The sequence below is a fragment of the Solanum dulcamara genome, chromosome 10, assembly GCF_947179165.1.
Source record: "Solanum dulcamara chromosome 10, daSolDulc1.2, whole genome shotgun sequence".
NCBI lineage: Eukaryota > Viridiplantae > Streptophyta > Magnoliopsida > Solanales > Solanaceae > Solanum > Solanum dulcamara.
The window spans coordinates 68069208-68130885 of record NC_077246.1 but is presented as its reverse complement, the minus strand read 5'-3'; the positions used below and the strand labels follow the sequence as shown (position 1 = coordinate 68130885).

Here is a 61678-nt window from a genome sequence, read left to right as displayed (position 1 = left end):
TGAGATATGTATAGGAATATTTATGTTAAACTGTATATCCTTGAAAACTACAAATTTTTTTCATAAATCACATTCATTGAATGTGACTTATGCGTTACCATACATCTCTTCATATTTTCTACCTTATTTTTTGATATTCGAGCCGAGATTAAAGTAGAGTTTGAAATATTGGGTCAAAAGCCTCCACGAGTATGCATCCTTATCAATTTATCCATGTCTTTTTAAAAACTTATGTTATGCAAAATATCAGCCTATGGTTTGGGACTATTTTCAGGAGATTTTGAATTGAGCGTCACGATCCATGACATATTAATAACATTTAGGACCGCACAAGCGGAATTCGATGATTTCCTCATTTTTTGTATATGTTATCTTATAAATATTTTGGTGCTATGTATTTCGGTCAATTATTTTTTAAAATATTTATGGGACTCTCTGTAAGTATCTGGGGAGTAGTACGTGTAGTCTCGGTACGATCCACGACATATTTATAGCATTTAAGGTCCGCACAAGCAGAAATAGATGATTTCTCTCATTTTTTTTGTGTGTTTAGTCCATTAATATTTTGGTGATATGGCTTGTGACAACCCCCTCTCAGCGCCTACATATTCAGGTATTGTCTATGCTAGGGTCAGCCAATTCATCCTTTACTTCACCCTACAGGATTTCGTGGGAATCGAACCCGGAACCTCAGGCTCCTTTACATCTACTCTACATCTACTCTAGTGGATTGCCTATCACCAATTGAATGTAAAAGAGCCTTAAGTTCCACTGTAGGGGCTCCCCTAGAGTGGATGTAAAGGAGCCTGAGGTTCCGTGTTCGATTCCCGCGATGCCCTACAGGGTGAAGGAAGGGATGAACTGGCTGACCCTGCATAGACAATACCTGAATATGTAGGCCCTAAGAAGAGGTCGTCATATAACTTTCGTTTATTTTTTTTCCAAACCTTTATGAGACCCTTCACAAGTACCCAGGGAAGCAGTATATATAGCCTCGCCACAATTCGCGATGTATTCATAATATTTAGGGCCTGCACAAGAGGAATTAAACGATTTTCTCATTTTTCGTGTATGTTAGCCCATAAATATTTTGGTGATATATTTTTTGGTCGATTTTTTTGAAAACTTTATGGAATCCTCTGTAAGCAGTCGGAGGAGCAGTACATGTACTCTCGACACAATCCACGGAGTATTCATTGCATTTAGGAGAAGCACAAGTAGAATTAGACAATTTTGTCATTTTTCATGTGTATTAGCCCATAGATATTTTGGTGAAATGACTTTCAGTCAATTTTTTTTGAAACCTTTATGAACCCTTCGTAAGTACCCGAGAGATCAGTATATGTAGCCTCAACATGATCTATGACATATTCATAGCATTTTCCCGCATAAGCAAAATTAGGTGATTTTCTCATTTTTCGTGTGTGTTTAAGCTATTAATATTTTGGTGATATTGCTTTAGGTCAAAATATTTTCCAAACCTTTATAGGACCCACCACAACTTTTCGAAGGAGTAGTACGTGTAGCCTCTGCAAAATTCACTGTGTATTCATAGCATTTTGGGACCGCACAAACGGAATTAGGCAATTTTCTCATTTTTCATGTGTGTTTGCTCATGAATACTTTTGTGATATGACTTTTGGTCAATTTTTTTAAAACCTTTTTAGAACCCTCCGTAAGTACCCCGAGAAATAATATGTGTAACCTATGCATTATCCACGATCTATTCATAGTATTTAGGCTCGCACAAGCGAAATTAGGTGATATTTTTAATTTTCTGTGTGTGTTAGCCAATGAATATTTTTGTGATATGACTTTCGATAAACTCTTTTCCTAACCTTTATAAGACCCTAAGTAAGTACCTCGGGAAGCCGTATGTGTAGCCTCAACACGATTTACAGCGAATTTATAGTATTTAGGGCCGCACAAGCTTTTAAGGTAAAATAGATGTAGATATACATTTATTATATACGACTATACACATATTATACAAAAAAGAGCGTGCTTGAAAGGAAGAAAGAAAATCATGTGAAGAGAATTTGTACGTAATCTAGCAAAAAAATATGAATTTTTGTAGATATAATCTTATATGGTATTATATATTGAGATACGTATCGTAATATTTATGTTGAACTGTATATCTTTGAAAACTTCAAAAAAAATATCATAAATCGCATTCACTGGATTCTATTTATGCCTTATCATACATCTCTTTATTTTTGCTTTTTTTTTTATATATTTGAACCGAGGTTAAAGTGGTGTTTAGAATATTGGGTAAAAATCCTCCACGAGTGAGCATCCTTATCAACTTATTCGTGTCCTTTTAAAAAATTAAATTATTGTAACACCCCAAATTTTATTTCGTCAAGACTCGAACTAAATGACTTCTAATTGTATACATGAGTTAGGATCAATTCTTAAGTATTTTAAGAGTATTATACATGGTTTAGGTTCATAAGGGATCTCTAACACCAAGTCAAGTCCAAAGAATTTCTATCGGCTAAGTTTTCGAATGAGTTTGTATAAGGGTCAACTTCAAACGATTATATCTCCTAGAATATAACGAATTGGGTGGCCAATGACCTTTAAAATTAAAGGTCTTTGAGTGTTCTTTCTAAAGCCACCAAGATTGCATTTTCTGGAGTTCGGAGTAAAAAGTTATGTCCAGTTAACCAGAGAGGTGCGCGCCAAGTCCGCGACTTCTGCAAGTTTTCATATATTTGGAAGGGGCTTTTTGATCTCTTCCCCACCTTTCCTCTCTACGTTTTAGGGCTAAATTTCGCCCCCATATCAGTTTCTAAGGAGTTTTATCTCCAAAACATCCAAGAATATTGAGAGCAAGAATTGGAGAAGAGAAGAAGACTTAGGATTCAATTTCTTCAAGTAAGGCCATCAAATCCTTGATTTGTTCTTCAAGTCAGGTATGTAAGGCTACTCACAACGTTGGATTAATTTCATCCACATGCCCTACATCTCCATTGATTTGAGTTGAGTTGAGTTTTGAGGTTCCATGAGTTGAGTTCTTGAGTTATCTATAATTTCTTTTGAGTTTTTTATATATAAATTAATATGTATTAATGATGTTCCTGAGTTGACTTTTGTTGAGAGTATGGATTCATGTATTCATTCACATGAACCCAAGATGAGATTTTATTTTTGTCATAATTTGTCTTAAGGTTGAGATTGATGACTTTCATATAAATATTGCTTTCAAAGTGAGATGATGCATATTTTAATGAGTTTGATGAAATTGAACATAGAGTTAACTAGGATTTTGGAGCAAGATGTTTGATGATGATGTAAATGATGTTTATTTTTTTTAAGTAAAATGATTGATAAAGAGGTAATGTTGATGTGATGTTTTGAGATGGAGTGGATTGGAGTCTAATGTGACTACATGATATAATATGCATAATTCGATTTGATTGGGGTCTTATGAGGATTTTGAGTATAAATGATTGTTTGAGAAGGAGTTTTAAAAATGATTTGTGAACGTTTTTGAATAAATTATTTATGCACTATTTTGAGTTTAAAGAATGATTATTTTCCACTTTGGTTTAGAAAGAGTTTAAGCATGATTTGAGTTTTAGAAGTCTCTTAATTATCATTTTGAACATGAGTATTTTGAGTATAAATGAGTTGAGCATTTTAACATTAAAACATCTATTTTGAGATTGAATTAAGGGGTTAAAATTATATTTTAAATGCATCTAATATTTACTGCATTCATTGAGTTGAGATTGTATCAAATTTAAAAAGAAGAGTTTGATGATTAAGATGAGTTGATTTTGAAAGAAGGTCCAATGAGACTAGATTGATTGAGTTTTGAAAAGAGTCCAATGAGACTAAATGAGTTAATTTGAAACTATGTTCGAAGAGACTAAGTGAGTATTTTGAGTATTTTACTCACCTGATAGATATGAGCATATTGAGTTTTGTGAAGAGTATTGAGCACCGAATTGTGAGGGTTATCGGTTAGAGAAACTCCCAAATTGAGTGGATTGTGCATGATATGATTGGTTTGATTAAGATTGTAGATGATTGAGTCAAATTGTAAAACATTTCTAAATTCTAATTTGCATATCTATTGATTTGAGTCCTTTGACTTTATTGTTGAGTGGATTGTATATTATTGGATTGGATCGAATTATAAATGATTTGATTGAATTGGATTGTACATGATTAGATTGGATTTGATTGTATATGATTGGATTAGATTGGATGGTATGTGATTGGATTGAATTGGATTGGATTGGATCGAATTGTATATGATTGAATTGGATCGGATCAAATTATATATGATTGGATTTGATTGAATTGTCAATGATTTGATTGAATTGGATTGTACATGATTGGATTGTATATGATTGGTCTCTGTCTAAACTATATTCTTACTTTAGACTTACGACACCTTGATTGAGTCTCTCTTATCTTTCTAAATTGAGATATCTGAACTGATATTATTCTACCTTGATGTATGTTTCATTCTGTCATATTACATACTCATACATTTCACGTACTAACTTCCATTTGGACCTATATCGTTTCATGATGCAGAGACAGGTTTAAGAGATCATCAATAGGCGCACCATTGAGGATCTGTTCACACTCAGCTTATTAGTGAGTCCTCCCCTACATTCGGAGGATACCACTTATGTTATTCTTGCGTTGAGTTTAGTCTTTTCATTCTGATTTGAGGTAGCCATGAACCTGTCATTGACACCAATTAGATAGTAGTGATAGAGGCTTCATAGACTAGATAGTGATGAGTCGATTGAGTATTTTATTTTCTTAAATTGTTCTTGTCAAACTATTTAACGACATAGATTGGAGTTCGATTTATTGTCCCATGACCTTTCTTCCTTGAGATAGATTGTTGATTGGAATTGCCCACTTAATTACCTTTTTATTTTAAATCTTTCGCTGATTGAATGAATGAACAGATGTGTGATCAGGTCAAGTGGTTCGCTTGGGAGCCAGTAATGGTTTTTAAGTGCCGGCCACGTCTAGGGTACCCTCCCGGGGCGTGACAATTATGCAAAATATCAGTCTATGATTTGAGACTATTTTGAGGAGATTTTGAATTGAGAGACACGATCCACGACAAATTAACATCATTTAGGGGTCGCACAAGTGGAATTAGGCGATTTCCTCATTTTTTGTGTGTTAGATCATTAATATTTTGCTAATATATTTTTCTGTCAATTTTTTTCTAAACCTTTATAGGACCCTCCGTAAGCATCTGGAGGAGTAATACATGAAGCCTTGGCACAATCCACGACGTATTCATAACATTTAGGGAAAGCACAAGCAGAATTAGACGATTTTGACATTTTTCATGTGTATTAGCTCATGGATATTTTGGTGATATAATTTTCAGTCAATTTTTTCCAAAACCGTTATGGACACTCTATATTTACCCGAGAGATCAGTATGTGTAGCCCGCACATGATCTAACGCTAATAAATATTTTGGTGATATGACTTTCGAATAATTTCTTTCTAAAACCTTTATGGGACCCTTAGTAAGTACCACAGGGAGAAGTACATGTATCCTCGTCATGATCCACAGCATATCCATAGCATTTAGGGGTCGAACAAGCGAAATTTAGCGATTTTTTAATTTTTTGTATGTGTTATCCATGAATATTTTGGTAATATGACCTTCGGTCATTTTTTTCTGAAAACTTTGTGGGATTGTCCGTAAGTACCTAAGGGAGCAGTACGTGTAGCCTCGTCACGATCTACGACCTATTTATGGCATTTAGGTGCCACACAAGTGGAATTAGATGATTTTTTCATTTTTTGATTGTGTTAGCCATAAATATTTTAGTGATATGACTTTCGATTAATTTTTTTCAAGACTTTTATGGGACCCTCCGTAAGTAACCGAGGGATCAGTAATTGTAGCTTCAACATGATTCACGGCGTATTCCTAGCATTTAGGGGTCGCACAAGTGGTTAGGTGATTTTCTCATTGTTTGTGCATGTTATCCAATGAAAATTTTGGTGATATGTGTTTCAGTCAATTTTTTTCTGAAACCTTTGTGGGACCTTCCGTAAATACACGGGGGAGCAGTACGTGTAGCCTTTGCATGATCCACATCATATTCATAGTATTTAGGGACCACAGAAGCAGAATTAGATAATTTTCTCATTTTTCATATGTGTTAGCCTATTCATATTTTGGTGATATGACTTTTAGTCAAATATTTTTTCGAAACCTTTATGGTACCTTCCTTAAGTACGCAGGGGATCAGTACGAGTAGTCTCAATATGATACACGATGTATTCATATCATTTAGGGGCAACACAAGCGAAATTAGGTAATTTTTCTCAATTTTCGAGTGTGTTAGCCTTTGAATATTTTGGTCATATGACTTTCGGTCAATTCTTTTTGAAACCTTTGTGGAACCCTCTGTAAGTACCCAAAGGAGAAGTACGTGTAGTTTCAGCACGGTCAACGGTGTATTCATAACATTTAGGAACCGTACAAGTAGAATTTGGTGGTTTTCTCATTTTACGTGTGTTAGCCCATGAATATTTTGGTGATATGACTTTCGGTCAATTTTTTTAAAACCTTTATGGGACCCTCCGTAAGTATTCGGGAGAGAAGTACGTGTAGATCGGCATGATCCACGATGTATTCATAGCATTTAGCAGACGCACAAGCAGAATTAGTTGATTTTCTCATTTTTCGTTTGTGTTTGCCCATGAATATTTTGGTGATATGAATTTTGATTAATATTTTTCTGAAACCTTTATGGGATCCTCTGTATGTACCCAAGGGAACAATATGTGTAGCCTCGACACTATCCATGATGTATTCATAGCATTTAGGGGTTGCACAAGCGGAATTAGGAGATTTTCTTGATTTTCGTATGTGTTAGCCCATGAATATTTAGATAATATGACTTTCGGTTAATTTTTTCTGAAACCTTTACGAGATACTCTGTAAGTACCCGCGGAGCCTTACGTGTTGTATTGACACGATCCAGGACATATTAATAGCATTTAGGGGCCGAAAATGCAAAATTAGACAATTTTTTTTATTTTTCGTGTGTGCTAGCCCCTGAATATTTTGACGATATATTTTTCGGTCAATTTATTTCCGAAACCTTTATGAGACTCTCTGTAAACACCCAGGGGAGCAGTACGTGTAGCTTCGACACGATCCACGACATATTCATAGCACTTAGGGGCCACATAAGCGGAACTAAGCAATCTTCTCATTTTTCGTATGTGTTAACTAATGAATATTTTGGTGATTTGACTTTCCATCAATTATTTTCTGAAACCTTTATAGGACCCTCCTTAAGTACCTAAGAGAGCAGTATGTGTAGACTCGACACAATCCACGGCATATTCATAGCATTTAGGGGCCGAACAAGCGAAATTAAACGATTTTCTCATTTTTTGTGAGTGTTAACCATGAATATTTTGGTGATATGACTTTCGGTCAAATTTTTTTCGAAATCTTTATGGGATCCTCCGTAAGTATCCAGGGGATCAGTACGTGTAGCCTCGTCTTGATCCACGACATATTCATATCATGTAGGGGCCGCACAAGCAGAATTAGGGGATTTACTCATTTTACATGTGTGTTAGCCCATGCATATTTTGGTGATATGATTTTCGGTCAATTGTTTTTTGAAACCTTTATGGGACCCTCCGTAAGCGCTAGGGGGAGCAGTACATGTAGCCTCGGCATGATCCACTACGTATTCATAATATTTAGGGGATGCACAAGCAGAATTAAGTGATTTCTCATTTTTCGTGTGTGATAGATAGATAAATAGAGAGAGAGAGAAAGAGAGAGAGAGGGAACTATATTCTATGTTGAAGGTAATGAGATTGCTTGAACCCATTGAGTCATTCACTGTATGTTAGATCATCCTTTAGTAGTAGTTTTAACATACATATTTTGGTTTAATTACATAAAGAATTTACGGTGATAAAAATATTAAGATTTTCTATGTAACAAACTTGAAAAGTTTGAAAGCTTAAAGAAAAAGAAGAAAGAAGAGGGAAATGTTAATTAAAATGCCGTTTAAAGTGATTGTGCTTTCTTTTGTAGATCGGACCATTGATGTTTTTGTGCTTTTTTGTTGGATATTGGTTAATCCTTATCGGAAGAAAAAAAAACATGTAATTAAACTTTGTGAATTTCATGGTAATTTCGATCTACTTTAAAAAGGTACAGATGAAAAAACCTGCAAATGAAGCTTATACAAGTTCAAGAAAAATTAGAATAAAGTCCTATCTACTTAAAACATAAATCAGACATGTTTCACTACGTCAACAAAAAAGAACAAGATCTTTAGATGAATGGAAAGAAGAAACCATTTTGTGCAGATGATTTTCCTCTCTGAGAATCTGATCCAAAAATTGACAATATGCCCTGTTTCACTAAAATAGATGTGTTGAGGATAGTATTATTGTTTATATGGGGTGTTTTTGGCTGATGTTATGAATGCAAATAAAAGGGGCAGGGGATTTGTTTTGAGATTTTAATGTGCTGGCTTTGTGGGAGGTGACATGTATAGATACTTGAAATAAACTAATTAAATTAGCATTCAACTATAAAACCCATTACACAAGGGGGACATGAAAAACTCGTAAGCTCATCAACACTAGAATTGAAATAATTACTACTTACATAACGGAACCTGTGAAAGCTAGAATAGTTTGTATAGCTGTGAGTATGAGGAATATAATGGCCGCCACAGTTGAAGCTCCTACCCAAGGACTACTAAAATAATTATGCATCAAACTTGCCATCGTTCTGTTCCATGTTTTTTCACAATGTTTATTTGCTTTTTTGAATTCATCTTTGTAATAGAAGTCGCGATACGTAGTGACCCCCTTTCCGATTTTGTTGAAGAGGCTAGCCACTTCTTTGTCCTCTCCTAAATAGTTCACTATGATTCCTTTTTGGCGAAGCAAATTCACATCTTTGTCTGAGTCTATAAGTTGATCCATGAAACTTGCGTAATCACTGAAATATATAGGATGTACATCAGATGATTGTTGCTCATAAGCAATGAGATTTCGCAGGATGGTTTCCGTATCATCTTCCACTCGAAAACAAGGGATTGTCATCAATCCCCTCTCGAACTTTATATCGAATAAACTTTTCATATTACTGTCCTTTGCAAAGCTAACTCCAGCTTCGGAAAGCTCTGTTGCATTTGGCATGACCATTTCCATTGTTTTGTAATCGTTTGACTTTTTCATGGTATTCCCATGACATGAAAATATGTGTAGTAGATGAAGTAAATGTTTGATAGTTCCTGCATTATATTCTGTCTCACTAAAGGATTCAGGGATCACTATTGGCAAGCCACCAAAATAATTAAATGTATCATTTGCCAATATTGCCAATGGTTCATCATCATCTTGCTTTGTCATGAGATAAAGTTGGTCTAGGACAAAGAAAGGAAGTTGGTTTTCTAGTAACAACAAGTCTCGGCATATGTAATAATCATTAATATTGATAATTTTGTCTTCTCCTTTTGGAGAACGCTCTCGAATAAACTCAACGACAAAACAACCATCAAGCAACAACATTTTAGTATCTATGTCTTTCATATCGTCGTAACACTCTAGTGCTTCCTTCTTCAGTTTCACCATTTCACTAATGCAACTTTCCACATTAAGCCCCTCTTTTCGTTGAAGAAATCGTCTTAGGTACAATTTTTTGTACTTTTCCATTGAATCAAGTTGAGGATTTTTCTTATGGTAAGGACCAATAGAGACCATCTTTGGTGTATAAGCATCTGGATTTGATTCACGTAGCCACACCTTTACTTTGGAAATCGTCCACGATTTAATAGACAAATTGTCTAAATCATTTAGGTCGATTATATGATCCACTTTCCTCCCTTCTTCTATCTGTAAAGGAAGAGAGTAAGAAATTTTAAAATGTTTATTAGAAGCACTATGCAATAAGCAAACAATTACATATTCTTTTAATATGATCAACTTTACGATTTAGATTAGATATATCTGTATTTAATATTATTTTTTTTGTATATATACCTTCATCGTTTAACAATTTTATGCATATTTATTTTTTTCGTTAACAAGATGAATTAAAAAGAAACAACTTAAAACTGGTTTTTTAATTTTAAAAATGTCAACATGACTTTAAAAGCTTACCTCACCCGATCCATTATTTCTTTACCCTCCAGATCCGATTCAAATTAAAAAATTCCAAAAGGTGTAAAATCTTAGTTGGTGAATATGCTAGGATAGTGAAATAGACCTAAAATTACATGAGAGGAAAGAGTCTTAGAAATTCTATATTTAATTGCCAAAACAAAAGTTGGCTAATGAAATACCTCATCTTTTTCAGTTTGAAGAAGCAATGGAATTGTAATCTCACTGGCGTGTGTCATCCCTCTTCCTTCAACTCTAATTCCTACAAAAGACAAGTGAGGCTTGCTCAGTTGGTTAAGCACCTCCACCCACGACCGGTAGGTCCTGGGTTCGAGTCACATTGGAGGGGAAGTGTGGAAACACTATAAATTCTCCAAAATGGGGGGTAAAAAAAAAAAAAATCCTACAAATTCTTTTTAATTTCAATTCCTAGATACCATGGAATTTTTTATTTTTTTTTAATTATTATTATTATTAATCCAAAGCAATATATTCATTGTAGAATTTTATTTGAAAAGGAAAAAAACAAAGAAATAAAATATCGTAAAATACTGAAATCAAAATTAAAAAATAAAAAGATCATGCAGGATACACTTACTAAGTTAATGGAAAACACGTGAGCTCTTAAAAATCGACAAAATTTCTTCTGAATTTACTTTTGAAGAAAAAAACCAAAAAAGCAACGAAAATATCGACATAATTTCTTCTAACAACCATTTACATGTCAAATACGTGAAAAGCAAGGGTTAAAAAACTATATTGTCAAAAACATGTTTAATAAGAATATTTTAAACATAATGCAAGTATTCAATAAGTATAATCTTTAGTATAAGTATTTAAGTTATTCATTGAAGTGAAACCCTTTTCGCCTAAGAGAAGTGAAAAAATTAAATTTTAAATTTTTATTTTATTTTTTTTATTAAAAAGATACTACATATAAGGGTATTATTTGATCCTTCTCACACATAATTTTATTATTATTATTTTTTGATTCAACGACTAATTTAAATTTATTATTTTGATGATCAAATTTATTTTTCTCACTACTTTTATTGTAAAATTTATTATACATGCTCCAATTTTTTTGATACATACAAAACTAAATTACAATATTTTTTTCTCCTTTTTCCATTCACTCTTTTTTTTTATTTCTTTTATATTTACACCAAAGAATGAAAAAATAAAAATAAAATAAGAATTAGAAACTCAAATAAAGATAATCAAAAAAGTCAAAAAATAATTCATGCGTGAAAAAGATTATATATACCCCTAAACTTTGCTAAAAAAAAATTCACATACATGAATCTTTTTATTAAAAATCAAAAAAATAATTTTTTCACTTCCTGAAGATGAAAAAGGTATATGTGAGCTATTTTTGTAACATGGGCGGGAGGTGGGGGAGGGGGTTGTTATATGTGAACAACTTTTGTAACGATGGGGGTATATGTGAATCATTTGTGTAACGGTAGAGGTATATATGAGCCAATTTCATAAAGGGGGCATATCAGCTCTAAATAGCAAAGTTGAAGGGTATATCAGGACATTTTCCCTTCATTGAAAAACACCCCATAAGTGCAAATTATTAGTTTTATCCTTGAACTATTGACAGCCTTAAAAACACAATTTTAACTAAACTTAAATACATCCACAATCTTATAACATGAGTGAAATACACCCCTAAATTATCGCCAAATTTAGGGGTGTTTTCAACACTTACCTCAATTTTTTTAATCAAGATTTTATGCTCCTACAAGAGTTTGAGACTGCTTGTTATGTCATGTGGCAGATCAAGGGTGTATCTAAGTTTAATTAGTCAAGTAATAAAGTGTTCTAAGCCTGTCAATAATTTGAGAATGAAACTGATAATTTGAACAAAGTTTAAATGTGTTTTCAATATTTCTCTAACTATTTAAATGAAAAGCATCGCATAAATTTAAAGGGCTAGCATATGTATTCAGCCTTTTCTTTTTAAATCATTCCAAATTAAAGGCAATTTGAGGGAGTATTAGACACTTCTTTGCAAAATGTGTTCCCATCCTGTTTCCATTCGCAGCGGCTGAGCTAAAAAGTTTATCAAAGAAATTTATCATATATTATAAGTAAAATATATAAATGTGTTCTTTAATTTAAATTTGATCTCAACTAATATTTATGTCATTATTATTATTATTATTATTATTGTTGTTGTTGTTGTTATTATTATTATTTGCGGAATTTGATTTGAAAAGAAGAAAAAAAAAGTAATAAAATACCGCAAAATACTAAAATCAAACTTTCAAATAAAAAGATCAGGAAGGATACACTTACTAATTTATTGGAAAACACATGAGCTCTTGAAAATCGACAAAATTTCTTCTGAATTTACTTTTGAAGAAAAGAACCCAAAAAACTACGAAAATATCGACATAATTTTTTCTAACTACTATTTACATGTCAAATGCGTGAAAATCAAGCGTTTAAAAACTATATTGTCAAAAACATGTTTAATAGGAACATTTTAAACATCATGCAAGTATTCAATAGGTATAATCTTTAGTATAAGTATTTAAGTTATTCTTTGAAAACACTCCTAAATTGGGCCCGGATTATTAGTTTCATCCTTGAATTATTGACAGTCTTAACAATACCTTTTTTCTTAGCTAACCGAACTAAAATACACTCCCGATATTACAGCATGAGTGAAATACATCCCTAAATTTTCGTCAAGTTTAGCGGTATTTTCAACATTTCTCTCGATTTTTTATTAAGATCCCATGCTCGTACAAGAGTTTGAGACCACTTGCTATGTCATGAGATGGATCGGGGGTGAATCTAAGTTTAGTTAGTCAAATAGAAAGGTATTTTTAAGCCTGTTAATAATTTTGGATCAAATTGAAACTAAGAATTTGCCCTAAATTCAAGGGTATTTTCAATACTTCTTTCTAAGTATTTAAATGAAAAACATCGCACAAATTTAAACTGCTAGCATATGTATTCAGCCTTTTCTTTTTAAATCATCCCAAATTAATGGCAATTTGAGAGAGTATTAGACACTTCTTTGCAAAAATGAGATTTTCTATCGTAAATATAAATTAATTAAACCGTAAAGTAAGTAATTAAACACTGATTACCAACAAAAAAAAATTACGATGACTAAGAATCTTTTAAATAAAATGATTATCCATTTTAGTCATGTCCTTCAACTTGAGGTATAAAATAATATAATTAATTGATAGTGCTTAGCATAGAACGAGAAAATGCAGAAAATTACCTCTTTGGTTTGGCTGTTTCTTCTTTTGTGTCTATTCAACTCTTGTTTCTCCTGGATTTTTCATTGCTATGGAGTATATATTATATAAAAAAAGAAGAAGAGAGAAATACTGATAATTGAAGATAATATCCGAATACGTGTGGGGTATAGAGGAGGTGTCAATGTTACGGTTCAATCGGTTATTTTATAAAATTTATATCATATAAACTTTTTATTATATTATTTTACATCATTAAAATTAGAATTTCAAATTTTCTTTGGTATCGATACGATTTAATTAATTTTTGAATTTATTTTTTGTTAAAACGTTACGGTAGAAAGGTCTGGAGGAGACGAATTAAGGTAGAATCTTATAATTAGTAGGTAGGAGTGCGACCATACAAGTAGATAGGTCTGCATTTTCTTGTTGCCCTTATCAGTAGTCGTAGGATTATTCTTGTATGTAGCTTCTTGTTCTTCAATTTTTATTGCTATCTATGTTTTTGTGTAGTTCAATTATAGTATTATTTTATTGTAGTACTCTTGTGTTATACTAGATCTGTTAATTTTGTTACTACCTATTGCCTTTTAATCTTTTATTACGTCTTTTTCTAGATTATTTTAATCTTGAACCGAAAATCTATCTTGTTAAGAAGTCCCACATCGGTTGAGGGATGGGAAATTGGTCTGCTTATATGAACTTGGACAAACCTCCCCTCATGAGCTAACTTTTGGGGTTGTGTTAGGTCCAAGTGTCATATCTTTACATGACATCAGAGTCAGGCTCATCCCAATTTGTTGTTCATAGATGTTGGGCCTCCATTTATAAGTGTTCACGCTCAGTTGAGATCTGAGCAGGCGGGGGAGTGTTAAGAAGTCCACATCGATAAAGTGATGGGAAATTGGTCTGCTTATATGAACTTGGACAAACCTCCCCTCACGAGCTAAGTGGCAGAGCCAGAATTTTGACTAAGGGGATTCGACATCTACTATATATACATAAAAAAATATTTTAACCATGTATAAATAGTATAATTTTCTGTCGAAAGGGGTGAACCCTCAAACCACAAGGTGGCGCCGCCACTGCATGAGCTAACTTTTGGGATTGAGTTAGGTCCAGGCAGGGGTAGAGCTACATTGTGGTTAAGGAATTCATCTGAACCCCCTTCGACGAAAACTTATACTATTTATACATGGTTAAAATATTTTTTTTATGTATAAATAGTATATGCCGAACCCCGTTTGGCTAGTTTGTGTGTCTACTTCTTCAGATTTTGAACCCCCTTATTGAAAATTCTGGCTCCGCCACTGGATCCAGGTGTCATATCTTTACATATCGAAAATAACCTCTCTACCCCACCTCTGAGGTAGAGGCAAGGTTAGCGTACTCTACCCTTCTATGTCACACTTTTTGAAACTACACTGAATATACTGTGTTGTTATAGTTATGTAAGATCACAAGTAAAAGTTAGAACATCATACTAAATATACTTTCGTAAAATTTTGTTACAAGATCTCTCTTGAAGTTAGGAGACATGCATTCATATAAAAAGGAATATCGAGAGAGAAGATGGAGTCGTCTTTAACTTAGATTTTCAATTTGAAAAATCAGATCAAACTTGCCTCAAACCTTAAGATGGCTCTTACAAATTCAAAAAAAAATTACAATTATAAGGTCAAAAAATTGTAATCAAACTTCAATAATCTTTACACAGTTGGAGGATTGATTTTAGTGGGGGTGGTTGGGGTGTTGAGATGTAATGAAGATGATAAGGAATTAACAGTAACTATAGTCTGTCAATTATTTTAATTAAAACAAGCAAATATATATGAGCTAACGAGTGTCAATAACTAGTTGGACTAATTTTTTTTATATTTATTGAGCATAATTGACATACAACGCCAAATTATCGTTTTATTCAATTGTGTGTCCTAACGATTAATGAAGTAGGTGATCTCAATTAATGAGACAAGTGACACATATAAATGAGAGTTTAAGTATTGCCGTGGAAAAAAAAGAAGTGTTGGTAACCTCTTTTGAATTTTGATTTGTCTAAGCTTTAGCTGGACTCAATAATTGAGTCTGCTAAAATTAAGTATCCAATAAGAGAAATTTATTAAATCATATAAAAGGAAAGATTATTAATATTGGGTAGCTTACTACTCAAATTGATGAAATTGTCACGACTCGAAATTCGGGCGTGATGACACTTATCCTTTCCTATCGGACAAGTCAGCCTAAACCCACTAAATGCGGAAGATAAAAACGGAAAGTAGTTTAGATAGATAAATATAGATAAAGCGGAAATTTAGTCAACTACAAAAATCCCCCACAGACTGATTGTCACATGTACAAGCCTTCTAATTACAAGATACGAAATAAATAAAAGTCTCAATCTTTGTCCCTTAAATAGAACAAAGTAATAAGTAAAAAGTAATAAGAAAGATGGCCGGTATCAACAGCTACCTCTCGACTCACCTCAGAGCCTCGGATGAAAATAAGAAAAGTTGGTCACTGTCCGGGCTCAGAACCTATAGTTTGCAAGGAGTGAGTACCAACAACGCGGTACCCAGTGAATAAACAACTAAGACTAAACAAAGCTAGTAAAATACACCTACTCCTACCATACTATCCAACCCACAGACTACAACCTGCACATAAATTAGCCCAGTCTAATAGTTCTAACAGCACAATATTCATATATCTCAACAACAGTACAATTCAATTTGCAAACAAATCAGCACAATCAATAATACAGATCAAGGGAATATCAGGGATAAAATCATCTATAATGGCAAAAGATGTATGATGCAACGAAATGCAATGTAATGTCACATATCGTGATGCATGTCTGCCCTACTGATACACATCCGTTGATCACCTCAGATTGGAACTCATGGGGGCCTCACATAGACCATGTATCTGCCGGAAGAGACCTCGGCTATAACATCTGCCAGAAAAGACCTCGACCACCGGAAAAGACCCCGACCGCCGGAAATGACCTCAGCCATAATATCTGCCGGAAAAGACCTCGGTAAATCACCTCGATCGGTAGAAACCTCAGTCTCAATATCCAGTATCTCACTCATATCACTTTTCTCAGCCATCATAAATAAGTGTATGCAAAAGTAATGAGTAAAAACAGAACGAATATTCACATATAATGTCATATAGTCCACAATCACCCAATTAATCAATACCATATCAACAACATATAAATATATCCAAATATTCACAACAAGCCCAAGGTTCTATCACATCGAACACCTCATGTCATCTTATTTCATTTTTTTTCATTTATTACCCCACTTTTTATCGTCAAGTTCATTTGAATGACAATAGTTCTTAACACCACTTTCTATCAATCATCAACACATAATACACGAATACATGATCCTACAAGCTTTATAGTAGGTTTAGAAATTCACTTGCCTCGAATTTAATCCCGAACTTCTCTGAAATATGAGCTTTACCCTTACGCCGACGTTCCGAATCAAACTAATTTATTCAACTATGCAACACAATAAGAACACAAGTCTAATGATACCCAAATCAATATTTTTAAAAATTGGGCCGAATCTGACACGAAAAACCCGAAAACCCCGATTTTATAAATGAACATAAAATCCAAATATTTTTACATGAAAATGATTCTTGAAGTATTTAGAAACTAATGTTGAAAAACAATTTGAATTTGGAATTGAAATCAACCCTCAAACACCAATTTTATTAAAATTCATGTTCTTGAGAAAACCCTCAATATCCGAATTCGAAACCCCTACACAAATCTGAAATATTTCTTAAAAAATATCTTACCCATATTTAGAAAAGTTCAAATATGAATTTTTTTCAAAAATGGAGTTAAAATCGATCTTGAAATCCTCAATTTAGTAAATTTTAACTTTATTGGGAAAATCTAAATTATACGCGGTTAATATGATGAAAATAATCGATGAATCAACAAATTTATGCCAAAATCAGGTTACCCATAACACAAGAATCCTAAATATACCTTTTTCATAAAAAATGGAATCCAAATCGATAAAACCCCAATTTTCCTCAAGAAATTTACGGATAAGGAAAGAAAACCATATGAAGAAATCATGAGAAAATTCCAAATTGAGGATTGCATACTAACCCTCATATTATATCGAGAAGAAATTCGCAAGAATCACTCCATTCCGAGCTCTAAAACTCCCGATATGCTTAAAATATCAAATAAACACAGTCTGAAATTTATATACTTGTATAGCTCTATTTGCACCAGAAAATCTGCAACTTTTATTTATATTAAAAGAACCTTAAATCCCTCATACGATAGTGAAATGACCGAATTCTTTTTCCTAAATGTCTTAAATAATGATACAGACCTTCTCTTTCAATCGAAACTCAATTTTGAACTCGTTTTCCCAGTCAAATATCATTTTTGCTAGGTAAAAAATTATTTCTTATTTTGCGATAAAAGTCTAATTTCGGCTTAGCGAAAATACTCCAAACTTTACAGATAAGTCCTATTATTCATGCTCAAAATTTCAGAAGTTTCGAAATAATTTTTCGATCTTTAAAACTAATAATGAACATTTTAGTTGTCACAATTTACTGAAACAACGTCAAAGCACCCAAGAAGCTTAAAAACTCACCCAAAACTCATCCGGACTTCCCGAACACAAACCAAATATGCCAGTAGCTTGGGAATGATATTTCAGACTCAATGGAACTGACGGAATTCGAATTTGAGGTCTCCTTAGCCTGAAACTTGAAAAGTCGCAACTAAACTAACTTAGACCTCAAAAATACCAAAACGAGTTCGGGACTTCCAAAAATTACAACGAATCCCTTTCTAGTGTTATAATCACCTCCCAAAACCATTGGAACCATCAAAAATTCAATCCGAGCACCCGAACCCTAAATGTTGACCAAAGCAAACTTGAATCAAATTTTAACTCAATTTCCAACTTCGGACCTAAATTCCACATTTCAACTCCAAATCTAATTCCGACAACTCTCCTAGATCAATTTCCACATTTGTACGCTGATGAAATCGCCGGAATTTCATTCCGATACTCGAAACTCCAAATAACTCCAAAACTCAAAATTTGACAACTTAAATCTTTAAAACTCATTTCTCTAGCAAAATCTCAACTTTTGACAAGATTTTCAAAAACCAACTTTTAAACTCAATCTAAAATGATTCGGTGCAATTGACGGAAGAGGTAAAATGATAATTTTATCGAAAATATCGAAAATGACCTTCATAGTAATTACAGAAATATCTTGTAACTGATGATGTTAGAACTAATTTAGTTTCAATATGAGCAACATATTAATATGTTTAAGAGATGGAACTTTAGGTATAAATTAATTATGTATTGACTTGTAGTCATTTTCATCACTCCAGGTTCAAAACAAAATATTTAATATTTTATTATTTTCAAATTAATATTAGAAAAGTAGGGTAGTTGAGTAGGCTTTTTAAGTCTTTAATATCACAACAAAAGTACAAACATATTATTTTAAGGTCCAAGACAACTTCATTTCTATGTTTTGGGTAAATTAATTGTATAGTACATGAGTAGAAAATAGGATAAGCAAGGATATTTTAGTCATTTTATCAAAATCAATGCACTACTTGGTCACACCGTCACACATAATTTACCTATTCATCACTTAGCGTAACTTTTTTTTTCCTTTTTAGAAATAAATATGAAACTTTGTTCACACAGATTCAGCGATTTCATCGTTAAACTAAATTTCACATGATTTATCGACCATCATCATCATGAGGACTATGAGGTTGATACAGAGGTGTATCCAAAATTTCAATAGGATAAGCACATTATTACGAAAAGAGGGTGTACGAAATAAATTTCGATAGAGTATTCTTTGTCCTATAGCAAAGGTGTATATCAAGGTAAGGTCGTTCTCTTTTCGGTTTATAGCTAATATAGACCTCGGGTAGTATTTTCATCGGTGAAAATCCATACTTTTGTCAGATTATCATGGCACCTTATCGTCTTGCATATTAAATTCAACTCTTGCCATATTTTCGTATCACGTGGGTGTGAGAAGAAGTTAATTGACTCTTAATAATAGTCGAAAAAGATATGTTAATGCTATTCCCTTTTTTCAGCATATTCCCTTAAAGCTTAGAGGCAATACAAGAGGTGGTTACCGTTGATATACTCGTAACCATGGATTCATAATTACAAAAGAATTCTCAGAAAGAGTGTTAAGTCAACATAATATGAAACGGTGAGGAGGGCAATTACTAACGTCCCCACATTTCCACCAAACCACATGACTCTACTTTAAATGTATATAATTTTTCATTGCTATGGGGTATCTATTATATAAAATACAGACAATTGAAGATAATATCTGAATACTTGTAGGGTATATATGAGGTGTCAATGAGACGTTATTTTATAAAATTTATATCATATATTAATTTTTTATTATATTATTTTATATCATTAAAATTATACTTTTCAATTTTTTTTGGTATCGGTACGATTTAGTTAATTTTTTATTTATTTTTGTTAAAATATTACGATATAAATGTGTGGAGGACAGGAATTAAGGTAGAATGTTCTAATTAGTAGGTAGGAGTGTGACCATACAAGTAGATAGGGCTGCATTTTCTTGTTTCCCTTATTAGTACGTAGTCATAGGATTATTCTTGTATGTAACTTCTTATTCTTCGATTTCTATTGCTATTTATGATTTTGTGTAGTTCAATTATAGCATTATTCTTCTATACTAGATCTGTTAATTTTGTTACTATTTATTACCTCTTATACTTTCATTATGTCTTTTTCTACATTATTTTTATCTTGAGCCGAAGATCTATCGGAAATAGCCTCTCTACCCCATCTCTATGGTAGAGGCAAGGTTAGCATACTCTACCCTCCTACACCACACTTTTTGAAACTACACCAGATATAATGTATTGTTATAATTATGTAAGATCACAAGTTAAAGTTAGAGCACTATACTAAATATACTTTCGTAAAATTTTGATAAAAACTCTTCAAACGCTTTTACAATTTAAAAAGTGATGAATCAAGGGAATACGAAAGACAACAATAATAGAAATTCATTCCACTATTTTAGAGTAATGTAAAATGGAATTAAACAAAGATAAATAGATTGAGATGGGCTCAAGAATGGAGTCTACTAAAATTAAGTATCCAATAAGAAAAAAATATTAAATCATGTAAAAGGAAAGATAGTTAATATGGTGTAGCTTACTACTCAAATTGATGAAATATCTTGTAACTCAAGATGTTAGAAATAATGTAATTTCAATATGGGTAACATATTAATATGTTTAAGAGATAGGACTTTAGGTATAAATTAATTATTTATTGGCTAGTCGTCATTTTCATCACTCCAGATTCAAAACAAAATATTTAATATTTTATTATTTTCAAATTAAATATATAAAAAAGATTATATATATAAATTTATTCGATGCAATTCACTTTATTTTGTGGCCTTTCAACACAAAATGTTTTTGGTCGACGATAGGAAAAAGAAAAGAAGAGAAAATCGTTGACTCAAGTCAATGACTAAATATCTTCCACGATATGTTACTTCATTTCTATGTTTTGGTTAAATTAATTGTATAGTGCATGAGTAGAAAAAAGGATAAGCAAGGATATTTTAGTCATTTTATCAAAATAAATGCACTACTTGGTCACAACGTCACACATAATTTACCTATTCATCACTTAGCTTAACTTATTTTTTTCCTTTTTAGAAACCAATATGAAGTTTTGTTCACACCGATTTAGCATATCATCGTTAAACTAAATTTCACATGATTTATCGATCATTATTATTTTATGGGCTAATTTAGAGATTAAATATGTGTCACTCACACCTATTGAGTATTTACGGTTATCAAAGTCCACTAATTTTATGTGTGTGTGAACGGTTGTTTATGTTTATGGTTAAAAAATCAAATCGAACCGCAATCCGAACCAAATCGATTAAAAAATCAATATTTTATTTGATTTGGTTAGGTTTCGTTTTAAATTTTGAAAATCAATACTATTTAATTTTATTTTGATTTTACTAAAAATAAAAATCGCAAAAATAACCAAACCAAATCGAAAAATTATATATATAAAAAAGGGCAGCCCGGTGCACTTAAGCTCCCGCTATGCGCAGGGTCCGGGGAAGGGCCCGACCACAAGGGTCTGTTGTACGCAGCCTTACCTTGCATTTCTGCCAGAGGCTGTTTCCAAGTATAAATTTAATAATTATTGATATATTATTAATAAATAAAATACAAATATTTTGTTAAATTTTAATTAACTTAAGTCTTTAACTTTACCATTTTCTCAAACTCAAGACTTTAAGTTTTGGTATGTAATTTTCTTGTATTCCCTCCCCCAGGTAGTTCTTGATCAATTGTTGAGCTTGATGTTAATTTTTTGCTATAAAGATTTGATCGTTTGATCTTTGATGTATAATGATTTTAGTTTGTTCGTGCAATGATAATTCTAGTATTGCTATTTGGTTAATTGAATCCACAGTAGCTTTCATGTGGATTGTTCATGTATTAAATGTCTGTGTCTATTAAAATGCGAATGCCCTCAACAAACTTATTACTTTTAAATCAAAAAATAAAAAATCGAATCAAACCGAAAATAATCAAACCGACGATTAGACGGGCCAAGGAATTCAGCTGAACCCTACGTCATCACGGCGCCATCTCCATACAGCTCGTCTCCCTGAACCATTTAATCTAAAATAAAATAAAGATATTATATATGTAAATATATATAAGCAAAAGGAAGTTCACAAAGTTACAAATTTCTATAATTTACAGAATAACTATAAAGTAATTACTTTTCACAAATTAGTAGAAGCAAAATATAAGTTCTTCAAAATTCTCTGTCTGAAAGAAGGGATTTGTCAGTTTTAGTCAAGATATCTGTAACTTTTCCATTGAATCAAGTTGAGGATTTTTCTTATGGTAAAGACCAATAGAGATCATATTTAGTGTATAAGCATCTGGATTTGATTCACCTATAGCCACACGTTTATATCGTACAATATCCCCTTTGCAAGCCTGCCTATATTACTAACATGAAATAATGTACATTTTGAGAAAAGTATCATAGAATAAATAAAGCTTTAATATAATAAAATAAAGTGTATTGACATTACATTTAAGAAAACATATCATAGATTAACACTTTGTGTGTGTTTTGAAGCCACCATTTATTCTAAAATTTGATATCAAGTTTAATTGAAGAACACTTTTAGGGTGCGTTCGGTACAACGAAAGATTGCTATTTTTTCTCAATAATAAGTGAGTTTTTAATTTATTTTTAATGTTTAATAAATAAGTTAAAAGTAATATTTGTATAAAATCTAAGCAAGCACTATTAAAGTCGGCATGGGGTTAAGGATGTGGTGGTGGGGATGAAGACTACGAGGTTGGCACAGAGGCGTATTCAGGATTTCGATAGGATGAACACATTATTACGAAAATGGGATGTACAATATAAATTTCGATAGAGAATTTCCGCTCTGGCGGTGCCGCCCCGATGGAGCCATTCCGCTCTAGTGGGGTGGTGGGATCCAGTCAAGCCAAATTCTTGTGAATTTCTTTTTAATCATGATTAACGAAGGCTCAGGTCGTTACACGCACAAGCGAAATTAGGCTATTTTCTATTTTTTCGTGTGTTAGCTCATGAATATTTTGATGATATGACTTTAGGTTAATTTTTTTCCGAAACCTTTACGAGACCCTCTGTAAGTATTCGGGGGAGCAGTACGTATAACCTCGGTACAATCCACGACATAGTCAAAGCATTTAGAGGCCGCATAAGCGGAATTAGCCGATTTTCTTATTTTTCATGTGTCCCATGAATATTTTAATGATATGGCTTTCGGTCAATTTTATTTTGAAACCTTCATGAAAACCTCCGTAAGTATCCTGAGGAATAGTACGTGTAGCCTAGGCACAAACCCAAGCGGAATTAGGCAATTTTTTCATTTTTCATGTGTGTTAGTCCATGCGTATTTTTGTGATATGACTTTCGATAAAAAAAATTTGAATCTTAATGAGATCCTCCGTAAGTACCCTGGGTAGTCATACATGCAGCCTCACCACGATCTACGGCTAATTTATAGCATTTAGGACCGCACAAGCTTTTAAGGTAAAATAGATCTAGATATACACTTGTTATATACGACTATACACATATTATACATAAAGAGTGTGCTTGAAATGAAGAAAGAAAATTATGTCAAGAAAATTTATATATGTAACTTAGCAAGAAAATATGAATTTTTATAGATATAATCTTACATATTATTATACATTGAGGTATGTATCGTAACATTTATGTTGAACTGTATATATTGAAAACTACAAATTTTGTTCATAAATCATATTCATTGGATACGATTTATGCCTTATCATACATCTCTTCATTATTTTTTTTTTAATATTTGAGCGATGTTAAAGTGGAGTTTAAAATATTGGGTAAAAATCCTCCATGAGTAAGAATTCATATCAATTTATTTGTCTATTTTTAAAAGATAAATTATACAAAATATCACCCTATGATTTGGGACTATTTTGAGGAGAATTTGAATTGGACGGCACAATCCACAATAAATTCATAGCATTTAGGGGCCGCACAAGCGGAATTAGGCAATTTTCTCATTTTTCGTGTGTGTTAGCCCATTAATATTTTGGTGATATGTTTTTTGGTTATTTTTTTTTTGAAATATTTATCGGACCCTCTGTAAACACCCAGAGGAGCCGTATGTGTAGCCTCGGTACAATCCACGATGTATTCATAATATTTAGGGAAAGCACAAGCGGAATTAGGTAATTTTATTATTTTTCATCTGTGTTAGCCCATGGATATTTTGGTCATATAACTTTCAGTCATTTTTTGAAACTTTTATGCACACTCCATAAGTACCCGAGAGATCAGTATGTTTAGCCTTAGCACAATCTACGACATATTCATAGTATTTGCCTACACAAGTAGTGTTAGGAGGCAATTTTCTCATTTTTCGTGTGTGTTAGCCCATTAATATTTTGGTGATCATTTTTGAATAATTTTCTTTTGAAACCTTTATGGGATCCTCATTAAGTACCCAAGGGAGAAGTATGTGTAGCCTCATCACGATCCATAGTGTATTCATAGCAAAATTATGCGATTTTCTTATTTTTCGTGTGTTAGCCCATGAATATTTTGGTGATATGACTTTCAGTCATTTTTTTCTGAAAACTTTATGGGACTCTCTATAAGTATTTGGGGAGCACTAAATGTAGCCTTAGCACGATTCACGGTATATTCATAACATTTAGGGGCCGCCTAAGAAGAATCAGGTGATTTTCTTATTTTTCGTGTGTGTGTTAGTTCATAAATATTTTGGTGATATAGTCTTAGGTCAATTTTTTTCAGAAACCTTTATGGGATCCTCCGTAGTACCCGATAGAGAAGTATGTATAGCTTCATCACAATCCACGGCGTATTAATAGCGTTTAGGGGCCAGACAAGCAAAAATAAATAATTTTCTATTTTTTCATACGTGTTAGCTCATGAATATATTGGTGATATGACTTTCGGACAATTTTTTTTAAAACCTTGATGAGATCATTTGTAAGTACCCGAGAGCAGTACTGTAGCCTCTTCATGATCCACGAAATATTCATAGCATTTAGGGATTGCATAAGCAGAATTATGTGATTTTCTTATTTTTCGCGTGTGTTAGCACATAAATATTTTGGTGATATGACTTTCGGTCAAATGTTTTTCGAAACTTTTATGAGACCCACTGTAAGTACCTCGAGGAGAAGTACATGCAGCTTCGGCACGATCCACGACATATTCATAGCATTTAGGGCCCGCACAAGCGGAATTAGGCGACTTTCTCATTTTTTGTGTGTGTTATCCAATGAATTTTTGGTAATATGACTTTCAGTCAATTTTTTTCGAACCTTTATGGGACCCTATGTAAGTACCTTGGGTAGCAGTTCATATAGCCTCGACACGATTCATAGTAAATTCATAGCATTTAGGGGTCGCACAAACTTTTAAGATAAAAAAGATTTAGATATACACTTATTATATACGATTCTACACATATTATATATAAAGAGTATGTTTGGAATGAAGATCATGTTAAGGGAATTTATATGTAATTTAGCAAAAAAATATGAATTTTTGTAGATACGAGCATATATAGTATATATATTGATGTACGTGTAGTAAATAATTTTGTTCATAAATCGCATTCATTGAATGTAATTTATGCGGTATCATACATCTCTTCATTTTTTTTTACCGTTTTTTATATTTGAGCTGGGATTAAAATAGAGTTTGAAATATTGGGTCAAAAACCTTCACGAATAAGCATCCTTATCAATTTATCCGTGTCTTTTTAAAAACATATATTATGCAACATACCAACCTATGATTTGGGACTATTTTGAGGAGATTTTGAATTGTGCGGCACGATTCACGACATATTCATAATATTTTGGGGTCGCACAAGCGAAATTCGGTATTTTCCTCATTTTTTTGTATGTGTTCGCCTATAAATATTTTGGTGATATGTAACGCCCCGAAGGGTACTTTAGGTGTGGAAGGCACTCGGAGACCATTGCTGGCCACAAGCGAACCACTCGGTCTGACCACTCATTCAATCACTCTGCTGAACACTTAGATATACCAAGTAAGATAAGACACTCAAGTGGGCTAACAACTCAACAACTCAATAAAGGAATGGCATCATACATAAATTGGCCCCTAACTTGGCTTCAAATTTTAAGTATGATCTCTAACTTTCAAAGTGCACAAATAAGAACTTTAACTATCCATTTCTTAAACAAAAAAATATGTGAATCCAACAACCAAAATGTGTGATATACAAATGCTCCCACGTGGATTTTTGAGCCGCTTAGTGGCTTCCACGTAATTAAAAAATTTACATGTATTTTATAATTTACAAAAAGAAATTAAAGAAAATGGGATTTTGATTTGAAGCGCTTGAATTGCGTCTTACTCGTGTGTTTTTTCAGGTTGGATTCGCGTGTTTTTTTGTTTAAGAAATGGATAGAAGGAGATTCAAGCCCACTGTAGCAAATCTTTTCACCGGTTCAGCAGTAGTCCTCTTGATTTGTCCCCTCCAGGATACAACAGCCTTATCACAAAGTGTAACTCAACAAACTTTGGACAAGAGTTGAGTCTAAAGCTCCACAAAAACACACATCCCTTCAACTAATAAGAACTCTCTTTTTGACTAACTCTTATGCGCTCTATATTTTTTTGTGTATCAAAAAACAAAGGAAGACCATCTCTATTTATAGGTGAGGAAGTCTTCCTAGCAATGAATAGTAAAATAATGAGTGTGATAATAGAGAGTGAATGGAATAATGGCCATTGCTGACCACGTTAGTCAGTAACCAAAAACGCATTGGAGTAAAGTCACCAATGAAATGCTCCACATGAATGGCAGTAAACAAAAGGCATATAATGCCTAATCACATAATGGCAGCAATGGTTGTCCACCAACGGGCATCAACTAACTTAAGTGCAAATACACTTAACTCCAAAACAAGCAAATTAATATACTAAATATTAATATTAAAATGCTAAAAGACCAACTTATATTATTATATTTTTGAAAAAATATTTATATACAGAACATACTATTATATTATATCTGAGTGAGGATTCTGCTCAACAATGTATTCAAGTTTATTTATTTTACAGCAGAACTTTTCTTTTTAAATGGACACACTAAAAATTTAATTAGTGTTGAAGAACAATTAATAAAAATGAATACCATCTAGTGTTTTTCCATCACTATAACCGATGCACTAATGAGAAGTTGTAATATTCAGATGAATCAAAAAAAAATAAAATTGATGAATACAGTGAACTAATCAAATACAATCATAACAAAAGAATTTATATACAATAATGCGTTAATACCTATTCAAACTTACCGAATAACACTCTTCCAGGCAAATCTCACGCAGATTGAAGAAAAAAAAGAGGAGAAGAAGATAAGTGTCCCAATGTTTTTCGCTATTCTGATATAATTCCAATTGAATTCCTATATATTTCTATAATAGTAGTTATTAACAATGTGAAGTTGAGGGATTTAGGGACATAATTATAGGATTGTAACTGATATTGCCTTATTTAATGCATAATATATAGATTTTGTATGTCTGTATAAATTTAATATATATATATACACACACACATTTAGCTAATTTTTGATTAAAAAATATAGTCATTATTAGTAAATATGATACTTCTAGCTATCCAAATTCTATAACCCAAAAAATGTATATACAAATTCTATAACCCATAAAATGTAGCTATTTATGTAAGTTTCTCAAAATAGTATTGAATAGAGCGTATTACTGGTATTGAGATTACTTATGTTAATATTATTTTTTAGGGGAAATTTCGCAAATAACCACTATGATAAACTTAATTAGGCTCCTTAGCTATAGTTTGCATATTTACGGGCTGTAGTTATTGTTTAAGTTGTCTCGTTTGTATAATTCGCAGATAATTGAGCTATTTATGTATAAACTCGAAATAAAGAATTTATACAAACACAAACATATGAACTTTAAATAGTTATACAAATGATAGTATACAAAATTACGTTATACAAATTTTGAATTATACAAACGTGCGAATTATACAAACTAGAACCATAGTTAAAGCTAAATGTTAGTGGTGAATTGTAAATTAACTAAATTATAGCTATGTTAATTAATTAACTAGTATATATTTGCTTATTCGCGTAATTTCCCCTATTTTTTATTTATGCTTCTATTGAGCCGATGGTCTCTCGGAAACAGCCGTCCTACCTTGGTAGGAGTAAGGTCTGCGTACACTTTACCCTCTCCAGACCCCACGTTGTGAGATTTCACTGGGTTGTTGTTGTTGTTGTCGTTTAGTTTGTTTGCATTAAATGAATATGGTGTATTATGCATAATACCATGTATTGTTATAATATCATAATTTACTACGTATAAAAACAATAGTGAAATAGCAGTGACGGAGCCAAAAAATTTACTAAAAGAGTTCAAAATATAAAAAAGTAAAAACACATATTTAGCCAAAGAGGGCTCAATATCAACTAATATATGCATTAGTTATACGTTAGAATGTAAACACCATCAAACAAGGGATTAAATAATATTAATGCTAATGTATGTATTATTTTTTCTAATACCTCCTACCAAACGACTCCTTAATTTTTTTGTATATGATAGTGAATATTTGGTGTCGTTATCCTCATTTCGATTCTCTAGTTCTAGTAAATAAAATTTTAGATGAAATTTATGTCGTGTATCTACGAGACACATAGAAATTACTTGAAAAATACTCATTTTAAAAAGGCTAATTACCTAGATAACCCCTCAAACTAAACATGTTTTGCAAAATAGCCATATAAATTTTATTGGCGACCAAAGAAACACTTAAAACTTGTTCATAAGTGTGCCTTTTAAAAGCAGTTGGATCATTTGTTTCACATATTTTGAATTACTCTCAAGTTTAATTTCTTTAACTTCAAGTCTAAGTTTTTCTTTGATGGTGGAATAGAATTGAGAATTGAAACCAACCATTTGGAACCAAAGCATGTAAACCAGTTGAGTTTGAAGTGCTTTGAGCCAATTCTTCAACCATTAAGTGGAATCAAATCCTACGCAGTCAAGTAGTAAATGAAGAGTTTGGGGTAGAATCTGCGTACATCTCACTCTCCCTCAGAGCTCAAACACCACGTTGTGGGACTACACTGGCGTGAGAAAACATCATGCCCATTTCAAAAAAAGGTTGCCTTTAGGTTTCTGGATAGTTTGTGCAGTCTTACCTTTCAACTTCAAAATCTAATTTATTTCAAGCAGACTAACAAAGCAAAAGGACAAGAAGATTTAAACATCAGCCTTAAGAAAAACATGACATGTGTTGAAGGAAATTGTGCCTATTTTAGAGAAGGGATTGGAAGTTTTTCACTCTCAAAAAACAAGAGAGAAACTTAGCAGATTGAAACTCTGATCAAGTCATGGCTGCCTTCTTCTCTTCCTCAAGCTTCTTCAGTTCTACCAGTCTTTCTGCCCATGCTCTTTCTCTAGCAACTGCAGCCATCTTACGCTCTACTCGCTTAATCATTTTCTTCCGGTGTGCCTCCTGCAACTGAGCTTTACGCTTCTTCTTCTCAGCCTGTGCATGAATAAAACCCAAATTATAGCAAAGAACTGCTTAAAGAATCACAGGAAGCAAACTCAAATTTATTAATACAAGGAATAGAGTGAATTGCCCAAGTCCTTGAAATGTACAATGATACAAACAGTACTGAACCTTAAATTGCCAATTACAATGCTAAATCCCAACCAAGAATAGGATACATTCATCATTAGGAGGAAAACTCGTAATAAGTTTGAGGAGTCTTTTAAAACATAAAAATATGATACAAACATCATTAGGCAGTAATCAACCAATAATATTACTGGAAAACTGCATTTCAAGATTATCTTCCCATTTACATAACCAACCCACCCCACCCCATCCCACCCCACACACCAAAATCATTCACACAATCAAAATATTGAAACCACCACATATGCAACAAACCAGCCCCTTCACTCTCTCTCTCTCTGAACCACCATATTGAATCCACATTTTAAGTGCATGGGTGCGGAGTACCACTCTAATTACTACTTTTTTGGGTGCAAACTTAATCTAATCATATATATTTTAAAACTTAAACTATAAAAATGTAGTTCAAAGAAGAGATAATAGAGACAAAGTATCAATACCAACTAATTGACATTAAGGTTAGTAGTTCTTCGCATTTAGTACCCTCACATTAGGTCAATTTGGTTATAGATATAGCATAGCGATAGGTGAAAGATTTTGAGAATCTCAAGCTTTAGATTCCTAATTACAAATTATCAAGTATTGAAGTGAAATGAACAGAACGGAAGTTAATAGATAGAGAGGATTCATAAGTCATCCAACTAGTTTAGCATTGAGGTTAAACTATTGTTATTGCTAAGAGTTATTATATATGTAGCTCGAGCGGAAAGCACTAGATGCATCCATCTACTAACTTCACTATACATTTGCACATGTCCACCACCAGCCTCAACTCTACTCCAACCCCATTAAGGAAAAAGTGAAGGACTTAGTGCAGTTTATTATTAAGCCATACAAGTCCTTGATTCTGGATTCTTGAAGGAGCAAAGTTGATTTTGCAAAATCAAGAAAGAGAAAGAGTTGAGAGAGGACGGCGGAGAATCATCAGTAGAGGTGGCTTTAAGTGTCTTTGAAGAAGCACTTTGGAATTGGTTGTCAACGGCTACTTAGGATACTTTCAGTGTAGATCTAATATGCACGTTGATGTTAATGAATAGATATACTGGATCTAAAGACAATGTGTCTCTGAGGAATTTGGGATAGCTAATAGTAGAGAAAGATACTATCTTTTACCAATCAAGAAAATAGTGCAGTGAGAAACATGCAAAAGAGCAGTGATAGGGTGATAGCTAATCAAATGGGAAGAAAAATTGAAACTTTTATCATTTTCCCGAACAGCAAATAGTAAAAACATTCGCAATCAATCAACTTACCGCAATCCCGAAAGAGCTGAGGTCAGTTATAACATTATGTTTCATTACACAAAAAACATACATTATATAAGCAAAAAAAAAACAAGGTTTCCTTAATAGGGGTAAAAAAATGGATTTTGGGACTAACTCAACTCCAAAAGTTAGTTTATCAGGCGAGTATTACTCGACCAATATGGGACAGTTAACTCCTTCCTCCTCCCCAGGCCTGAAAATTGGAGCATGGATAACATACCATGGAAGCCCAACATTTGGAAATACAAAAATAGTGATAGGTCTGACTCTAATACCATGTTAAGAAAATAGACCTGAGGTGGGGTCTGGGGAGGATGGTGTTGTACTCAGCCTTAGCCTTATTCCTAACTTGTGAAGGTAGAGAGGTTGTTTTCAGCAGACCCTCGGTTCAAGTAAAACATATCAAAAACCACATGTGTAAAGCAAATACAACTTTTAGATCCATAATTACAAATTATTTAGTGGAGACAAATGGACCCCAAGAGAACTTAATAGAGGATTCATATAATTGATCCAAAACCATTTGAAATTGAAGTAAGTTATCTTTGTTGTCACATACCCACTAAACCCTCAACTTAATAGATATGTAACTCAAGCTGAAAGGATCCGATGCATCCATTTAAACATACCTTCACATATACATTAGCCCAAGTTCACCCCACATAACACATTCCTCTCAAGAACCAAAATAGGATTAATCATTCAAAAAAAAGGGATAAAGGGAATCAAGAGTTCTAGCGACATACCAATATAAAAGCCTTTCGCTGCCCGATTCTCTTCTTCTCATTCCTCCGCTTGACACTTCCTTCATTGGGATTGTTTGGACTTATAGGTTCACCGGGGGTATATTTTACCCATGCATACGGACCTAAATTCCAAAAGAAACAAAAATAACTTTTAATTTCTTTTCATTCTGTCATAACCCAAAATCCGATAAAAATCCTAAAATACCAAGTGTGTTTGGCATAGAAGAAAACATTTTTACGGAAAATGTCTTCCTTTTCTAGTGTGAGGCTAGTTTGAATTGTTGAAATATGTTTTTTTTTCCAAGGAAAATATTTTTCCACCAAAAGAAGTCATTTTTCTTTACTTTACATCAACCAACACTTAGACATTGTTGTGAATGTGATCACTCAAAAATGAATAAGTAAATGACTTCTCAAGCTAAAATCAGGGGCACAACTAGGTTACCAAAAGGGTTTCATCAAAAAGTTACACTATATATACACAGTCAAAAGTTACTTTTTATGTATATATAGCACATATTGAACCCCTTGACTTCTTCCTATGTTTACTTCTTTATATTTTGAATACCTTAGTGAAAATTGGCTAAAATATTTCCTATGAATGACACTTCATATGTAAAAAAAAAAGTATTCATCCATTCCAAAAGCACCTAAAGACATATTTTGCATAATGTAATGCCCAAATCAGAAAATGAAATAAAACCTTAAACCCTAGGTTGCAAATCAACTAGTCATAAGAAATAATTATAACCTGAAATGAAGATTAACCTGGAGGTCTCAAGCTAGCTCTTTTACGTTTAGGCTTGTCACTGTGTCTTCGCTTCGGGAATCGAGTGTCAGTTAAGCTGTGGAAAGCACTTGATGGTGGAATCCATGGAAGCCTAGGTCGGAGAGTGTTGAATATTTGACGGAGCTCCGGTGCCGGTGAGATGGTGGTCGCCGGAGCAAAGGCGGATACGGTTCGGGTCGATAAGAGTGCACGTGAAACGGGTCGGATTATGGATCTTAGGGCTCCGAAACCCATTCTGTAACTTGATCTGAAAGTGTTAATTTTTTTGTGAAGAAAAAATGAGGAAAAGAGGAGAGATTTTTTAGGGCTTTTTTGATAGTGAGTGCAAAATATATACTAGATAAAAGAGTAAAATTATTAGTCAAACATAAATGACTTTTAACCCGACAAAAATAAAAAATATTTTTATAAAATTTCTTATCAGTTAATTTAAACTACACATCAAAACAATTATAAGAAACATTTAAGGAGAAACTACGTAACTTATTAGACGTACATCTCATACCAAATATATTAATTCTGCTTATATTTTTAAATAATTATATATTTTACCACTAATTAAGAATTTTCTATCATATATTGAAAAAGATACATTCAGATACATGTATTATTATTATTATTATTATTATTATTATTATTATTATTATTATTATTATTATTATTATTATTATTATTATGTTATAAATAAAATGACAAATCAACTTAAGAAGAGGAGGAGAAAGCAAATGAGTAATTTTATTGTTTTCTTCTCTTTTGTATGTTCATTCATGCTTACAAGAATACTTATTTATAGGCCTAAAAGAAGAAACAAAATGTGGTGAAAACACATAATAGTGAAAATAAATTATGGTGGAGGATAAGATATAGTGGAAACAAATTATGGTGGAGAATAACATGGACATATATTATTTTATAACACTCCTCCTTAGATGTACATGTAAAATAAAGGTTCTAATGAAAGAACAAGTATATATCTTTATTCCTGATACGCATTATTTGTTGCCTCATTAAAAATCTTACCAGGAAAAACCCATTGGGATAAAAATCTTGGTTAATAAAAAAAGAGTGCAACGCGTATTTACTCCCCCTGATGAGAACATCACTTAATATCACGAAGACGACGCATTTCAATTTTGTATCTCATTTTCTCAAAGGTTGAAGTCGGCAATGCCTTGGTAAACATATCTGCTAAATTGTCACTTGAACGAACTTGTTGGATATCTTTCACCCTTCTTTTGACGCTCATGAGTAAAAAAGAATTTTGGTGAAATATGTTTTGTTCTGTCTCCTTTGATGTATCCTCCTTTCAGTTGAGCTATACATGCAGCATTGTCTTCATACAATATTGTTGGAACATCTCTTTTCAAAGAAAGACCACATGTTTTTTGAATGTGTTGAGCTATTGATCTTAACCAAACGTATTCTCGATTTTCTTCATGAATGACTATTATTTTTGCATGATTTGAAGAAGTGGCAACCATAGTTTGCTTTGTTTAACGGCATGATATAGCTGTACTACCATATGTAAATAAATAGCCTGTCTGCGATCGATCTTTATAGGGATCAGACAAATATCCTGCATCTGCGTAACTAATCAATTGTGGCATTACTTCATTTGAGTAAAACAATTCCATATCAATGGTCCCTCGAAGGTATCTGAATATATGCTTAATTCTATTTCAGTGTCTTTGTGTTGAAGAAGAACTAAATTTTGCTAACAAGCTTACGGAGATAAAATTCTTTCGGAGTTCAAATAATATTCAAATCATCAACATATACTGTTATTATTACAAATTCAGATCCAGACCTTTTCATAAAGACACAAGGGCAAATTAGATCATTTCTAAACCTTTCTTGTAGCAAATATTCGCTAAGACGATTGTACCACATGCGCCCTGATTGTTTCAACCCGTATAAGGATTTCTGAAGCTTTATTGAACAAATTTCTCGAGAATCCTTGTATGCTTCAAGCATTTTGAATCCTTCAAAAAATTTCATAAAAATGTCGTGGTCCAATAAGCCATATAAATAGACAGTGACCACGCCATTAGGTGCATTTCAAGCTTTTCATGTACTACCAAATTCATTAGATACTTGAAGGTAAATTGCATCCACCACAAGGGAATATCATTTCGGTTCCATTTTTTTTTATCGAGACATAACTTATTGAGATTTCTTCATTCTCATTATTTTCAGATACTTAGACCTCCTCGGTGGTATCACCATTTGTTATGTCTCCCGGCTCTTCTTGAGCAATTGCCTCCAAATTATGATCATCTTGATCATTTATTTCTTTTCTTTTATCCTTGGAATCAATTGGTCTTCCATGTTTTAATTGTGGCCTAGACTCATTTGCCTGAACAAGTTGTCCTATCAGGCCATCAACTCGAACTTGATAATTAGCAGCTGGATATGCAATTTAGTAACCCGTGGAAGGTTAGTAAATGCATCTGACAGTTGATTTGTAATATTCTGCAAATAAATTCACTTTTGAACTTCTTGCTCACATTAATTTGTTCGAGGATCTAAATGATATGGTGACAATAAATTTCAATCTATCTCATTTTTCAATTGCTTATGTTCTCCCACTAATGTTGGGTATACTAATTCATCAAAATGACAATCAGCGAATCTTGTCGTAAATAAATCTCCAGTCATAGGTTTCAAATATTTTACAATAGAATGAGATTCATACCAAATATATATTCTCAACCTTCTTTGGGGATTCATCTTTGTGTGGTGCGGTGGAGCAATTGGGACATATACCGCACATTTAAAAATTTTAAGATGGGATATATTTGGCTCCCTTCCAAAAGTCAACTGTAATGGGGAAAATTAATGAAAATTTATTGGCCTTATGCGCACAAGTGATGTTGCATGCAAAATAGCATGTCCCATACCGAAAGAGGAAGTTTTGTCCTCATTAGCAATGGTCTAGCTATCAATTGGAGGTGTTTAATCAATTATTCTGCTAGACCATTTTGAGTATGAACATGAGCAATCGAATGCTCAACTTTTATTCCAACCGACATACAATAATCATTAAAGGATTGAGATGTAAATTCACCAGCATTATCAAGATGAATTATCTTTATTGCATAATCTGGAAATTGTTCCCTTAACCTTATAATTTGAGCTAACAATCTCGCAAAAGTCATGTTGTGGGTTGATAATAAGTACACATGTGACCATCTTGTAGATGCATTTACCAAAATCATAAAATATTTAAATGGTCCACATGAAGGGTGAATTGGTCCACATATATCACCCTGTATACGTTTCAGAAATGCATGAGATTCAATCCCAACCTTAGTTGCTGATGGTTTAATAATCAGTTTTTCTTAAGAACAAGCAACACAAAAGAATTTTTTAGATTGAAGAATTTTTTGATTCTTCAAAGTGTGCCCGTGTGAATTCTCAATAATTTTACGCATCATATTATAACCTAGATGGGCCAATCAGTCATGCCAAATGATAAAATCATTATGGTCAATAAATCTTTTATTTACCATGGCATGTGATTCAACCACATCAATATGAGATTCAATCCCAACCTTAGTTGCTGATGGTTTAATAATCAGTTTTTCTTAAGAACAAGCAACACAAAAGAATTTTTTAGATTGAAGAATTTTTTGATTCTTCAAAGTGTGCCCGTGTGAATTCTCAATAATTTTACGCATCATATTATAACCTAGATGGGCCAATCAGTCATGCCAAATGATAAAATCATTATGGTCAATAAATCTTTTATTTACCATGGCATGTGATTCAACCACATCAATACTTGTGTGGTATAACCCGGAAGAAAGTGCAGGTAATTTTTTATGCACAAATCTTTTTCCCGCTTTTATTGTAGTAATATAAAGGTACTCAACTTTTCTTTCATTAACAGTCTCAATATGATAGTCATTTTGGCGAATAACCTTGAAACTTAATAAGTTTCTTTGAGACTTACTACAATACAAAGTATTATTAATAGCCAATATTATTTTCCAAGGTAGTGATAAGGCTGCTCTTTCAGAGCCCTCAATTATTTTTGTACTACCGGATATTGTATTAACATTGACCCCTTTCATAACCAAATGAGAAAAATATTTCTTTTCTCTTAATATAGTGTGCGTTGTAGCACTATTCAAAAGGCACATATCTCCATTACTCATCTTGGATCCAATTGAAAACTGAAATTTTGTTTATCTTCATAAAATAAAAATTCATAATAAGAAATACGAAAAATTAACAAAAGAAAAATTTAAGTACTTCAACTTTAAGTAAAACACATAAAAATAACAACATTATTTATTTTCAGTTCAATGATAAATCTTCAGTTTCAATCCCCAAAGAAGTCTCTAGCTTCTAGATGAGTAATATCATCGAGGCCATCAAAAACATCATCTTTAAGAGTCAAATGTCACTTCACCCGGACATTAAAATTGGAGGCACCACCTCGACGATTATTATATTGTCTCTTGCCCTTGCCATGCTCACGCACATTATTCTGGCCCCAATCATTTTGTCTTATCTCAGACTGCCTTGTGCGTATACCATATTTTCTTTCGGTAAGGGAGCATTTTCAGTGGGACAGGCTTCATGATTTTTCATTAAAAGGGCATTATGTTATTCATTGTCATGCCTTTGAAATTCATCATATTTTCATGACACACCCCAACATCATTTTGAAAGGGCAAGTGTACCACCACTTTATCTTCCTTTCTTTTGATGGAGGATTTATAAATTTATCAAATTATTATGTCGCACAACGACCACGAGTCCAATCACCTTTCATGCCATTATGATGATAAAAAATACTTTCACATTTTTGAAGGACTATTTGGAGAACCCACAATGTTCTTCCTTTTATAATTACCACAATGATGACTATTATAGTTGTGTCCCTCCATGCCCTTAATCATTTATTCAATCATTTGTCATATTTCAGATTTATTATTCATTGCTATCATATTCATACAATAGAATGAAGCAAATCAATTGGACAGATTTCAAACTTATCATGTACTGCTACCACATTCTCTTAAGGGAATGGAGCAGATTCAATGGGACGAATTTCATGACTTTTCATCAAAATATATTATTTTTGCCTTAGTCATCATTGTATCATCACTATGGTGCATTGACGCTCAAACTTAATGTCTTATCCATATAAAGGCGTTTTAGGCCATAATTCGATGGAACCCAATCCAACATATATTATCACAATACATCATGACTGGATATAATGTTTTTTTTTGTGCGATGAAACTTGAATCCACCGTCTTACCCTAATAACCAAGACTGATTGGCCAAGTGAACTTGGACTCATCCTCAAACCTTTGAAATATTACCAATTTAATTAAAGTAATTCTCAACAAAATATAAAATATAAAATTTATATAAAACAAATAAATGAAATACTGACCTTCACTTTAATATTCATAAAAAATTATAATATTGACCTTCACTTTAATACGGTGGAACAAAATGAATCCTATGGTAAATCTTGACAAAAAATAATACTTGTTTATTCTACAATCTTAAAACAACAGTTAAGTCTAACTAGGTAAATAATAACTTTTTTTTTGGAGACAAAATGTGAATAATAAAGTTAATAAAGTTGATGCAAACATACTATAATACGCCATTGACAAAAATTATAAATTTATGTATGCATGTCAAGAATGTTAGTTTATGCACGGACAATGAAAAACTAATGCTCCTATTTATCATATCATATTATAAATCTCCATTTTGAGACAATGAAATGAATTTAAAACTTCAAAGGAATTGAAATTTTATAAATCAACCAACAACAAAGAAGAGAAACTCACCACTTCCATGATCTAATTATTGAGTTAATCTTACCTTTAATTTGTGAGCTTCGTGCTGATAACATGCTATAAATAAAATGACAAATCAACTTAAAAAGAGGAGGAGAGAGCAAATGACTAATCTTATTATTTTCTTCTCTTTTGTATATTCATCCATGCTTACAAAAATGTCTATTTATAGGCCTAAAAGAAGAAACAAAATGTGATGGAAATATATAATAATGAAAATAAATTATGGTGGAGGATAAGATATAGTATAAACAAATTATGATAGAGAATAACATGAACATATATTATTTTGTAACATATTATTATTATTATTATTGAAGCGAAATTAGTAAGCTTGTTCTTTTGTTGGCTTATCTATGCTTGTACACAATATTGTTGATGATATACACTATTTTTTCTTGTTTGTCCATTAATTTAAAAGTTACTCTAATTGAGAATCTCCACATTTGTATATTTCAATTCACTTAAACATTTCGTCGATTTTTTTTTTAAGTAACTAACTTATTTTATTAATCATATGTGAAAATATTACAAAATAGTTGTCTAACTCAATCAGCTTAGTTTATCATCCTTTTTCTTCGTCTAATCTCTCAATTTACTTTTAAGGCGATATCATCCTAAGATACACCTTAAACTCTATTTTTGAATAATAGTAAACATATGAACTTATCTTTCAACATTACCATGTTAAGATTTTAAATTTTATAATACCTACAGACAAATAAGATTCCAATAGATGAAAAATAAAAAAAAATAAAAAAATTAGGATCCTAATACAAAAATCTATAAAATAGTAGGACGATATTCTCACATCTTCCAAACTTTATGAACCAAAAATGTAATTTAAACCTTTATTCACAGTCACCGCCGTCACCATTCCATAATAGTACCAAATTTTTTCTTCAACTCAGCAACAATGGCTTCTACAACAATGGCGAAAATCAACGAAGACCATGTTCGCAAAGCAGTTAACGCTCTTCTCAAATGGAAAAAACTTCAATCCAAGAAAACCCATGAACCCCAAAACCTCAATTCACTAACAGATGAAGCAGAAGATGAAGAAGAAGTAGATGATAATTTCATCTACCTTCAATTAACTCTCAAGAAAATCCCACCAAAAGAACTCAAAACCCCTCACAAAATCATCCTCCCAAACCCCCTTTTCAACCCACTTGAATCCTTCGCTAATATTTGTCTCATCATTGACGACAGACCCAGAAAACCCCACAACTCAAAAACCAAACTTGATGTTGAAACAGTGCAGAAAAAGCTTAAATCTGAAGGAATTCCAATTACGAAAGTTTTTAAGTTTACCAAGTTGAAGTCTGAGTACAAATCTTTTGATTCGAAGCAGGATTTGTACGGTTTGTATCAACTGTTTTTGGCTGATAAAAGAGTGATTAATTTGCTTCCGGGTTTATTAGGGAAGCAATTTTACAAGAAGAAGAGGAAAGTACCTGTGCCAGTTGATTTAAGGGGGAATAGTAATTGGAAGGAGGAGATAGAAAGAGCGTGTTCGGCGACTTTGTTGTGTTTAGGGAGTGGAACATGCAGTGTTTTGAAGATTGGGAGGGGAGGGATGGAGAATGGTGAAGTTATGGAGAATGTTTTAGCTGCCATTGATGGAATTATTGAGTTTGTTCCTAAGAAATTGAATGGTGTTAGAGCTTTTCATTTGAAGTTTAGTGATTCATTGGCATTGCCTGTTTATGAGGCTTTGCCTAATCCAACAGAAAACACTGAGAAGAAAAAGAAGTAGAGAAAGTGAAATATTGGCTCTTCGAAAGAGTTTTCAAGCTAGAACTTATAGGTAAATTTGGATGAAGTGTTTCCATTTTTGTTCTTACTAGGCAGTGAATACAACAATGTGTTCTTTTTTCCTTTTGTTGTCATTTAATTGTATGCTTTGATCTAGTGTTTTTTCAAGTGGGAAATTCTAATGTTATATTTCTTGGTAGCTTATAAATATAGTCAGTTCAAGTTATGATAAAAGTAAGAGTTTCAATCATTATGTGCTCGAAAGGCCAGTGTTTCATCCTTTTCTATTTTAGCTAGTTGTTATGTGTATTATACGTGCAATTATTTCTAAACATTGCTATCATGGGAGAATCTTGCTTTAATATCTTAAACAGTCATAAACTTCTGTTTTACAATACTAGAAGTATAGATAATTTTCTTTTGGATTCTGCGAAGGACAACTATCTGTTGTTTTATGATAATTTATATATGGATTGTGTATGTGGCTGTTTTATACAGTATATGCTAAGCAACACCCACACGAGTATTATTCTCTTTCATGATCTGTGTACCAAGCTTTCTAGTAGTGCTTCAAACACTACCAAGTCATCCCTTCCGGCCCGGCCACAGTGAAAGAGAAGCAATTGTAAAACGCGTTATCTAAAGACAAAAAAGATACTAACCTTGGTGATGCTATGTATACCAAAAAGAGAGGAAAGGAAACTCAAAATTTCCAACCATTGCGATAAGAATAGTGGTAAGTATACCCCAAAGAGGGAAAAATAATGTATATAATTTGCCTGTCCTTTTCATATTTTTCTTTTGTTTAGGAAACAGTAACAAGTGCAATCTAGTTCAACGAGGAATTATCGGATCAACCAATGGTCCATAAACAAATTACAAGTGCCTGAAGAGCTACGAAGGTTGCTTTCAATAGCAATATAGTAGTCTTGTTCTGAGTGCCGATTGATGCAGTTAGTTGAATAATTAGTAAATCAATCTTTCCTTTTTCTTATTTCAGCAAATCACTTTCTTCTGTTCTATGTTTCATTTAATCTAGGCAGAGACTTCGTAAATCAAAGTTTATGTCCAGGGCATACCGTTCTTGAAACATAAAGAGTAATTTGGAACTGTTTATGTTTTACTTAGTGTTTTAGTTGAATGTACCTATCTCTTTAACAAGACATCTATATATACATTATCTTGGAAAATTAGATATTTCTTCTAGTTTCCATTGCTCTTTCTTCATTTTCATCGCCTGAAAAATCCATCTGTCGGTTAAGGGTCAAAACGATTTCTTGCTACATGATTGTTAATTAACTGTACTTCAAATGAAACAACATTACTTATAAAGGGGATACACGTCCCGATACTTCATTTATTCTGTAAGTGGGAAGGGCCTTGGGTGAATTACGCTTATATTTAGTAGGTGTTTAGTCATCGGTGTCTTTTGAAGCTGGTTTTTTCAGCTTGTTATATTATGAAATGCTGCTTTAGCTCTATTAATTGTTTGATCTGCCTGAACCTTCAACACCTCTGCATGTCTGATGTATGTTCTGTAAGATGCATAGTTTGCTGAAGTCTGCCTCCTTGAGCTTTGCTTATATTGCCAGTATCAAGCACAAATAAAAGATTTGTTGACTGTGATACCAGTGAAATAGTCGAGGTACCAGACTATGTACTTGTGTTGTGTAAAATTGATGAGATAGTCGAGTTATTTGTTGCTTTAACTTATTTTTTGGGTTTAGGTGACAGCATTTTACTACATTGGCTGTCACGCCTTAATACGACAAGTTCCATTTTACTAATATAGTGATGAGGTAATCATTGGTATAGATAATGAAGGACCAGAACATGAGTTAGATACAGAAAAATAAAACATCTAAGGTTCATATTAGAGCTTTTATGCAGAAATGTTGTTTCTTAGATGGAAGAAATAAGGCCTCTCTCTTTGAAGAATGCGACACAATCATCAAACATCTCTTCAATGGACTTGAATCTCATTCCTAAGCCCTCCAGTTTCAATGTGTTGAATTCATAGGAAGGTCGATCCAGTTCCTTAAACCTGAAATAGCAGTTGGCCAATGTGAATCTTCATCAAAACGTTACCTTTCTTTCTGGTTTGTATTATTTGTTTAAGCAGAAATAACTGATACAGATCCAAAATCTTTAAGCAGTGGTGAGCACCTCTTACTACACTCGCGTACACACACAGACTTGCATAATTACAAAGTGTTCACTTTTCTAACTTCTATATATATACAGTGGTGTATGCAGGATTTTGTGCAAGTGTTATCTACCTATTAATAGAACTTGGCTTGTACTTGGAGTTGAGACGTCCGCTGTAGGGGTTTTAAGGTGTTACTTCATGTTCTAAAATCTAAATTAATGTTCACTTTGTATTCTTTTGAAGTGGAGGTAACCTATTGTCTATTGTATATACACACATGTTTCTCTAAAATATTTTGTAGCGACTTTTTAGCGAAGCAAATGTCAAATGCATTTCCCAATACAATCTGCCATTACATAAATGTAACTTTAGTTTGAGACAATAGATGCAAATGCACCAACAGCTTATATAATGGATTTGCCTCTTCTCGGGATTCTACTAACCTTTTAGGAATAGGTAAAGATGGATAGCGCTCTGATAGAACTGAGACAAGTTGATTGTTGTCGAGAACCTTTGAGCTGCAAAGGTACCTCCCATGAGCACTTGGATGCTCATAGACAAGTATATGGGACAGAGCTACGTCATCTATGTGAACATAACCCATCCTTCCATGGAATTCAAACTTATCTGTCTTTCCTTTCAGCAAACCAAGGACATCATCTGCTGTTGAACACAAATCTGGAGGCAAACTTGGCCCAATGATGAAAGAGGGAAGTAGTGTCACAAGATCGATGTTGTTTTGCTCACAGAATTCCCAAGCAGCCTTCTCAGCTAGTGTCTTTGATAGTACATACCAAATCTTGCATGCACAGAGTAAAATGATGAGATTATTGTTTTCACTTTCCGTCCGAATTGATATGACACACTTCTTATTTTGGGACGTGTTGATACTACTTTCAAGAATCCAAATTCAAGAAAACATTTGACTTTTGAAGTTCAAGGTGTGTATTGTTCTCTGTCAAACTATCTTTTTCATTCACCACCTCAATATTTTTCTTATATAGAAGTCAAATTAATATTCTGAACTTTGCGCCCAGTCAATACCATGATATCAAATAGAATGGAATCAGAATAGATGTGTTTACCTCAAACTTTTTGCAGAATTCAACAGAGCTCCAAGATGATTCATCCAAGGGTATGTTAGGGTCAATGTTATCTCTTACCCTCACCGTTGAAGAAGATGAGGTCAAAACAACACGTCTCAGTCTTGGATTTTTCTTACAGGATCTTAGCAAATTTAAGGTACCATCAACTGCAGGATTCAAGATTTCAACCTGCAGCATCACAATGAATACTTGAAGGTGATTCCCTCTGTTCAATTTGTATGGCACTCTTTTCATTTTGAGAAGTTTTGAAATGTCCGACTTACTACAGGCTTACTACAGCTAGTGTGTTTAGTCAAATATTGTCATATAAAATGAAACAAACAGAAATATTTTGGATACCATGACATCAAAAGTAGCCTTTCCCAAGACAGGTGAGGCAGTATGAAAAACACCTTCACAGCCCATAATAGCATCATCAAAGCTGCCTTCATCAGTTAGGTTAGCCTTCACCAGACGAAGTCTCTCTTTCGCTCCTTGTAGCTTCCATAGATGTCCTACTTTCTTCTGGTTCCCTGATATTGACATAAAAGTTCAATGCCATGAAACAGATTTGAGTGGATAAATCTCCATTACTAGTAGCTAGATTCATTTGTGTGTACGTATGTAATATGGTCGTGTGTAACTATCCAATATATACAAACACATTTTGCTTGTTTTTGTCCTTCTCTAATATTAAGTTTATCTAGAAAAGTTTGCAAGTAACTCACGCCCTTGTCATACCAGTTGTACACGTCAACAAATCTATGCAGGGGCAGAGCTATATGTAATGAATGGAGTTCATTTTTTCAATTACATCAGGCGACGGGGAAGAGGGAAAGGAGAAGGGATGCAATTGATGGGTTTGAACCCTCCACCTCAACTGTAATAGACAGAAAGGTCACCAAGTGAGCTTCTCTGAATCCCATGAAGGGTGTTCGATTGAATCCTCTAATAAGATAAAAAAAAAATTAGAAGTTTGTGTATATATATATTGTTGAATCCCCTTGACATAAGGGGAACTTTAGTTTAGTGGCAAATGTGGTTCAAAAAGTTGCTTTAAGTCGTAGGCTTGAATCCTCGTTTTCAGAACTTTTTTTTCATTTTTTTGAGTCCTCTTATTAGAATTTCTGGCTCCACCATTGAATGTACTAGGAAAGATGGGTACCTTATATTTGGACGCCACTATTTAATTTATATCATGTTTTTTTAAAATCTTTTTGCCAGTCTACCCATTTCGGAACAATTTTAGCCATATGTGCGTGAAGTTCATGCAAAAATGACCGAATTTCAGCTATATGAAACTTCAAACATGTGATGTCTGAAGTTGTTATGAAGTGTGTATCTGTGGCATAGACTAGTACTACTAATAAGAGTATGAGTAGTTTCATGTACCTGGATCTCTAACTGTGCCAATGACATTGTAACCAGACAAAAGAAGGCATTTGATAAGCCATGAAGCTACAAAACCAGATGCACCTGTCACACATACTTTTCCCTTATAATTGCTGCTTTCTTCTTCTACTACATTTTTATCCTCCAATATTTCCATGTTTTACAACTTCTTGATAGCACCATGTTCATTCTTTGATGTGTATATATAGGGGAAAGTTAAGCCTTCTTGAGGTTGGTCTAAAGAAGGTGAATCATTTCATTTTTGTGGCTCATCTTACACACTTGCAAGCTGCATGACACTCTTTAATTTTCAACTAATACAAGTCTTAACACCCTATTATGGCTTTAGATTAAGAGGACTAAGCAAATTATCTTTGTGTGATTAAGAGTAGTAAGCAAATTATTTGTAGTAAGTTTCATGGCCAGGGCATAGTAGGGATGTTTATATGTCGATTTTGTCCGATTTTGTGTTTTATCGATTTTGATTTGTAAACACACTAAACTGATAATCAAATCAATAAGATATTCATTATCAGTGTTTGGTCTTTAATGGCTTAGTTTAACCGATATGAAAATTATCCTTTTTAACTTTTTTTTTGCTCTCTTATTTTCATTTCTTCATATATACACTGTTTTCATGCATATAAGTCTACGCAAATTACAAACAGAAGCAAATTCAATTAAGTTAATGCTAAAATAAATTTGTTTTCGTTAGCAATCTCTCAAAAAGAAAAACGTCTCTTCGCAGTTCACACTGATATGTAGAATCTTACCAAGCCAAGGACTTTTAAAAAAAATAAAATAGCAGCATCAAGACAACAATTATAAAATGCAAAAGAAAATACAGTTTGTATATAAGAATTTAAAGTCATAATTAGGAATAAAAAGGTAATTTTACTATAATTTTATTGGGTTATCAATTAAATCATTAACTAAAATCTTAAAATCGGAAATTGAACTGATGCCCCAATAAAAAAATTACAAAACTATTTAAATCTCGTAGTCCAATAACATTTTTTTCAATTCGATATATCGATCAGACTGGTTTTTGCACATGCCTAGTACATGTACAAGTTCGCAAAATCTAATAATTCTAATTCAAATGTTGTATACGTATTGAGAAATCCACTTAATATGTCCACACAGTAAACTTCAGAACCCATAAACTTCAAATCAGGGATCCGCATTTAAGTCCCAGACCTCTTAATTTACAACTCTGAAGTTAAAGAAAGAGACTTGGGAGTGAAATTTTCCATGAAATAACAATCTATAACACTGAAAAGTTGGTATAAGCATGAAAATTTGAACCAATCTAAACTTTCCCTAGAAGCTATGGCCTAGTTTCTACAGTTTCATAGTAATAAACTTCAAAAGTTTTGATCATGTAAATCACAGGGGAAAAGATTTTTCTGGTAATACTCTTACTAGTTAGTGTAGTAGTAATTAGTATTCTACCACCAGAGCTTCCTAGAATGGAAGGACCAAAAAACGAAAGATAATGATAAGCCTTCTAGAGCTTAGTACGCCTAGTCTTCTTTGATTCTACAGACCAAATAGGAGGGATGATTCTGTATTCTTGTTTAGGCGTTTCCTCCGTCTTGACTTCATCTTGTTTACTGACATCATCGTTATCCTCTTCCAGGACGTCCTTTGAAAATGCATTAGGATTTGCCTTGATGCAGCTTTGAAGAGCGACAAAGGGACTAACGCAGTCAGAGCCCTACAGTGAGAAATAACAATTTTCACATGTTAGTTAGAAGGATGAAATGGGAAAATGGAAATTCATTTTTCATCATTTTCAGTTCAAAAAACAATCTTTTCTTTCTAGTGTTGTATATGAATGAATGGAGGATGACAAAGCTTTCTGATCTTGTTTGTTACTATACATCAAAATCAATTTACCACAAGGAACCAAATTTTGGACGTCAACTTTGGAAGGTCTATCGGAAACAACCTCTCTAACCTACAAGGTAAGGGTAAGGTTTGCATACACTCTACCCTACTCAGATCTCACTTGTTGGGATTATACTAGGTATGTTGTTGTTGTAACTTTGGAGGCCAAAATCTAAGGTCAAGAATGATCGCTAATGTCTGGTCTTGTCTTGTGGCATTCATACAAGTATCTTGTTATCCACTATGGAGAAAGGGAACTTGAAATTCACTCAAGCAGAAAAAAGAAAAGCAGCATCTAGAAACACATCCGACCATTTCGAAAAAACAAAAAATGCATGATCTTAAATCTTTTTTCTCATAATATAGAACACATAAAGAGGTACAACTCTAGCTGAATAACCTAACCAATATTTACCATGTTACAACTTATGTGGGCACTTAATAAGCTGAAGCTCATACAGGAATATCGGCTCGGAGAAATAAAATCAAATGAAACAAGATATATGACATCTCTCTCTACAGGAGATGAACACGATAGACCAATGGTATAAACTATAAAAAAACGAAGGACCATTCAAATGCAGTTACCTTTTCTTCAGCTGTGCTTTTGAGGAAACAGAGGAAAGCGTCTGAGAATTGGTTGCCGCAGAGGCCAGCACGCAAATGAGCAATGCAAGGGCATTCTAGGGCTTTCCGGGCTTTCTCGTCAATGGACTGAAAGTAGAGATTCAGTTTCTTGAGCATAGATAAGTAACAAAATTTCAAATTTTATTGACCAAGTTTATGATCCGAAAAATCTAAACCAACCTCATTCTCACCATCTTCACCATATGCTACAGCTTCTACAAGATGAAAGGAAGAAAACTTGTAACAAGTTTGAGGAGTCTTTTAAAACATCAAAATATGATACAAACATCATTAGGCAGTAGTCAACAAATAATATTACATGGCGCTCAAGTCTTTGGGAATAGCTACTTAGCATACTTTCACTAGAGATTTAATACACACCTTGATGTTATAGAAATTTAGAAATAGAGCAACTGCAGTTACGAGCAGCTGTAGAGACATAGAGCAAGTAGTAGAGGAAGTTACAAAATCAGACTGCAGTGAGAAAACAATACATGAAAATGCGCAAAATGATAGCTAATCACATGGGAAGCAGAACCAGAGCTTTATCAATTTTCCAATTGAGTAAATTGCAATCAATCAGTTTCATCTCAAACCCAAACTACTTGAGTTTGGCAATGATGTTACATATCAATTTATGAAAACATACATTACTCAACCAAAAATGAAACTCAAAATTTAGGGGTCGTTTGGTTGCTCGTATGGTAGTTGGATAAGAAACAAGTTATCCATGTATTAATTTCCGTATAACTTATACAACGTTTGGTAGGTAGATAGAAAATAAGTTATTCATGTATAAAATTAATATGATGTTTGGTTGACAATTTAGGAACCCGCATAACTAATACGTATATAAGTTATCCCTTCCCATGAGGGTTCCGGCCCATCACGCATGTATTGTTTTATGCAATACAGAAGGTGGAATAACTAATACATGAATAACTAAAACATGCATAAAATAATATATAGATTCACTCATAACTAATTCATACATTACTAATACCTACATAACTCTAACCAGCTACCAAATGATGGATAATAGCAGAACTGCATTTCAAGATTATTTGCCCCTTTACATAACCACCCCACCGCACCCCACACACCAAAGTCATTAACACAATCAAAATATTGAAACCACCACATATGCAACAAACCAGCACCTTCACTCTCTCTCTCTCTCTCTCTGAACCACCATATTGAATCCACATTTTGAGTCCATGGGTGCGGAGTACCACTCTAATTACTACTTTTTTGGGTGCAAACTTAATCTAATCATATATATTTTAAAACTTAAACTATACAAATGTAGTTCAAAGAACAGACAATAGAGACAAATTATCAATACCAACTAATTGGCATTAAGGTTAGTAGTTATTAGCATTTAGTACCCTCACTGGCTATAGATATAGCGTAGCGATAGGTGAAAGATTTTGAGAATCTCAAGTTTTAGATTCCTAATTACAAATTATCAAGTATTGGAGTGAAATGAACAGAACGGGAGTTAATAGATAGAGAGGATTCATAAGTCACCCAACTAGTTTGGCATTGAGGCTAAACTATTGTTACTGCGAAGAGTTACTATTTATGTAGCTCGAGCGGAAAGCACTAGATGCATCCATCTACTAACTTCAGTATACATTTGCACATGTCCACCACCAGCCTCAACTCTTCTCCAACCCCATTTAGGAAAAAGTGAAGGACATAGTGCAGTTTTTAAGCCATACAAGTCCTTGATTCTGGATTCTTAAAGGAGCAAAATTGACTTTGCAAAATCAAGAAAGAGAAAGAGTTGAGAGAGGACGGCGGAGAATCATCAGTAGAGGTGGCTTTTAAGTGTCTTTTATGAAGCACTTTGGAATTGGTTGTCAATAGCTACTTAGGATACTTTCAGTATAGATCTAATATGCACATTGATGTTAAATGAATAGATATACTGTAGTTACTGGATCTAAAGACAATGTGTCTCTTGACGAATTTGGATAACAACAAACTTTTATATAGAGCTAATAGTAGAGAAAGATACTATCTTTAACCAATCAAGAAAATAGTGCAGCGAGAAACATGCATAAGAGCAGTGATAGGGTGATAGCTAATCACATGGGAAGTAAAATCGAAACTTCTATCATTTTCCTGAACAACAAATAGTAAAAACATTTGCAATCAATCAACTACGTCAATCCCGAATGAGCTGAGGTCAGTTATAACATTATGTTTCATTACACAAAACACACACTTTATATAAGCACAAAAAAACCAAGGATTCCTTAATGGGGGTAAAAAAATGGATTTTGGGACTAACTCAACTCCAAAAGTTAGCTTATAAGACGAGTATTGATGAGATAACATAGATAAACAAATTCATTACTGGACCAATATGGGACAGTTAACCCCTTCCTCCTCCCCAGGCCTGAAAATTGGAGCATGGATAACATACCATGGAAGTCCAACATTTGGAAATAGGGATAGGTCTGACTCTAATACCATGTTAAGAAAATGAACCTGAGGCTTAGCTCAACCGCAAAAGTTAGCTCATAAGATGATTGCTCAAAACCATCTTATGAGCTAACTTTTGCGGTTGAGATTGCTGAAAACCATGACAAACAAATCACCCCTCAACCAATGTGGCATACTTAACAATGGGTCACTGGAAAACTGCATTTCAAGATATCTTCCCTTAAATATTGATTTTTCAATTTCAAAAAAGATATCTTCCCCTAATAGCCCCAGTCCCCCATCATTTCACACAACCAAATTATTGAAACCCATTGTGCTTATCACTTTCTATTCATAGGTTTTATCTAGTAGATAGCAACATATAAGAAATTTTATTATCATTATCACCCATTAGTTCAGTTTGGATTAAGTGTAGCTTTTAGATCCAAACATACCAGAAAACACATGTGTAAAGCAAATGCAACTTTTAGATCCATAATTACAAATTATTAATGGAACCCAAGAGAACTTAATAGAGGATTCATATAATCGACCCAAACCATTTGAAATTGTAGTAAGTTATCCTTGTTGTTAATACAACAACAACATACCACAAAATGGGTTTGTAGGTAGAAACTACCCTCGACAGCTCGACTTAATAAATATGTAGCTCAAGCTAAAAGGAACGGATGCATCCATTTACTACCCTTCACATATACATTAGCACATGCCCACCCCACCAGCCTACTCAACTCTTCTCCAAATCCCAATATAATGAAAAAAGTTAACAACTTGTAAGTCGTTATAGTGAAATTACTAAACATACGATTATGGGGTTCTTGAAAAAAAAGGGGGGGAAATTCATCCAAAATTCAAGAAAAAGAGAATAAAAAGGAGAATTGAGGAGTTACCACTTACCAGCAATCAAAGAATCGAGAGAGGTCGGCTGAGAATCATCAACAGATGTGGATTTCGATTGATTATCAATGGCTTCGCTCTGCACTTGTCCCATATTTTCCTGAAGAAATTGCTTCGTCTTTGTTGCTGACACCTGAGAATATATAAAGTCTTTAAGATTAAGTCTTTGGTGAATTGACACTTTGTTTTTTCAAAGTTGTTTTTATACTATAACTAGCTAAGTTGGTCCGATTCGGGTGTGGGTATTCGATACAATATAAATACAGGTTCAAAGGTCAAATTCAATAAGATTTAAGGGTGTCATCAAAATTATAAAATAGAATTATAATGATATTCTGAATTTTGGGAGATATTCGGTGGAAACTTACACGTATGTTATAAATTCAATTTTTCATTTTCTAGCATGGTACATGAATTAATTGACAAAAAAAATAATATGTTAATAATTAATTTATAAAATATTTTCTCTTTTTTTTTGAGAAAGAAAACATTTATATAAATAGCGATTGTTGATCGGAAGTAAAAGCTAAAAAGGATTGAAGATATGACATTTTTCATGTCTTAAATCTACTTTATCAAAGTAATATCTCAACTTTTCCTCATGAATTTTGGTCAAAGTATTTGATGTGGATTGATCGAACCCCTTACTCGTACCAGTGGTGTGTCGACATAAATTCGACAACATAAATAAAGAGTTCGCGCTCAGAGCTCTCTATAATAACACCTCACTATATTATTCAAAAAAAAAATTAAAAATAATTTTTTATGTTAGATTTTTCCTCTCTATAACAATAACATTCTTTGTAAAAAAAATTCCATATAATAACTATCTGTATTTTTTGATGGTATAATAATAATTAACCATCTTTACATATAGGGTATTTACAATTAAAATTGTAAAATACAGATACGGTGTGAAACACAAATACAAAGAAAGAGGAAAACCAGAGAGGATAGAAGTGAACAAGAAAGGAAAAAAGGCATGTGAGGGAGGAGGAGTGTCGCTAGATTTGGTAAATATAAAAATTATTGTGGGGTTTGATAATTAGACCTCATAATATCATTATTTATGAAAATTCCTCTAAAATCAATACGCAGGTGATGTTCAACTTGCTTCGTAAAGTTTGTTTGAATCAAAATAGATCAAATAACTTATAATAATTTGAATGCGCAAAATTTGTTTGAATCAAAATAGATCAAATAACTGAGCATAACTTGAATCGTGCAATATGATCTAACTACCCTTCCTTTGTTTATTTTTCTTTTTCTAAAACAATGAGAAAACTAATGTACTTTTCTTGAATTACCAACTCAAATTCTCCCATAGTTACATAATTTCCAATCTCTAGGTTTAATTGTGTGTGTTTGATGTTTCTTGTTCGCTTACACTGTTTTAATTCGTTTTGATTTAATAGTTTGATGAGTCATTTCGAGTTCTACCCGTTGGATCAAGTCAACAAACCAGTCAAAACTCGACCCATTTAAACTTGGGGTACTTCTGTTTTGTCGAGTCCATGCAGGTTTCTCAAACTGTTTTGTTAGGTATTGGTGTGAACAAGAAAGCAAACAAGAGGAGATCATTGCATATCATAAGGAATTCAAACAATTGCCTCAAATAATTACACGTATCATGCATTTATTGATTTAGTATAAACACATGCGAGTAAGTTTTTCCTGTTGTGGCAGCTGTCAAATTTGGCAAAATGGAGACTATGATCCCAACATATATATACAAGTAGAAGACACATCTACTAAAGATTATTACAGGAGACGTTGTTTCAGAACAGATGAGAAAGAGAAATGTTAGGCTGAACATGTAAAAGTAAAATCACAGTTGAGGTGGGAAGAACAAAGCTGTGTCACGGGTTCGAGCCGTGGAAGCAAACACTAATGCTTGCATTAGGATAGACTATCTACATCACACCCTCGGAGGTGCGGCACTTCACCAGATCCTGCTAACACCTGATGCTTCGTGCACCAGTTGCCTTTGCCCCTTTCTTATTCTTCAAATCAAAAAGTTAATGTTGCAGAATGCAGATATTTGTTAAGAAGGGGAAAGAAGTATGGATTATAGAATCAGAGCAAAGTTGAATAAAAAACTAGTCTTTGTAACATGAGACTAAATAAAGAACAGTGAGTAAATATTGCAGTGTAATGGTAAAGAAAAGGAAATCCAGATTCCATAGGATAAATTTTGTACATCAAACCAGTGATAAGGGAATATAGAGAATTTGGAGATCTTTTTTGGAAGGACAATCGAAAAGGAAGAAAGAAACAACCAAGAAACACAAATCATTGTTGATTTGCTGCAGATTCACTACACAGCTCTGCAATGCACTGAAGCAGTGCTTCATTATTTTCAGTAAGCATGCTTTGTGAATCTCTTTCTGCACCTATACATGTTAAGACACTCGTAGATGATTCTTAGTGGTGGATCGATTACATCGATCTTGTGTAATTACCTTGGTAGCATATGGCTCATGAATAGATTGGTTCTGGCAGCTATAATCAGCAAGTTGAAGAATCAGGAATAGTATTGCAAGATCATAATGAACACAGATAACATTCACGCGCTTAGATACTGCTCATTCCATGTTATATGTGAAAGCATGCTTTTGAAAGGAAAGCAAACTAACTGTTTTTAAAAAAGTCCAAATCTGAAGGAAGAACAGGTAAATCCAGGAAAAATTTCAAAACTGCAAGTGACATTCGACATATTGCAACATAAATAATGAACAAAATGTTCTCCAGAAAGGCAAATCAAGAATACCAATCAATTGACAAGTAAGCCATGTAAAAATGACAACTTCTAACTCTTTTATTTGCTCAGTAATCAGCTTGACTTCTCAATGACCAATACTTAATCAACATCGGCACATCTAGTGTGATTCCACAAGTGAGATTTGCAGAGTGTAGAGTGTACGCAGATTAATTGCCTCTCTATCTCACGAGGTAAGATTATTGCACTCAAATTCCTACATATCATCCTACATAGCATGATATAGTGAAAAGATACATATATGATTCATACAACTAATACCAATCTCGTTTGGAATTGAGGCATAGTTGATTAATTGATTGATCATCTTGGATTGCTACTAACAAGCCGAGCACCAACCCGATCAAGCTTCTTCACCATAGCCAAAGCCTTTAAGTTCCCTTCCTTCATAAACGCCTCCACCATTTTCTCCCCAATCTCTCTCCCTCTCTCTTCATCATCCGTCACTGCTACCAAAGTCGGTCCAGCTCCACTTATAGTGCAACCAAACGCCCCAGCCTTCAACGCCGCCTTCTTCACTCCATCCATCCCTGGAATCAATGGCCCTCTCCTCGGCTCCACAATCTTATCCGATGATAACGCCTTCCCTAAACCCCTCGAATCCCCCTGCAATATCGCAGCCACCAACGCCCCAGCCTGACTACAATTCCATATATGATGCGACATTGTCACCTCCGATGGCAATACCGCCCTCATCTTCTTCGTTGGAGCTTCGAATTCCGGATTCACAAGCACAAAGAACAATTCTTTTTCATATGGAAACTTCAATGGAATCAATTCCAATGGATCATAACTTCTTACCAACACAAAACCACCCATAATCGAAGGTGCTATATTATCAGCATGATAACCCGAAACCTTCGTTTCCGATTCCAACCCAGCAAGAACAAGATCAGAAACACTCAATTTCCGACCAAAAAGCTCATTCACAGCCACCGCCGCCGCCGCAGCACTGGCGGCGCTAGACCCAAGTCCACTACCCAACGGCAACCCTTTTTCAAGCGAAATTGATAAACCAACGGACTGTATATTCAACATCTTCATAACAGAAATAGCAGCTATTCCAGCACAATTCGATAAAGGGTCTTTGCTAAGCTTATTTCCAGCACCGGAGATACCAGAAATCGAAACCTCCCCAGCTTTAACATCTGGATCAACCCGAAGATTTACAAAATCTCCGATTCCATCAACGGCGCATCCAAGGAAATCAAAACCCGGACCAAGATTAGCGACGGTGGCCGGAGCAAACGACTTGACGGAGGTGAAAACGGGTTCGGGTTCGGGTACTGTGATATGGGTTTGGGTTTTAGAGGAGACGGATGAGATATTGAATCCAAATGAGAAATGGGTATTGATGGGATAAAGAGAAGGAGAATTAGGGATTGGATTTGAGAAGCCATTAGAAATGGTGAAGTTGAGTTTCATGGGAGATTGATAGGTTATAGCCATTGATGTGAGAGTTCAGAGAAGCAGAAGAAGAGAACAAATGGGAAAAAGGGTTTTTATTGTATTTCCACACTAGTGTATACTTGCTTCGTATCGGTTTGATTTGATTATTAATTTTTTATTTTTAAATACGTTAAATTGATAATCAAATCAATAAAATATTTGTTATTGATTTTTGATTTATCGATTGATGAATAATTATTTGATTTTCGAGTTAATCAATAATAGAAGCTTTTAAAATAATATACGAATCTTGAAGCAGCTATGTAGCAACTTGCAAATCCGCTAAAATATTAAACCTTAAATAGTATTATATAGTGATTAAATGATTATATATTTATATTAATATTTTTTATTTGATATTTGTGTATGAGTAAAAAATTAAAAACTAAAATAGTAAACTATTGTAGTTTTAATAGGTTATCGGCTTATCCAATAACCCAATATTATAAAATTAATATCAAATCAATAACCCAATAATTACTTTTTAGAAAATCATTCAATAACCGCTAATCCAATAAATCAATAGCAATAAACTAATAATATTTTTTTCGATTCAATTTTACGCACATCAATTCGAACAGTTACTAAAAAAAAATATAAACTTAATAAGTAATTGATGTCATACCTAATTTTTAGATTAAAAAATCAACTTAACAAAACCAAACAACTTTCTATAATTCTTCCATATCCTGTTTTTTAAAGAATGAATGTGGAAAATATTCCATGTTAAATAAAAACAACCAATTTAACTTTGGAATATAGAAATAACATAAAATAAATAAGTAATGAAAAGCATATGATAATTTAAAGCTATGAGATGTAACCCATTTTTATTTTCTCCCAAACCCCTTCTTGGTATGAATTGTGACACAAACGTTTTTTAAGGGTTATTTTTTTTTCATTTCTCTTAAATAAAAACTGAAAGAATAAAGAAATAAACATTGAAAAAAGAAAAAGAAAACTAAAATAAAAATAAAAATCAATTAAATGTATCAGTTCATTTTTTTTTCCTGTACTCTTTTAGTAATGACATAAACCACAAATAGTTGATCAAAAAATATATATTTTGCTTTTGCCCTATAGCTTATGTGATGAATAAAACATCAATGATAAAAATATCATCTAGTTCCTTTCCAAATGATGAACGAATAAAATATATGTATCAACAACCACACCCCAAAATATGATTTGTGGTGGGATGGTTAAGATTTCACGCATCCTTAAACAAGTCTCAAGTTCAAACCTCGAGAATAAAAAAAAATTATTGAGAGAATCGTCTCAAAAATATATCGTAAACTCACTATCAATCTTACCTTTACTATCCAATATAATACCTAAAAAGATAATCATTTTTATTTTTGAAATGGCAAGGGTGTGTATAGCTTTACTAATATTCATAGGCTTGCTACGGATGTGATATCCTTTTCTATTTTAGTTTCCCACCCGGAGTTCATGGAGCCCTGACTAAATTCGGATCACACACTGCAAGGCCCATTTAAGGGTGGCGCTTCCAACGGAATGTTTTCCATACCCAAGGCTCAAACTCGACACCGCTGATTAAGGATGAAGCAGTTCCACCACAACTCATGTTGATGATTTGATATTGTTTTCATTTACACTTTTGCTGAATTAATGAGATGTAATGGAATAAGAACGAACGTATGTAGAAATTTAAAATGTGGAAAACTGATATAAAAGTAAAAAAAATAACTGAACAATTACTCATTAAAAGGGGTAAAAAAATTGAAAAATAGATAAATATATTTCCCGAACAATAAAGGGGCATGTTAATAGAGATCATGTACAAAAGGAAAAAATTGTTAACGTTAAAGAAATGGAATACATAAATTTTTTAGGAAAAGAGAGACTATAATATTATTGGATTATAAATTATCAATAAATCATTAAATTCATGATAATTACTTTTGGAAAGTTTAAACTGAAAAATAAATGGATAATTAAGAAATATTTTTTAAATTTTCTAGTAAATTATACAAATAGAAAAAATTAAGAAAAATATCAAAAGTTTGAGAAAGATAAATGTCATTCTTGGCTTTAGAGGCATGACACATCACCACTCCCAACTCTAGCTTTATATTATATATAAATATAGATTTTAATTCATTCAAATATCATATCTTTTTCAATTGTAAAGGATTTATCTCCAAGAAAGTCAAAAAGAGAGGTACACATACACCGTCCAAGAAGAAAACGCGTATTTTACGCTTTTTAAAAGTTGTTGCTTTCTTTAGCAATTTTTGACAAGAAAACGCGTATTTTACACGAAAAAGCGTATTTTACGCGTTTTCAATTTTCTATAAATAGAGGGTCTCTTGCCCTCATTTAGATCATCCCCAAAAAATATAATTGAAAAGAGTAAGAACACAAAGAGAGTTATACACCAAGATAAATATTGTAGTCTTGAGTGTCCTCTTTAGTGAGTTATTCATTTTACAAGAGAGAAGCGTTTATTGTTGTTTTCTCCTTGTATTTGAGAGCATTGTACTCCCATATTATCATAGTAAAATTCTTCTACCCCGTGTTTTTTTCCCCTCTATCTGTTTGAAGGGTTTCCACGTAGAATTCTCGTGTCCAATTTATTTTCATTATTAATTATCATATCAAACTTTAGTTGTGGTGCTTCCCCCCCCCCCCCTCTCCAACATTATCATCTAATGTGTCTTTAATTAAGTTGTGCATATATAACTCCGGTTTTAAATAAAATATAGATATTTATCAAAATTCAATATAAAACCGAATTACCTTTTTCTCCCTCTTTTGAATTTTTCTCCTTATTTCCTATTTATTTTATTGTTAGAATAACTATTCTAATTATATTGTGAAAATAAATGTCTTAGTAAATTAAATATCAATTATTTTGAGATGAAAAGAATAAATAATAATAACAATAATGGAAAAGTGACCAAAATTTGATATTAAATTGATGCAATTATTCTTAAAATTTAAAATAGGGCATTTCTTCGAAAAAGGATAAAATTGATACATTTGAATTTACACTATAACTATCTACATGCTTGCAACAGACATATAAAAATTAAAATTAATATATTGCTAATGATTGCGTATTCTTCAAGCTTTAATCTAACTAATACTTTTTATAAATAATGTCATCTACATGTCGCTCTCTTCAACTTCCTAACAAATAAAAATTAGGCATCAAAATTGTATATATAGTTAGTAATTGTAGCAAAAACATCAATAATGAAATGAAAAAAGGATAAGAAAAAATAAATAAGAAGAATTGAGAAGGAAGCTATGAAATGGAAAAATGCAAAATGTTATGCAGCGGAGAACTTTTGTTTATTATTTATAGTGACCAAAGAAATTAGTTACATAATATGAAAAAGAAAGAAAACTTATACTCGAGTAATTATAATTGAATGAGTATTAAGTGTTTTTTTTTATTGTACTTGATTGAATTTTATTACAAAAAGATTTAATTTAGCATGAAGGGAAATGTTGCTATGTGGGTTGGTTCAGATTTAATTAGGCTTTAATGCATTTGATTTCTACATTTAATTGACGTTTAATTGATAATCCATTTGTAGCAAAAATTAATCCCCCAAAAATGCACAAAAAAGGGGAGAAAAATGTCGAAAAAAAGGAGAAAAAAGATAAATATAAATGGAGACCATAGAGGGATGCCACATCACTTTGTCTATGTTTCTTCTTTATATATAGAGAGAGATATTCAAGATTTCTATATAAAACGATACCGGGTTGCTTGGACAGTAAGCACTCTTATTTTCAATTGTTTGTGAGTTCAAGTTTTATTTAGATATATGAGCATTAAGAAGTTAAGTTGGATCGATTCAATTAAGAAAATATTCAATTTGATCAATTCGGGGTCCAGGTTAGTTACTAGTTTGGGGTTGGGAGGGGGGAGGCAACTATGTTGGACTTATTCGAATATAGTTAGGTTCACGTAAGATTGGGTTCTTGCTGATCAAACTGATTTAGATAATCTATTCAAGAGTGACAAGAAATTATCTGGTTGAATCAATTATAGGCCATTTGTAGTCCAACTAAGACCATACAGGTTTGGTTTTATGATGAACATATCCCAACCTTGTCCCTCTACGTGGTTTAGTTCCATTCGACTGATCGGAAATAATACATATCTCATAAAATTAATTAAAATGTGTACAAACTGATTCGAATATCATAGTTAAAAAAAAGAGTAAGATTGTGTTATATGAATCATTGTAGATGATTTCTTTTTATTTCCACCCGGTGTTCGATATTCGCATCAAAACTCGACTTAATTTAGATTGCATCAAAAAGTTTCATGAATAAAATGATTTCTATCAAAGACAACTCCGTACCCAAGTACACGTATAGATAAAATCCCACTCTGTTTTTACTCTATCTATGTATTGATTCCAAAAAATTATATGTCGAAAAAATTTCATTTCCATCTTAACATATAATATAATCTTTTAAGAGGAAGATTAAAAAAGCAAGACGGAGTTCTCGGATAGTAAAAACCCATCATTTTTAACCTTAAATATAATGTTTGGATGGTTATTATCTATTGTATTGTATTATGTTTTTAATCTAAATAAAATGTTTATTTTGATTGTTACTTAAATTCTATTGTATTATATCGTTTAAATCTATCGTTAGGTTACGACGAAAAGACTCATTTTGTATAATGATTGATTTGGTGTGATCACGTCATTACCTTAATAATTTCTTCTTATTTTGTCTTTACTTATTATTTAATAATTCCTTACCCTACCATTTCATTGTAGCTTTACTTCGTACCTTATAATTTTCTGTAGGTTTATCATTCAAATTACGGATATGTGACATTATGTAACGACGGAGAATGATACAATCTATTTAAATATTATATTTATTAAAATAATATATTATAATACGATATATTATGAAACAATACATAATAACTATCAAACCAAGTAAAGATTATGAGTTCGAGTTTTATTTAGACATATGAGTATTAAGGGGGCTGAGTTGGACCGTTTCAGTTAAGAAAATATTCAATTCGACCAATCTGTGGGTTAAGAAATATGTATCAGCTAAGATGATACATATTTGGTTTTGTGATGAACCCAACCCAACCTTGCCCTCTCTGCGTGGGTTAGTTCGATCTGACTGGTGAAAATTAACACATTATCTCATAAAATTAATTGAAATGTGTACAAACTAATTCGAATACCACAATAATATAAAAACAAGTAAAAATATATGGTATATGAATTATCGTAGATGATTTATTTTTATTTTTCATTAGGTATACAATATTCGTGTTGAAACTCAACTACATTTAAATTTGCATAAAAATGTTTTATGAATAAAATGATCCCTAACAAAGGCGACTTCGTAATCAAGGAGACTTATAAATAAAATCTCTTCCTGTTTTCACTCAATCTATGTATTGATTCTAATAAATTATATGTTGAAATAATTTCATTTCCATTTTAACATATAATATAATCTTTTAAGAAGATTAAAAAAAAACCTTCATTTTATTATAAAATAATAATAAGGATGTATAGATAGCAAAGAAAAGAAATTATAATAAAGGGAGAGGAAGAGAGAGAGAGAGAAATAAATATGACAGAACGAGAAAGTAGAGTAGTAATCTTTTCTGTATGTTTCGTATTGCAGATGCGATGCCTTTTTATAGGCAAACGAACGATCTACAGTAATAAAATGCGTGAGCTACAGTGAAATTACTCTTGATCTATAGTAATAATGGGTCCTATGGACATCTACTTGTTTACAACACTCTTCCTTGAATGTTCATGTACAAAAGAAAAATATGTGAATGATTATTTGTAATACGCATTGGTTGCTGCCTTATTAAAACCTTACCAGAAAAATTCAGTGGGATAAAATCTTGGTTAAGAAAAAAATAGTATAACGTTTATTTTACTCCCCCTGATGAAGATATCATTTAATATCTCGAAGATAACGCATTTCAATCTTGTATCTCAATTTCTCAAATATTGAAGTTGGCAATGCCTTGGTGAACATATCTGCTAAATTATCACTTGAACGAACTTGTTGAACATCTATTTCACCTTTCTCTTGAAGATCATGAGTAAAAAAGAATTTTGGTGAAATATGTTTTGTTATATTTCCTTTGATGTATCCTCCCTTCAATTGAGTTAGACATGCAACATTGTCTTCATACAATATTATTGAAACATCTCTTTTCGAAGAAAGACCACATATATCTTGAATGTGTTGAGTTATTGATCTTAACCAAACGCATTCTCGACTTGCTTCATGAATGACTATTATCTCTGCATGATTTGAGGAAGTGACAATCATAATTTGCTTTGTTGAACGCCATGATATAGCTTTACCACCACATGTAAATAAGTAGTCTGTCTGCGATCGACCTTTATGGGGATCAGACAAATATCCTGCATCTACATAACCAATCAATTGTAACATGGATTCATTTGAGTAAAACAGTCCCATATCGGTGGTCCCTTAGAGGTATCTGAATATATACTTAATTCCATTCCGGTGTCTTCGTGTTGGAGAAGAACTAAATCTTGCTAACAAGTTTACAGAGAAAGCTATATCTGGTCTAGAATTGTTGGTAAGATACATTAATGCACCAATTGCACTAAGATATGGTATTTCAGCACCAACAAGCTCTTCATCATTTTTATAAGGTCAAAATGGATCTTTATGAATATCAAGAGATTTTACAACCATTGGGGTACTCAGTGGATGTGCTTTATCCATGTAAAATCTTTTTAAAATATTTTCAGTATATG

General features: G+C 32.8%; 6 protein-coding genes across 7 annotated transcripts; 1 reads left to right on the top strand and 5 right to left on the bottom strand.

The window, feature by feature from the left end:
* Positions 1-8364: 8364 nt before the first annotated feature.
* Positions 8365-13548, bottom strand: LOC129871690 (putative UPF0481 protein At3g02645). 2 transcript variants are annotated; one of them, XM_055946648.1, is made up of 3 exons: positions 13411-13548; positions 10343-10422; positions 8367-9893 (listed from the first exon to the last, which is right to left on the bottom strand). In XM_055946648.1, exons 2-3 carry the CDS (start codon positions 10397-10399, stop codon positions 8655-8657), a joined length of 1296 nt encoding a protein of 431 aa, XP_055802623.1. In that variant the 5' UTR covers positions 10400-10422; positions 13411-13548; the 3' UTR covers positions 8367-8654. The 2 variants fall into 2 exon arrangements, with proteins under 2 accessions (XP_055802624.1, XP_055802623.1); XM_055946649.1 differs by lacking the exons at positions 10343-10422; positions 13411-13548 and adding an exon at positions 10161-10336 and having other exon boundaries at positions 8365-9893.
* Positions 13549-29206: 15658 nt separating this feature from the next.
* Positions 29207-32905, bottom strand: LOC129870421 (uncharacterized). The gene is made up of 3 exons (XM_055945211.1): positions 32561-32905; positions 31793-31914; positions 29207-29625 (listed from the first exon to the last, which is right to left on the bottom strand). Exons 1-3 carry the CDS (start codon positions 32814-32816, stop codon positions 29461-29463), a joined length of 543 nt encoding a protein of 180 aa, XP_055801186.1. The 5' UTR covers positions 32817-32905; the 3' UTR covers positions 29207-29460.
* Positions 32906-39329: 6424 nt separating this feature from the next.
* LOC129869904 (uncharacterized) lies at positions 39330-40172 on the top strand. The gene has a single exon (XM_055944476.1). It carries the CDS (start codon positions 39330-39332, stop codon positions 40170-40172), a length of 843 nt encoding a protein of 280 aa, XP_055800451.1.
* Positions 40173-41935: 1763 nt separating this feature from the next.
* On the bottom strand, positions 41936-44978 carry LOC129871171 (tetraketide alpha-pyrone reductase 1). Its single transcript, XM_055946053.1, has 5 exons — positions 44798-44978; positions 43766-43938; positions 43406-43594; positions 42764-43119; positions 41936-42215 (listed from the first exon to the last, which is right to left on the bottom strand). The coding sequence occupies exons 1-5, from the start codon at positions 44952-44954 to the stop codon at positions 42074-42076; spliced, it is 1017 nt and encodes a 338-aa protein (XP_055802028.1). The 5' UTR covers positions 44955-44978; the 3' UTR covers positions 41936-42073.
* Positions 44979-46033: 1055 nt separating this feature from the next.
* Positions 46034-50875, bottom strand: LOC129871666 (mitochondrial intermembrane space import and assembly protein 40 homolog). Its single transcript, XM_055946624.1, has 4 exons — positions 50669-50875; positions 47498-47532; positions 47279-47404; positions 46034-46517 (listed from the first exon to the last, which is right to left on the bottom strand). The coding sequence occupies exons 1-4, from the start codon at positions 50760-50762 to the stop codon at positions 46308-46310; spliced, it is 465 nt and encodes a 154-aa protein (XP_055802599.1). The 5' UTR covers positions 50763-50875; the 3' UTR covers positions 46034-46307.
* A 2587-nt stretch (positions 50876-53462) lies between these two features.
* LOC129871425 (homoserine kinase-like) lies at positions 53463-54958 on the bottom strand. The gene has a single exon (XM_055946334.1). The coding sequence runs from the start codon at positions 54894-54896 to the stop codon at positions 53751-53753; it is 1146 nt and encodes a 381-aa protein (XP_055802309.1). The 5' UTR covers positions 54897-54958; the 3' UTR covers positions 53463-53750.
* Between the last annotated feature and the right edge of the window lie 6720 nt (positions 54959-61678).

Bases quoted from the DNA above. Each gene is read 5' to 3' on its own strand.
- LOC129871690 (XM_055946648.1), bottom strand. From the start codon at position 10,399: ATGACACACGCCAGTGAGATTACAATTCCATTGCTTCTTCAAACTGAA. The intron at 9,894-10,342 runs GTATTTCATTAG...CTTCCTTTACAG, and splicing joins TTCAAACTGAAAAAGATGAG to ATAGAAGAAGGGAGGAAAGT.
- LOC129869904 (XM_055944476.1), top strand. From the start codon at position 39,330: ATGGCTTCTACAACAATGGCGAAAATCAACGAAGACCATGTTCGCAAA.
- LOC129870421 (XM_055945211.1), bottom strand. From the start codon at position 32,816: ATGGGTTTCGGAGCCCTAAGATCCATAATCCGACCCGTTTCACGTGCA. The intron at 31,915-32,560 runs GTTAATCTTCAT...TTTGGAATTTAG, and splicing joins AGCTAGCTTGAGACCTCCAG to GTCCGTATGCATGGGTAAAA. The intron at 29,626-31,792 runs GTATGTCGCTAG...ATTCATGCACAG, and splicing joins AGCGAAAGGCTTTTATATTG to GCTGAGAAGAAGAAGCGTAA.
- LOC129871666 (XM_055946624.1), bottom strand. From the start codon at position 50,762: ATGGGACAAGTGCAGAGCGAAGCCATTGATAATCAATCGAAATCCACA. The intron at 47,533-50,668 runs GTAAGTGGTAAC...TTCATCTTGTAG, and splicing joins TCTCGATTCTTTGATTGCTG to AAGCTGTAGCATATGGTGAA. The intron at 47,405-47,497 runs GTTGGTTTAGAT...CTCTACTTTCAG, and splicing joins GTGAAGATGGTGAGAATGAG to TCCATTGACGAGAAAGCCCG.
- LOC129871425 (XM_055946334.1), bottom strand. From the start codon at position 54,896: ATGGCTATAACCTATCAATCTCCCATGAAACTCAACTTCACCATTTCT.
- LOC129871171 (XM_055946053.1), bottom strand. From the start codon at position 44,954: ATGGAAATATTGGAGGATAAAAATGTAGTAGAAGAAGAAAGCAGCAAT. The intron at 43,595-43,765 runs GTATCCAAAATA...GTGATGCTGCAG, and splicing joins AGGCTACTTTTGATGTCATG to GTTGAAATCTTGAATCCTGC. The intron at 42,216-42,763 runs GTTAGTAGAATC...CTGCTATTTCAG, and splicing joins TCTTTACCTATTCCTAAAAG to GTTTAAGGAACTGGATCGAC.